The sequence below is a fragment of the Gracilinanus agilis genome, chromosome 3 (assembly GCF_016433145.1).
Source record: "Gracilinanus agilis isolate LMUSP501 chromosome 3, AgileGrace, whole genome shotgun sequence".
Taxonomy (NCBI): Eukaryota; Metazoa; Chordata; class Mammalia; order Didelphimorphia; family Didelphidae; genus Gracilinanus; species Gracilinanus agilis.
In genome coordinates, this window is record NC_058132.1 from 9,276,243 (window position 1) to 9,348,331 (window position 72,089).

The 72,089-nt window shown below is 40.2% G+C and overlaps 1 protein-coding gene across 1 annotated transcript; it reads left to right on the forward strand.

Annotated features, from left to right (window-relative positions):
- Positions 1 to 6,033: 6,033 nt before the first annotated feature.
- LOC123240720 (zinc finger protein OZF-like) lies at positions 6,034 to 31,580 on the forward strand. The gene is made up of 5 exons (XM_044668438.1): positions 6,034 to 6,191; positions 12,837 to 12,959; positions 16,181 to 16,307; positions 29,830 to 29,966; positions 30,468 to 31,580. Exons 2-5 carry the CDS (start codon positions 12,927 to 12,929, stop codon positions 31,578 to 31,580), a joined length of 1,410 nt encoding a protein of 469 aa, XP_044524373.1. The 5' UTR covers positions 6,034 to 6,191; positions 12,837 to 12,926.
- The last annotated feature ends 40,509 nt before the right edge of the window (positions 31,581 to 72,089 follow it).

A 72,089-nucleotide genomic window follows, 5' to 3' on the forward strand; every position in this document is an offset into this window, starting at 1 on the left:
GTGCAAGTGCACCTTGTTTCTTGAAATATTAACACAGATGTGAGAGAGTATTATTAAAAAGTGAAACTGTCTGCAGATTTCTTAACCCTTTTCTGACTTAAGAAAAAGGAAAAATTACATGAATTGGGAATCAGCCTGTTAGTTTTAGTTGTTTCTGAATCTCTTCTCTATTTTGCAATTATTTTCATTGGAATTCAAGAAATATGTGTTTCTCACTACAAAAAGGAAAGTATTGGAAGGACTAAAGGAGGGCAAGTTCTTGTCCCTGAAAACTCCCGGATAAATAAATCGTGATAGTCTGGTGTAAAATCCTCTCACTTAGATCTAATTAATCTTTATACATGGATAAATTCTAACTTAAAGAAAATCAAATAAAATCTAACTTAAAGAAAATAAAATAAAATGAAAACTAAAATTCTAACTTAAAGAAAATCAAAGAAAAAAACAAAGCAAACAAAGGAAATCAAATAAAACAGAATGAAATTTCTTCTCTATATGTTGTGAGAGAAAAATCCCCTTACTCCCTTACATGAGGATTAGATTTTAATGTTATCAGTAGTCTTGAGATAATCATAATTGTAATTGTAAGATAGTTGGCACAAGTCATGATTTCAGTAGGTTTTTTTGTGAATATTCTGGTATAAATATTAAGGTTTTGAATTATATAAATAACTGCTTTAATATAGGCCTTAGTGTCAGACCTACCCTTCAAAGTTGCTATATTTGGCACCTTATACATCATGGTGCCTGACCTTTAATTCAGAACCAGGTACCACTCAATCCCACCCACTCTCATCTTATGTATCATTAGCCCACGACCATCTGCTCCCCCCAGATCTATCAAGTGATAATCTTAAATTATTGTCAAATGACTTCTTCTGCCTGTAATAGTTAAACTTGTTTTGATTAAATTTAAGAGTTAAAAAGATTGTTGTGTTCACAATTTATAAACATTAACTCTTAAGTCAAGAGACTGCTAGTAACTTTATTACAGCAAGGTAGAGATAGTAAAGGGAAATGGAGGAAGGAGAGAGGGAGTTGACTAACTAAATGCCCTAAGTCCTCTCCAAAGATATTCAGCTCACCACCTGGGCAAGGTTCCAGGCTCCATGTAGAAGTTTGCAGGAATCTCTTCAGTCAAATGTTTCACCAGAGCGTCTAACTCCAAAGAGACAGAGCCGTTCTTGGCGTGCCTTCCAAAGAGGAGTCTTCAACCCAAAGATGCTGAGCCTTACAAAAGACAGTCTTTTATGCCAAGGAGGCAAGAGTCTCACCTGAGTAAACTTCCTTCTTCAGCCGAATTCAGCAATGCTGCAATCACAATCTGAATCTGAAATTAGAATGCAATTCTTAATGAGTCAAAATGTTGGAGACTCCATCAGTCAGTGTGTCAGTTCGAATCAGAATGTCCACAAGAATCCAAATCGGAATCGAATGCCCAGACTTCCTGTTGGGTCTTACCTTTTGAGCATTTTTCTCCACCTAACAGCTCTCGCACATCACATCTCAGGAACCAATCATAGTTTTTTAATTTGTCTAGCACTGCCCAGGGGGCTGTGCCTGTGGGATCTACTTCTTGGCCTGTTCCTTTCTCTGAGAGTGTGACCTTCTTTTAGTAAAAGGTTCTTCAAATTCCTGACTAAGTTAAAAGAATAAAGCACTCCAAGTACTTGATTGGTTAAGTTAAAGGGAGTAAAAGTTCCCTTTCACCTGCCCATGAGAAGTACTTCCTAATTGCTTCAACCAATCCATATCTCTCTGTTTTCATCACTGACCTGAATTATTTTTGTACGGGTATAAAAACTTGTCAAATTCTTTGGGGGTATAAAAGAAAGTCTCCCACAGTGCTCAAGGTCCTTCTGGTCTTGACCAGAGGTCTGGCCTTGTTATGAGACTGCCCCCCCCGACAATAAACCTATCTTTCTTCATGGCTTAGAGGCTTTGTTTATTATTTACATACCTATGATTAGAAATTATGCAACAGTGTGAATCCTGGGAAATTATTTTGCTCTAAGTTGTGATTCATAAGATTTGCCATTTGAAGTAAAAGCTTTTGGGCCTGCAACTAATATATTGAGTCATGAGTTCAGATATAATTGTCTGATGAATCATTGATTATGAAGTCAGTAATCTACCTACTTTTCCAGAGAAAATCCACCAGTTACTCAGAAGGAATGTGATTCCAAACATTCACAGGTTGAGATCTTTATCTGGCAGAAATCAAGGGGATGATTCTAAGCCCATGTGAGAGTAGGATCCCCACTTTGTCATTTCCTTTTAAATAGGAATGTTTTCCACCTGATCATTCCCGAGTTTGGCTATAAAGTAGAATTATTAATTGACATTGACATCTATTGACACCTCTAACTCTTCCCTAAAGTCAAATAGTGTTGAATCCCTCTATGCACTGAGGCTGATGTCTCAGTGTTAATATGGTTATACTCTTGTATGTGCTTTTTCTTTGATGGAAAATTTCTATAATCAGAGAAAGTGGCCAAGGAAATGTAGCAGCATAATGCAGCTTGTAAGATGTGACTTTTCAGTCTGATATGAGGTCATTCTGTATCCCACACAACCAAATGAATTCATCATTGGACTGTCTGTTCATGCCAACCATATACAAGAGGAAATCCCTTAAATATCTCCTTCTTCCTAAATGTAAGGAGAGTTTGTGTAATATCTTTCCATTTGAATGTAGTCAACAGCAAAGTATGTTTTACTATGGGTAACTCAATAGATATGCAGTTTTCTATATATAATAGGGCATTATTGAGGTTTTTTTGCACCTCACTCAGGTTTTTGTTTTAACTGGACTATAATTAGTTTCTAGTAAGTTAATTCATTTGTGGAATCACTGCACCTGGGGTTAAAGAAATCTATTCCCTAAAAGGCATTGTTGCTTATATTTGTATCTATAGGACTAGAACCTTAATTGCATCTCCTCCTCCAAAAGGAACCAAAATGAAAAATATTGAGAAAGCCACAGGTTAGATAATCCTGTTCAGTTCAAGGTACATGATTTTAACGGGACAAGAAAAGACCTAAAGTTTCTGTGGGTTAAGTACACTCTTTAAATTCCTGATAGTTTGATATTTGAAAAGCAGACCTTTTAACCCTCACCCAGAATTCCCATCCTTTTTCTTCTGCTCAAAACCTACCTTTTCCTCTCTGTGTCCTAATCTTTTCTCACCCCAAACTTCTTCCAAGGCCTCTCTGGCAGGCCTGACTGACCTGTCCAAACCCCGGGTCCTAGAGTTCTTGAGCAGAGACTGTCCTTGGGCCATCCCTGGAAATGTGGGACACAGCCATCCCCCTTTGAAGGAGGATGGATAAATAAATGACAGCTCTTGGACCTGTCTGTCTGGAACCTGGGCTGGCTCATCTAGGCAGGGCTATAAAAGCCCTGGAAAACCCCAAAACACAGGGATTGTGGATGACCTTTGAGGTCACACTGACAGCTAGCAGTGATGGCACCCTTGGGGGCTTAGGAAAGACAGAGGTCTTAGTTCTACTTGAATCTATGTGGGGGGAGCTTGGCCAGGGCTGGGGATGGACTATACAACTCTAGGATGGAGGTCTCTGGGTCCCGGGGGCCATTTCTTCTGGATCTAGCGCCTCTGCTTGGGCCAGACTGGTCCTTCTTGGGATGGGAGCCCCAAAGTGGAGAGACTTCCTCTTTGTGCACCTTTGCGGAATTAAGTGAGAGAGAAGGGCTCAGGAGCTCCCAGGAGCCTTCCCCTATCCTCAGGGTAATACTCTACCCACAGGAAGGGACAGGGAGCCTCAGACTTGGAAAGGATCTTGGACTCAGCAGGAAGAAAGAAACCTCTGAAGCTTCTCTGGTGCCATCTTTTCCTTCATTTAATTCACAGATTGCATGGAATGAGAGGATGTATTTTTCAGAGGGTTGGCTGAACCATCTCATCAGGCATTGACCAGTTAGGGTAGTCTAAGGGTGTTCCAGGGAGGGGCTGAATAATGAGCTTCTCAAACTCCCTGAATAGCTTACAAAGAGGTTAGGCCCCAAGGAAAGATAACAGCCAGTTTATAGCGCTTTCGATACATGCTGAGGCTATGACAGAGGAGGGGTGAGAAGCAACAGGCTGGACTGGAGACAGCTGGCCTTCTTTGTTTACAGACCAGAGGAGGACACAGTTACCCCAAGGTCAGGACAAAAGGGAGGGGTGAGTCAGAGAGGACTGTGGAGGGGGAGCAAGAGGCTGTGATGGTCCTGGGATCCAAGGCCAGAACCCAGCAGAGGAGGAAGGGGGCGAGGGGAAATATGGGATGTGCAGCAAGTGGCTTGTGTGAAGGGAAACTATCAGGCAAGGGAAGGAAAAGGAGGGAGAGGGAGGGTTTAGCTCTGAGGCCATTTTTACAGGCTCACTTCTACATGCCAAAGCTTAAGATTCTGCCTCTACAGCTTAAATCAGAGACATTCTAGGTAGACTGCTCATTTCTCTCTCATAAATAATTATTAATTTAACATGTCTCCAAGATTAATTATAACAATATGGGGGAACAGGCTTCCTGGACACCCCAAGTTTCTAAAGGCCCCCCAGGTCACAGAGTACGTGAGGAATTCCCTTGCAGTGCTGGCTGAAGGAAGCTGACCTCAGAGCAGCAGAAGCTCTATGACAGAAGGAGTTTCTGAGAGATCTGTCTCTTTAGCTTTTCCCCAAGCTTTTGGTAAGCATCAACTCTAGGTGTTCTTAGCTGATAAACCCAGATTTGTGCCTTCCTTTTACAATCCTTACCTTCTCTTTTAGAATCAGTACAAAATATGGGTTCTAAGGCAGAAGAATGATAAGGAGTAGTCAACTGGGAGGACAGATTTGAACCCATCTCCAGGCTGGGCACTCTATCCATTGAGCCACCAACCTTTCCCTCAGAGCCTTTTCTGTGGCTCTCTTTTCTGCCTGGGATGCCCTCCCTCCTACCTCTACTCTGTTTACTGGCTTCCCTGCTTTCTACTGTCACTCAGATTCCATCTTTTATGAAGAGCCTTTCCCAGACCTTTTCTCTTCTAGTGGCTCCCCTCAAAAATTATTTCTCATCAATCCTATGTAGAACATTCTTTACAAGTATTTGTTAGTGAGTTTGCCTCTCCATTAGATCATATGCTACTTGAGGGCACAGACTGTCTTTTACACCTCTTGTACCCCAAGTGTTTAGGTCAGGTCTGGCAAGGCATGATGCATTTTGATGCACTTTGAGAGTGTGCTAGACCAGCCACCAGGAGGGTTGGACAAGATGAATTCTGAAGACTTAGCTCTGAATTGTGATACTTTTGCTGGTTTAGGGGTCAGTAACATTCATTGTGGTAACTGTGGACTTCACCCAGGAGGAGTGGTGTCTGTTGGACCATTCTTATTTTTTTATTTATTTTTTGAAAGCCCTTACCTTCTATCTTGGAGTCAATACTGTGTATTTGCTCCAAGGCAGAAGAGTGGTAAGGGCTAGGCAATGGGGGTCAAATGACTTGCCCAGGGTCACATAGCTGGGAAGTGTCTGAGGCCAGATTTGAACCTAGGACCTCCTGTCTCTAGGCCTGGCTCTCAATCCACTGAGCTACCCAGCTGCCCCCTGTTGGACCATTCTTAGAGCAGTACAGGGAGGTGATGCTGGAGAATGTGCAGAATCTGCTTTCTGTGGGTAAAAACCATTTCCTCTGCTAACTTTATTTCTTCCATCCAAGGAATGCTTTCATTTCATGCCTTTTATGCAGCATTTTTAGCCTTTATCATTGATTAACAAAGCAAGTGCTTTTTTCTGCAGAGGGTCCTTCTGCTGACTGGTTTTAATTTTTTAAAATGTCTTTAAGCTATGTGATAAGAAGCTAATACTTTGCTTTGATGCTCATGAAATTCTCTCTCTTCTAATTTAGGTAGCTTCAGTTGAAATTTTAAACCACAGTTATAGATTCACATTCCTGAAGCTAATCTCAGAAGTCATCTAGTCTAGCCTCTAACTGGACCTGAATTTTGTATGCAAAATCTCAGTTAAAACACAGGAAGCTTTTCCTTTCAGATGGGCATCAAAGGGAACCCTGTATCTGCCATGGAGCCTCTTGCCCTTTGGAAGATATCATTAACCAAACTGGGAAGTTCATCATTGCATAAGGCACCATTAATGACTTTTTAAGTGTGACTCCTTGGACATCATCCTAAACTTCCAGAGGTTCCAGAACTGTGAGTGAGAAAATACCCCTATTCCCTTATCCTTGATTAGATTTTAATGTTAGTAATAATTTTAAGATAATCATAATTGTAATTCTAAGATAATTAGTATGTCATGATTTTAGAAGGCATTTTACTTATATTTTAGTTAAGTTTAAAACTGGTTAACTTAAAATCTTAGTCAACCCCATCTTTCTCATAGTTCATGTATCATGCACCCTTGCTTAAGGGATAAAATCTCGGTAAAATGCTGGGCAAGCCTTTGTTCCCTGCACACACGCATGCTTTTGCAATGAGAATTATTCCTGGGAGTACACGTGTCCTTGGAAAGGCAGATGGAGAAAACCTATTGGCATTGTGGGGGATTCATTTTTAATTCAAACAGATATTGGAGAAAGAGGAGAGGAATGCAGGAGCTGGGATGGATAGGGCCCGGCCTTAGAACTGGGCCAACTTGGGCTCCCAAACTAATTCAGTTGCTTCTTCCTGTTAGGACTGAAATCATGTGAGAGTGATTTGGAGTGAAAAGTGTCAGTTCATCAGTTAGATCCGTATATAGGTCAGGCCAGCATCAGCCCTGGGATATCCAATAACTCCAAGTATTATAATTTATGAGGATTATTAATATCCCTTGAAGTAGAAGGAAGTAAAAAGATCAAAAGTAAAATTCTGAGTAAAAAACACCTGAGTAAAATTCTCCTGTCTCTTACCTCACCTCACCTCACCTCCACAAACTGGAGATCAGGAAAAAAGAGAGGGGTGGAGTCACACACAAACTTTATCTCCAAAATATAAGGACATAACGTGAGAATGAAAGTAGGATGTTGGGATTTGGTCCTGGGGAGCATATTTTAATTATACAATCCCCCTGTGATTCCTTTGGAAAATGAATGTGTAGAAATGTCCCAGATTTACGTGCCTAGTTTCACTAATGAATCAGTACACATAACCAACATATATCTCTAAAGAAGTATATACATTATTGTACTTTCTAAGGGGAAATTACAATAATTTTGGAATGGAAGAGAAATAAAAGAGAAAGAGAACAGAACTAATGATTGTTAGGTGCATTGACAAAAAGCCAATCGCGGGCTGTCCCGTTTGGCATAAGAGTTTACATTCAAAATAAATGCATTTAACCCCTCACAGTTCAATTTACCTTCATCCCAAAGTTCACTCTGGAACTTTTGGTGCAGTGTGTGGTTTCTGCAGGCTTCTTTATGGCACCTTCTCCAAACAGTTCACTTCCTTGATTTGGGGAGGTTCCAAATTTCTTATCCTAAAATTACTCTCAAACAAGAAAAATTTTTATAAATCTAGGATTTTATGACAATTATACAATCTCCCTTTGAGGAGGGTGTTGCCCAACACACAGATCACCCTGGGCTACATGGCTGAGTTATGTGAATCAATTGTTAAAAGGAAGTCAAAACTACCACACCAGGGGGCAGCTGGATAGCTCAGTGGATTGAGAGTCAGGCCTAGAGACTGGAGGTCCTAGGTTCAAATCTGGCCTCAGACACTTCCCGGCTGTGTGACCCTGGGCAAGTCACTTAACCCCCATTGCCTACCCTTATCACTCTTCTGCCTTGGAGCCAATACACAGAAGTTAAGGGTTTAAAATTAAAAAAAAAAATACCACACCAATGCAATTATCAACAATTTGGAAATAGGTCTTGATCAATGACACATGTTAAAACCAGTGGAAATGCACATTGGCTATGGGGGTGGGGAGTCAGGGGGTGAAGGGGAAAGTAAGAGCATGAATCATGTAACCATGTTAACTTTTCTAAAACATAAAAATTATTAAATGAAAAAAAAATAAAAGGAAGTCAAAAACCTAAAAAATAATCAAATAGAGGAAAAGAAAAAAAATCAAAATTAAATAGTATTTAGAAATTCTGAGTAAGCAAGAATTAAGCCCATAACAGGTCCTAGAATCAGGGCTCAATAAAGTGATTTATGTTCCACAAGCTTATAGGACCATTGCAGCAATATGCACTCACTCAATCAATAGCAAAGACACTAGAAAATTGCCACACTATGAAGAAGAAAGAAAAAGGACTAGATTTTGAAGTAGAAGGGAAATATTATTCCCTGGTCAGATTTTACTTTCACTTACAGGGATAGGGGAGCCAAAATGGCCACCAAACTGAGCTACTTTGTCTGAATCTGGAACAGGCAAATCCTGTGTCTGACGTCAAACAGTTGCTTCCTCAAATCTCAGAAAAAATCCTTTGTCTTTGCACAGGTTCTCATTAATCCCATGAGAATTGGTTGGTCTTCTTGACCTTGGGCTTCTAGGCACTATGCAGGTTAACTTTGTGCTCCTTGGCACTTTTGTGATCTCTTCTGGAATCAGACACAATCATTAATCAAGGTCCCATAATGTTTAACAATCACTGGCAAGTTTACACCGTCTAAAGTTTTTGGGTGAGCATTGACATTTGGGCCAATGGATATTATAAACTTATATTAGTGCAAAATCAGAAAACCACTAATACTGGTAACATGTGCTTCAAGTACAAAAAATGAGAGAAAAAAGAAAACTCCAATACTCTATTGCACATACAGGGAAAAACTAATAAAAAAATTTTTTTAAATAGTTCACAATCAGTGACACACTGTGTTACCAAAGGAGAGGCACAATACAAAGGTTTCTCACCCAAAAATAAGACCCATTTCCTTTTTATTTTGGCCATGAACCACAGTGTTAGTGCAAATGAATTTTTACTAAGTAACAGCTTTTCAAAACAGTAGTATAGGGGGCAGCTGGGTAGCTCAGTGGAATGAGAGTCAGGCCTAGAGACAGGAGGTCCTAGGTTCAAACCCGGCCTCAGCCACTTCCCAGCTGTGTGACCCTGGGCAGGTCACTTGACCCCCATTGCCCACCCTTACCACTCTTCCACCTATGAGACAATATACCAAAGTACAAGGGTTTAAAAAAAAAAACAACAGTAGTATAGCAGGTAATGCACAATCAAAGAAGTGCCAAAATTCCAAAATCATAATATCCCATTTAATGACAATAGCAAACAAACTCGCTATCATTAGGATTCACATGAGTTGCTGTGTGACATTTTAAAAGACCTTTGAATCTCATGGCTACTTGTCACAAGTTCTCCAGATCTAGCCAATCTTTCAAGCTTGGCAAAAATATTTCTAACAAAATATTAATGCTATCATTCCAAAATTTGGCAGAAGAGCCCAGAAAAAACCTCTGTCTAAAATATTTGAATCTAAAATATCACCATGAATCTAGATCATTCTGGTGGAAGGGTAGAGTAAGGTGAAGAGTTACAAATATAAAAACCATCCAGGAGCCACTAGGCTCCATGGAAAATGCTCCTCCGAAGCCATCCCTGGGTTACCACACCCCCTAGGAAAACCTTCCCACCTCCCAGATGAAATTATAACCCATCGCAGGGTAACCAAGTCCCTTGGGAAACCTCCCTCCTCTGATATGAGACTGTAACAGCTGTAAAGACATGAATTTATATGTCCCATCCATTGCACTGTGGAGATGAGGACTACAACAGTGAAAATCACTTCTGATGTCTCATCCATTATATTTTTAATAAATGTGAAGGTGGGGAACACAATAGTGCTATTGTACTTCAACTACTAAATGGACCCTTAACCTCTTGTTACAAACAATTCAAAGGTAGGCAAATGATCAGGCAGAGAAAGTGGTGCTATTAGATAACTGAAAATCACTACTTTAGACCCCTTAAAAATCAGTTGAGATTTTCAGCTCATTAAATTCTCCAAAGGTTGTATACAGGTTGTAACCAGTTTGATGGAGTCTATCCATCATCATCATCTATGTGACAATTAACAAAGGTATAAAGGAACAAAGGCCATTTAGGCAATATGTGACCTCGATGGATCTGGTAAGAAACCCAGCATCCATAAGGACCTATGGTCTTGCCATGGAAAAGGGTTTGCCGGCCTAGACTATGGACTTTTACAATGGTAATTTCTCCCGTCCAGTCATAGGGGAGGGTACAAATAAAGACAATGTAACAGAACATATAGCTAATGGCCAAAACACAGAAGCTGAAAATGACATAGTGTAATAGAAGATATTAGATTAGATTAATATGTGAACTAAAAAACAAAATTAAATTTTAAAGCAAACAATCAGCAAATACAATATATGTGACAAGATACAGGCACTGAATTTGAGTCCTTTTCTTCAATTCCGATAGGTACATTACAGAGACTTCTTCATTATTTAGAGGGGAACAAACTGAAACAGTTAACATCAATAAGGCAAATGGAGTCTAAAATTCACCTCCAGACTCTTTAAGTTTCCTTTCCCTCCCAAGTATCATCATCCATCTAGATTCCTTTGGTCACACTTTTGGGTTCCCCATACCCACACTGAGCATATTATGTATGAACCCCATATTGGATGTGTTGCAAAGACTGGGCAGGCCAAAATGGCAAGGGGTTGTAGGGAGATGAATCTGCCCTCTGAATCTTGAGATTAATCAAGCTAACAGCAAGGCATCCAATCAGTACATCCAGGAACAGCAGCAAGAAAAGACATCCCATAGTGGTAAACTGTGCAAGCTCAGTAAGGCTCTTCAGAAACGGGAGCTTTTTGAGATAGGCAGGAAACTGGACCATGCTTACTAGATCTACTTCGTGTCTGTAGGTGGAGCTACCCTAGTATGTAATGAGTAAAGTTAAGAGGTTTGGAAGAATAACCCTCCTTCCCTTCCCCTATAGGGGTAAAAATGCCAGGGAACCATGTGACACTCCATCCTCACCCCACAGCAAGGAGCATGGAAGCCCCCCTGGGTTAGCCAGGCTGGGGTTGGGGTACATAGCATGTAAGGGGCTGATCCATGCTGTATTCCGCTGCTGAAAAGCGGCTAGCATAAGTGGGGGGGAAGGGATGTATACTTTACCAGCTGTTCAGAAATTGTTTTCCAAGGATTCCCAGCCAGTGTCTGGTCAAAAATGGGAGGAGGCAGTGGCGGAAGTCAGGGTGGGGGTGTGGAGTGGGAAGGGGGAGAGGGCAGCAGAGGCTTTTAAAACTAATTTGTCTTTAAAAACTGCTCTAAAACTTAGAATGGAGCTAGGGTCCTATAGCTCCAGACTTACATTCCACAATGTAAAATTTAAATTAGTATCCAGTAACTCCAAGTATTATATTTTATAACATTTATTAATAATCACTTCAAGTAGAAGAAAACAAAAAGAACCAAAGTAAAAACCTGAGTAAAATTCTCTTGCCTCCCACCTTACCTCACCTCCACAAAACTGATCAGTGAAAAAAAGAGAGAGGGGTGGGGTCACACACAAACTTTATCTCCAAATGTATGTAAGGTGAGAATGATAGTGGGATGCTGGGATTTAGAGTCCTGGAGAGCAGATTCTAATTGTACACCTAGAAGGATCAAAGCTAAAACTACCAGAAAGGAAAGGAAACTAAAAGGACCATATTGTAACAAAGAAGACTGGGAATACTTGGTGAGTGGCCCCTCCTCCACCAGGGCTCCAAACCTAGAGGTCCAGGAAGTGACTCCATTTCCCAGAATGCCTCTCTTATGATGTCCTCCAAACCTTGACCCTCCCTTTGTGGAAGATGCCATTTCCCAGAATGCCGGGGTCCTGACTTCAACCAAATCTTGGCACCTCCTCCTATGCAGTCCCAGGGCATGCTGGGAATTTGTTGAGGGCTGTCTCTGCTCCTGGAGTACCCACAAATGTGTTTTTTGGGACACTCCTCCTTGAGAGGGGGAGGGAGTTAATTCAACAAGTGTAGCTGGGGCTCCCTGCTTGTGCTGAGGAGACTTTCTGCTGCCCAACTCCTGGGGAGGGAGAAGACCCGGGTGGACCAGTTGCAAATAACTGAGCCTGGGAGTCTGGGTGGGTGGGGTGGGGGAAGGGAGAAGCTCCAGTGCAGGTTCACCCAGAGTGAAGGGGGAGGGGTGGTGTGTGGGGGTGTAAGTGTGTGGTGGGGGAGGGGGAGGTCTCTGTTTGTGTCTCTGTGTATATGTCTTGTTTGTGTCTCTGTGTCTGACAATCGCTTTAAAGGACTGTAGAAAAGGGACAAATACAGATGTGCCCATGTCAGGTAGGGGGTGGATCTGTCTGGGCCAGGAGCCATGGCTGGGCATTGCCCTCCTAGAGAAGGGAGAATATCTCCCCTCCCATCCAGGATTAAGCTCAAGAAGGGGGTGCAGTCACAGGATGGGGGCGGGGCTGGTTCAGGCCCTTCCCAAAGGGGACATTCAGGTCAGAACTTGATAGGGGGAGACGAAGCCAACATGAGCCTGGTTGGAGTGTGGGGGATGCCGTGCCCACAGGCCATGGAGGGAGCTCTGTACTTGGCACTGAATTAATGCCAACACAGTCCCCTCAAACCCCACCTGATGTTCGCCTCCCACCTTCCCCCCATTACCCAGTAACCTCTCCTCCTCGGAGTCTCCCTCAATCCATCCTGGGCACCCAAAGCAGTTTCTAAATGGAATGAAGCCAAAGAAAGAAGCGGAGAGGGTGGGGAGGCTTCTTCCTGTCCAATCCAAGGTTCTTTCCAAGCCTGAGGCTTCCTGTCCCCTCCTGTGGGGAGAGCCTCCTCTGAGGGCAGGGGAAGGGTCCTGGGAGCTCCTCTGAGCCCTCCCCCTCTCTAATTCCCCACAGGTGTACAAAGAGGAAGTCTCCCTACCTTGGGGCTCCCACCCCCTGAAGGACCACTGTCTGACCCAAGCAGACACCCTGGAGTTAGAGGGAATGGCTCCCAGGACCCAGAGGCCCCCATCCCAGGTGAGTGCAGTCCATTCCCAGCCCTGGCTAAGCTCCCCACAGCTGGAATCAAGCAGAACTAAGACCTCTGTCAGTGTGACCTCAAAGGTCACCCACAATCCACAACTGTATTCTGGGGTTTCTCTAGGGCCTCTGTAGCCCCTGCCTGATTAGCCATTCCAGGTTCCAGAGAGACAGGCCCAAGAGAAGTCATTTATTCATCCATCCTCCATTGGGACACCCTCTGTCAGTGGAGGATGGCTATGTGTCTCATCATTCCAGGGATGGCACAGGGACAATCTCTGTTCCTGACCTCTAGGGACTTGACTATGGATAGGTCAGTCAGGCCTGTCAGGGAAGTTTCAGAAGTTTGGGGTGAGATCAGGTTAAGGCACAGACATGTGGAAGGAAAATGTATATATTAAGCAGAAGAAAAAAGATGAATATTCCAGGGGAGGACTAAAAGGTCTGTTTTTCAAATATTAAACTATCAGAAACTTAGAGTGCATTTAACATACAGAAACTTTGTCTTTCCTTTTCCTAGGAAAATAATTTATCTTGAACCTAAAAGGATTATCTAGCCTGTTGCTTTCTTAATATTTTTCATTTTGGTTTCTTTATTTTTTAACTTTTAAAATTTATTGAGACTATTTTTCCATGGTTCCATGGTTCATGTTCTTTCTTTCCCCTCTTCCCTGCTCCCTATGGGAGCTGACAAGCAATTCCACTGGGTTATACATGTATTATTGCTCAAAACCTATTTCCATATTACTCATGTTTGTAATAGATTGATCTTTTAAAACCAAAACCCCCAATCATATACCCATAGAAGCATGTATTTTTCTTCTGAGTTTTTATTTCCATTTTTATTTCTCTGAATGTGGATTGCCTTCTTTCTCAGAAGTCCTACAGTATTGTCCTGGATCATTGCATTGCTACTGGTGGAAAAATCTATTACATTTGATCGTCCCACAATGTTTCAGTTACTGTGTATGATGTACAACACTGAACTTGAGGATTTCATGCAATTTTTTCTCCCTTCTTTCTTTTTTCTAGGGACTATTTAAAGGATTATTTGTCTTAGACTTAAAAACTAAATCTTCCTGTTAAGATAGGTTCATATCTTTGACATATAGAAAAAGTTGAATAAGATAATGAAGCTGTGGGGCTTGTTCGGTTGGCATTTCAAATAATTCTGCCTCGGATTTTAACTCTTATTCCTGGCTTAATGATTTTAAGTGAAGTTCTTGACAAAAACAGTTGTTTCATGTCTCAAAAATTTTGTTTCCAACTTCTCACTTCAGTAGCCTAGATTTCTTTAAGGTTTCCTTCTTGCTCTTTAAGGCACTGATTTAGAAATGTATATACAACATATTTATAATATTACTGCATCATAAAGCTAGCTTAGCCTTTAAAAAATTTGAAGGCTATTTTAAAAATACATATCTATATATGTAGCCTTTTGTTAAAATAATTTCACCCTAATTTTTATGTTATCAAAATCTAAGTCCCTAACTGAGTTATTTTAAGAAAGGCTAATCTTTTGGAATAGCTAGTTTACTTAAGAATAATATGAAATTTATAGACTTATTTTGCAGTACTACCATAATTTTATCAAAGGAATAACTTTAGACTTCCCTCAAAAGCAAATTCTTTTTAGAGTTCATGAATAACAAACACTGAACCCACTTGGATAAGGTCCACCAGACTTCCTACACACATTTTCTCTTCTGATAAGGAATAGAAAGCACCCAGGTATAGATAAAGTTCACCCAACTCTGGGGAAGACACAAGTTGACCAAATTCAGTTCTGGTGGAGACACAAGATTACCTCTGTGGGCTTCTTTCTATGACCCTGCATGTGGCTCACTAGAAATTATAAAGAAAATGGCAGTAACAACAATATACACTAACATGACAGGAGCTGACCCAAAAAAGCCTAAGGAAAAAATCACCCCTTACAACATGGGGCATACCTCAGATTATAGTGGGCTCTTTAATGAGGAGGAATCAGAAAACAGAGTCCCCTAAATGAAAACTCCTGAGAATCCCCAAAACTTTCCTAAGGGGTCTCAGAATCCTGACTCCTTTCCTTAGTTACATCATATTGATAAACCATGAAAAATAAAGAAATGTCTGGGTCATAATTCTGGGCTGAAGATCCAAATTTTTAAATGTGGTAAATGTGGTAAACCTCACCCAGCCTGGAGCAAAGGTCTCATATAGACAATAATATGTTTTATGGGTTTTTCACAGATATTTCACATAAGTCATTAACAAGGTAGAAGGCACATAGGATGGTAAGAAACATACAGTGGTGTTAGGTAACAAAGGTTCAGAACATTTGATACAAAGTCCTAACGGTTCAGTTTAAGAAAATGTATTTAATCCTCCAGAAGTATCATACTACTTAGGTCACAGTAATGTTTCTGGGCCACTGTGCTTTGGGGAGCTTCTACTTGGCATAAATCTTGAAAGGATCAAGCAGTATCTGAAGGTGCCAGTTGTAAGGATTAAATTTTAATGGTTTGGCTAAAATATATGGAGATTATAAGTAATAGTGGTGGTTGCCAATTCAAAGTATTATTGCTCAGATTGGCTAACATGGCAGCAAAGGAAAGTGATAAATGTTAGAGGGGATTTGGCAAAATAAGGACATTAATGCATTGCTGTTAGAGTTGTGAATTGATCCACCCATTCTGCATAGCAATTTGGAACTATGCTCAAAGGGCTTTAAAAGACTGTCTGCCTTTTGATCCAGCCATACCACCGCTGGGTTTATACCCCAAAGAGATAATAAGGAAAAAGACTTGTACGAAAATATTTATTGCCATGATCTTTGTGGTTGCAAAAAACTGGAAAATGAGAGGATGCCTTTCGATTGGGGAATTGCTAAACAAATTGTGGTATTTGCTAGTGATGGAATATTATTATGCTAAAAGGAATAATGAACTATAGGAATTCCTATGAGGAACAAGAAAGAACCCAGTGTCACTGGATTCTTAGAGTATGGAAAGGAGTCAGGGGGAGAGAGAAGGAGAGCAAGGGGGGAGCTCTCAGGGTGACCAGCTTAGTAGGTGGCTATCCAGGTGGCATATCAAGCTCTGGGCTGGTGCAGATACCTGGGAGGAGTCTAGGGTAAAGTCCTTGTGTGCTTTAGTTTCTTTAAGTTAGTTGATAAGGACTAGATTGGACAAATTCTGCAGGCTCAACTCTAAATCTTGTGACTTTTGTTGGCTTAGGGGTCAATAACATTCAAAGATGTGACTGTGGACTTCACCCAGGAGGAATGGTGCCTTTTGGACCGTTCTCAGAAAGAGCTATACAGGAAGGTCATGCTGGAGAATGTAAAGAATCTACTCTCTGTGGGTAAGGACTATTTCCTCCATTAACTCTGAATCTGCCATTAAGGAAATGTCTTCATTCCATGCCAAATGTGCAGGATTTTAAGCCTTTGTCAATGATTAAAAAAGCAAAAGTGCTGATCTCTTCACAGGTTTCTCCTCCTGCCTGATTTTAATAATAATAATAATAATAAAAAGTCTTTTAATTCTGTGATGGGAAGCTTGAATTTTCCTTTCTTGCTTCTGAAATTGTCTCTTTTCTATTTTAGGTAGTTTCAGGTGAAAACTTAAAACAGTGTTACAGATTTACATTCCTGAAGCTAATCACAAAAATCTTCTAGTTGACCTTCTAATTAGACCTGAATTTTGTATGCAAATTCTATGTTACTGCCAAGGCAGATTTTCCTTGCAGATGGCCATTAAAGCAGATATGCTACCTGCCAAGGCAGCCCCTTCCCATTTGGGATGAGTCTGGTCTTTAGAAAGGATTTTTTGTTATGAAATATTAATGGGGGAGGCAGTGCTAGGAAAGCAGCATAGCAGAAACAAAAGCTGGAACCTCCATGAGAATCTCAAACGAACCTTAAAATAGTACTTCTAGAGTTCTAGAGTCAGGGGATGAACAAGAGTCAGAATAAGGCAAGTCTCCTGAGCAAAACAACTGGAAAGGTTGGCATAAATGGTCTATTTGTAGAGACAAAAGGGATCTGGACATAGAACTGGGGAAAGGGAAGTGAAGAAAATCCACCCCCTCTATACTTTACCATGTCCTGTATCTGGACAGAAGCCAACTTTGGGATCCAGGGACCCTTCATTACTGCATCCCATGCCTACCCCTTATATTCCAAAGGCCTGGCACAAGATTATATAGTAAGGCCCAAAGTCACTTGGCCAGTTCAAGCCTGTGGCAAAGTCCCTAGCCCCAGGGCAAAGTAGTTCCCAGTTCTTTGAGCCCTGCAACCCATCAGCAGTGCCTATAGGAGACTAAATCAGCAGCTTTTAAAGCACCCAGCCCACAGGCTATGGTACCATCTTGGAAGAAATGAAACTTCCTAAAACCCAGAACTAAAACTGAAGAGAACAATAGGGGAAAACTGAATTTAAGAGAGTGCCTTCTCTTCTCTGAGAACAGAGCCCAATTTTGAGATAGTAGTAATAGTTTAAAAAAAAAGTCTGAGAAAATGAGCAAACAGCAAAAGAAACATCTAACCATAGAAAATGTCTAAGGCAACAGACAAAGAAGAACAAGGCCCAGACTCAATTAGGGATAGGGATGCCAAAGCAACCACATGTAAAACTTGAAATAATAATGAGCATTGGTCCAAGATGCTCAATGAGTTCTAAAAGGAATTCAAAAATTAAATTAGAGAAGTGGAAGAAAAATGAGTCAAGGAAATGAGAGTAATGGAAAAAGAAAATAAGAGCTGAAAAAGCAAAATTGGCCAAATTTGGCAAAAGAAGCAATGGAGAAAAGAGTTTCTTTAAAAGTAGAGTTGATCAACCGGAAATAGTTGGAGTGGAGACAGAGTTGGGGAGGGGGGGGTGGTACAGAAATCTATTGTAGAAAAGAATTCCATGGAAAGTTGACTGGACCAAATGGAAAAGGAGGATGAAAAGGTCATGGAAGAAAATGATTCTTTAAAAATTAGAATTGGGTAAATATAAGCTAATGACTTCATGAGACATTAAGAAACAACAAAACAGAACCAAAAGTATTTAAAAATAGAAGCTAATATGAAATATCTCACTTAAAAAAAAAAAAGACTGACCTGGAAAAAAGATTCAAGAATGACAATCTAAGAATTATTGGAGTACCTAAAGTCATGATCAATAAAAGTCTAGATGTCACATTTCAAGAAATCATCAAATCAATGACACATGTAAAATCCTTTGGAATTTCTGGTTGGATGCAGGAGTGGGGTGGGAGGTGGGGAGTGAAAGAACAGAAATCATGTAACCATGGGAAAATATTCTAAATTAATTAAATAACATTTTTCAAATAAAAAAAAAGAAATCATCGAAGAACACTGTCTTGATATTCTTGATTCTGAAAGAATCCACAGATCACCTTCTACAATAAATCCCCTATTGACAACTCCCAGGAATATTATAGCCCAATTTCAGGACTTCAAGGCCAAGGAGAAAGCACTGCACTCAGCTAGAAAGAAACAATTCAAATATCATGGAGCCCCAGTGAGGATTACACAGGATTTGGCAGCTTCTACATTAAAGGATCAGAATGCTTGGAATCTGAAATTTTAGAAGGAAAGTAAACCAGTTTTACAACCACAAATCACTCACACAGCAAGATTGCCTATATTTTTTCAGGAATAAATTGGTTATTTAATAAAATAGAGGATGTCAAAACCTTCCTGATTAAAAGAGCATACCAAAACAAAGAAGTTGATGTCCCATTACAAAATTGAAGAGAAGCATAAAAACAAAAATAAGAAAGAGAAAATTTACAGAACTCAGTAAGGTCAAATTGTTTATATGTCTGTGTGGAAAGATGGTATTTCTAACTCTTAAAATTCTTGTCATTATCATAGCAGTTAGATGAAATATACAGAGAGTGTGCTACTAAACTGTTTAAGAAGATATTTTTAAAAATCTAGTGAAAAAGAATATAGCATTGACAGAAAAAGGAAGAGAGAGATAAAATGGGGTAAATTATATCACATAAAGAGACACAGGGACAAAAAAACCTATTATGTGCAGAGGAGGATGAGGTTGGTGATAGGCAATTCATAAAACTTACTCTCAGCAGAATTGGCTCAGAGAGGTAATAATAGCCAGATTCATTGGGATATAGAATCCTATCTTATCCTATAGAGAAATAGAAGGAGAATAAGAAGAGTAATATAAGGGAGCAGAAATAGGAGAATGATTAAAAAGGAAACATGTAGAGGGACAGGAGTGAAAAGGGAAAGTGCAGGATTAAAAGAGGAAAACAAGGTGAAGGGGAATAAGAGATGGTAACATAACTGCGATTTTATATAGGATGAACTTACCCATAAAATAGAAGCAGGTAGCAGAGTAGATTAAAAACCTGAATCCTATGATATGTTGTTTACAAGAAACACATTTGACATACACAGATAAGGATGCAGAGAGTAAAGGGAAGAGGATGGAGCAGAATGTATTGGGCTTCAACTAAAATAAGAAAAGCAGCAGTAGCAATTATGATCTGAGACAAAGCTATAGGAAATTAGATCTGATTAAAAGAGAAAAGGTCAGTAATTACATCTTGATAAAAGATAGTATAGAGAATGAGAGAGTATTGGTATTTAACATATATGCACCAAGTGGTATAGCCTCCAGATTTAAAAAGTAGAAACTAAAGGAAAATAAGGAGGGGAAATTGCAAATAAAACTATACAGGTGGGGGACCTCAACCTTCCCCTATCAGAACTCTCACCAAAAAATGAACCAGAAAGGAATAAAGGAGGTATATGAAATTTTAGAAAAGTTACATTTAACAGATATCTGGAGAAAACTGAATGGAATGGAAAAGGAACATAACGTCTTCTTTTCAGCTACACATGGAAAATACACAAAAGACCATGTGCCAGGGCATAAGAACTTCACAATGAAATGCAAAAAAGCAGAAATAATAACTGTAACCTTTTCAGATCTATAAATATTAAAAATGATAAAGGCTGCTATAATAATATAAATTAGTAATTTAATTAAAGCCATTCTGATAGATAAAGTTATTAGACCACGCGCTTGTAAGCATTCAAACTTGCCGCCCTCGCCATTACTGTCTCCTGTTTCCTGTCTCGAGTCTGCTGGCCAAGAGAGCGACCCCTCCTAACCCAGGAGATTATAAACTCTTCCCTGCGTCAAGACGTAGGCCTCCCCACGCCCAAAAACCCGGAAACGGAAACCAGTTGGACCACGTTGGATCACGGGAAATGTAGTTTGATACATTTTCCAAATTTCACTTTTACAGATCATAATACAATAAAAATTGTAGTCAATATGAATTAATGGAAATAAAAATTTTAAATTGATTGGAAGCTGAATAATTAATTTGTGAAAAGGGGTAGGTCAACAAACAAATTATGGGAACAATCAATGATTTCATAAAAGGCATGACAGTGAGGAGACTACATATCAAAAGTTATGTGATGTAACCAAAGCAGTACTTGGGGGAAAATTTATATCCTTGAATGCTTGTATCAGTAAAATAGAGGGGGGGAATGAGTAATAAACTGGGCATACAACTAAAGAAACTAGAAAAAGAACAAATTAAAAATCCCCAAGTAAAGACCAAATTGGAAATCAAAGGAGAAATTAATAAACTTGAAAGTAAAAAAAAACTGTTGAACTAATAAATAAGATTAGGAGTTCATTCTCCAAAAAATTTAAAAAATCAAAAGAGCATTAATTCAAATAGTATTTAAATGATCTGGCATAATAGGCAAAGGAGTCCTACAAAATTCTTTGAGTGATGCAAATTGGATGCTGATAGCTGAGCCAGGAGGAGAAAAAACAGAAAGAAAACTACAGACAAATTTCCTTAATATTGTTGCAAAAATCTTAAAATCCTAGCAAATAGACTACAGCTGTCTTATCACAATGCTTATTCTCTATAACCCAGTGGAATTTATACCAGGGATATAAGGCTGGTTTAATATTAGGGAAACTATCAGCATAATTGGCCATATCAATAAGAAATCTAACAGATCACATGATTAGCTCAATAGATGAAGAAAAGACCTTCAACAATATACAATACCCATCCTCTTAACATCAGAAAGCAAAGTCCTTCTCTCTCTTTCTTCTCCCCTCCCTAAGATGATAAGCAATTTGATCTAGGTTATACATGTATGATCATGCAAAACATTTCCATATTGGTCATGTTGTGAGAATATTCTTATAAAGCTAAAACCCTAAAATAAAGACACATACAAATAAAATAAAGTGAAGAACAGTCTGCTTTGATCTGCATTCAGACCCTATTTGTTCTTTCTCTGAAGGTCCATAGCATTTTTCATCACAAGTCCTTCAGAATTTTATTGGATCGTTGTGCTGCACAGAAGTCTTTCACAGTTGACCATCATACAATATTGCTGTTACTGTAGTGTGGGTTGAAATTGTGCATTATTCCCCAGTATACATTGATTAGTATTAGTAATCATAGATTGACAACTTCCTATAGAAAATTAGGTGCCCTTCATTAGGGAGATATCAATCTCTCCTTATGAAGAGTAAAGGAATCCCCCTCCCCCAGCAGCTTCATATATATATATATATATATATATATATACACACACACACATATATATATATATATATATATTAATACAGGCCTTTAATATAGTCATTTCAAATGTGACTTAAGAGACTGTCCTCCCCCTTCTTCTTTCCCATGGGAAGAAGTTTGGGTGTCCTAATTTCTATGAGAAAAATCTCAAAATTTACAAGTTATAATCTTGACTATGTGTCCTGAGAAATGATTACTGAATCCTGAGAAATGTTGCAATGATTACTGTAGCCTGAGAAATGTTGCAATGATTATTATATCCCGAGAAATGTTCCAGCCTGAATGCTATAGCCCAAGAAATGTTGCAACCTAATAGCCGGAGAAATGTTGCCACCTGAAAAAACCTTAGACAGACCTAAAACTTGACTCAAACAAAAAAATTGCAAAGGTAAGGAATGTTACTATAGGCTTGGAAGTGTTGGGAAAACTTAAGGAGGATAGAACAAGATAAAGATATAATATTTAACATATTATATAATACTCACATGGTAGGAAAGGAGATAGCATTGTGTTAGATCTCTATAAATTCTGTATAAATTTGATCATTAATGTCCACTGTTTCTGAGAGGTTTCTCCAGAGAGTGGTCCATTCTCTCTCTCTGCCCCCCACACCCCTGAAGAAAGCCAGATGAGCTCTGCCAGCTTCTTATCAAGTCTCTTGTCTGCTCATTAGAGTGATTCTGAGGGTATGAGCCTCCCCAGAATCCCACTCCACACAGATAGGGGCTCGTCCAGGATTCTAGAATAATAGGAGTGCCTCACTTTATCCATCTGAGAAAAGCTGAGTCTTCTATGCTTCTTAAAAAAAACAACCCTGTGAGCAAGAGAGCAGTTAGGGAATGACAGATGCAAGAGAAGAGACTCCAGCCAACACTTCTGACATGGAGACCATTCATTTTTCATGAGTATGAAGTACAAACTTGGGTGGGAGGTATTTTCTCTCTCTAAGCTTTTGTGTGAATGGATGGGGCTTGAATAGCTGACTGGCAGAGTCCAAGAGGCTTTTTAAAACCAAAGGAAATGAGTGGGAGGCCTTATCACAGTTCCATATCTCCTTAAGGGTAACAGCTGAGAATGGGAGGAAGCACTTGTATGTATGTATGTAGCGTCAGAGAAAGAGATTGAAAAAGGAGAAAGGGAATTTCTATTTAGGGAAGTTCGAAGATGAAAGGATGGGATAAGGGAATAAGTTGTGCTTCTAAAGGGGAAAACCCTTCAGCTTTGAATACCAGATAAAATGATTCTGCAAATATGATTAGGTAATCTGAGCTGGAGATCTTGTCAGAGGCCTGTGTATGGTTGAGCTGAAGAGCAGTTTTCAGGGAGGAAAACTGAAGTAGTCCCCAGTTTTTAGGGAATCAGCAACTGAAAATTTAAAACCCTTTTCAGCAAGAAAGAAATGGCAAGAGATAGGACAATCTTAGGCAGATTGACAAGTTAAGCTGTGCCTGAAAAGAAAGCAAGATTAGAAGTTTCAAGACAGAAACATGGGACAGAAAGCATCAGCCCAGAGGAAAAAGAAGACCACAGTAGAGGACCTGGATCCATACAAGAGAGAAATGAACACAATTCCTAGGGACAGTCCTTTAGGAGCTAAACTGAAAGCTTGAGAAAATTCCCCTCAATATGAATATGTTGACCCAGGAACATTCATTCAATTTTGTTTTCAGTGGGCAGGTCTGAAGATTGGACCCACACCCTATGGCCAAAATTTGAATCTAATGATGATACAGTTTATGACAACCTAAAAAGACTGTTAACAAGAAAGAATTTAAAAGTGATAAGGAGATAGCATATGCTGTCTTATGGCTACCAGATGTAGAAACTTTGGTGATGAGAGAAAAGGCAGAAGGAAACAGCATTGGCTGTTACAGTTACTGTAGCAGAGAAGGAAAAAGAATTATGGGAAGAGATAGAGCAGACTTGGAATCTACTAGTCTCTCCTTCCCCTGTATCTGATTTCTCTTGCTCCCCAAGTGCAATTTGCTCTTCCAGTGCCAGCACCAGCACCCCAAATAGAACCAGAGCCAATATCAGTGCCTCTTGTGGCACCTGTAGTTTCATTGACTCCCCCAGTGCCAAAATCCAAAGCAGAGACAGCAGATACCCCTCTGCCAGAACCCTATAAACATTTGAATAGAGAAGTTAAGAGGTTACTAGAAGACCAGATGAATTTCCCTTTTGGGAGATATACTAAGCAGTATCCACTCAAAGAAGTGCCATTAGAACAGGGGCTAGGACATGTTAGCCCTCCTCTCAGAGCCTCTGAGGTTCAGACATTTAAGAGAGAGATGAAAGACCTGCTGGAAGACCAAATGGGCTCGCAGAGCAATTTAGCCAATTTCTGGAACCAAGTATGTATACATGGACTGAAATGATGTCAGTTTTGTATCACCTCTTCAAAGGAAGAGAGAGATCAGATTCAGCAAGATGCTTTAAGGGTCTGGGACCATGAGCATTTCATAGGCCCTGGTGAATTGAGGGGTGAGCAGAAATACCCCCTTCAAAACCCTTACTGGGACTATAACAACACAATTGATCAGGGAAACCTGAGGAACCTTAGGAAAATGATAATTCAAGGGATAAAATCAGTGACCCAAATTCAGAATCTAAATAAGATATGTGAGACAAAAGAGAATGATGAGAATCCCTCTAAATTTTTTTTAAACCCTTACCACTCTTCTGCCTTGGAGCCAATATCGGCTCCAAGGCAGAAGAGTGGTAAGGGTGGGCAATGGGGGGGGGGTCAAGTGACTTGCCCAGATCACACAACTGGGAAGTAACTGAGGCCAGATTTGAACCTAGGACCTCCTGTCTCTAGGCCTGGCTCTTAATCCACTGAGCTACCCAGCTGCCCCCCTCCCTCTAAATTTTTAAAACAACTAAGATTTATTTAGCAAGTATTCTGACTTCGATATAACTGATTCTTTTGGATAAGATTTGTTAAAGACTTTCTTCATGATCACTTCTTGGCCAGACATCCATAAGAAGCTTCAGAAGATAGAGGAGTGGCTGCTCAGGCCATTAAATGAATTATTACTGCAAGCCCAGCTGGTGTATGTCAGGAGAAAAGAGGAAGAAATGAAAAAGATTATATTCAAAGTCATGAAACAATCTGATGAATATGCTAAATTCAGACAGATTGTGAAAGAGGAAGTGAGGAAGGAAGGACAGATTGGGAGAGGGATGAGTTCCAGGAAGAAGGAAAAAGATGATCAGCCAGAAGTACGTGCTCACTTTACATGCAACAACTATGGCAAGGAAGGGCCCCAAAAAAGGAAGTGCCCCAAACAAGAAAAAGAACATAAAAATTACTCCCTCTCTGAGATGGAGGACTGAAGGCATCAGGAGCTCTTTGAAGTCCTCCACTCAGAGCCTTTGATAACATTGAAGGTGGAGTTCAGGAAGTAGAAACCACTTTCCTGAAAGATTCAGAGGAAAAGATCATTCCTTGTTGTGCTACCCCGAGAGACTGAGACTTATAGTGACTGGGGGAAAAGAAGAAAATTTTCTTGTCCCCATCATCCAACACTGATTTTGAAGCATACTTTCATAGTTAACTGTTTGTTATCTGTTTTTGTTTATGACCCTGTGTTTTCTGTGCAAACAAAAAAGGAGAGTTGGGAAAAGAAATAAATCTGTTTCTCTCTGTCCCCCATTATTCTAGAAAGTGGGAGAGCAGACAGACCAGAGAATGTGTTTGAGAGATTCAAAAAGAAACATGAATTTGTGGACCTCTTAAACTTTAAGACCATTTAAGTAAGTAAAAAAGGAATTTTGCCTTTGTAAAAGGGAATTCTTAGTTCTCTTTGAGTTCACACTTGTGAAAGGGAATCCTAATACTTTGGTTAACACTAATGTAAGTAGAAGCTTGAACTAGGTGGAGGAGCTAGCAAACCACTTAGTGAATTCACACCCTACTTAGTGCTAGGTGAGAAGCCAGCAAGATATATGGAGAGCTCCACCTTTTTTCTAACAAACAGTCAGAAACTTGTGAATTCTTTTAAGAATTCACACCCTCAGAAACTGTGAATCCTTTCAATGAGTATTCACCCCTCCAGAAGATGAGAACTGGTTCCCACAAACACTGCCCCGGGCAGTGCTAGACTATTTGGAAACCGTGATTGGCCCCTGTGAAGAGGGGAGGAGACAAGAAGCCACTATAAAAGGCCCTGAATTTCTGATGCTAGAGGGTGGATTTCAAGAAGAGAGTTGATTCCAAGAAGGAATTCGGGTTCAAGAAGAAGGTGGGCTCAAAGAAGAAAGTAGGCCTCAGGAGTCACCTTGAGCTCAAGTCATTGTCTTGACCTGCCTCTTGGAGGGAACTTGGAGGGTGAGTGGATAGCTGACTTTCCTGTCTTCTGGACAGAGTTTAATTCTGGTTGAAGGTTTAACAAGTTCTGGCTGAACTAAGCACTGGAACAATATTTAGTTAGAAAGTTAATGTCTTCGCTAACCTTTTGTATTTCTCTGCTTTCACTCTTTTCACCTCTTGTAAATAAAAGATTTATAATTTTCATATATTTAGCCAAACCATTAATATTATACTTATATATTATATGTAATATACATTATTATACATATATAATAACTTATAATTATTAATAATTACTATTATACTCATATAATAGTATATATAATAATTTATATATTATACCCTCAACTTTTAATAGAGGACAAAAGCAAAAAGATCTGTTCAATATTTTTCCTTTTTTTCCTTTTTTTTTTTTCCCGGCTAGCTACCATGGTAGGGTAGAAGGGGAGATTAGAACAAGAAAAGGGAGATTTGATCCCACAATTTGATTGGATTTTTACTTAGGATTAATTTTTAAGATTGCTGTATATGATTTTGGAAAATCACAAATGTTTTTGAAATGTGCTTTGTGGAATTGTGTGAAATGACTGTAAAGTGATTTAGTGTTGAAAATTATCAGTTGTATAAAACTCCAGAAAAGATTAATTTTGTACTTAATGATGAGAACTGTTAGTTCTCACTGAGATTTGAAATGAACAATGGTTAGAGATTTGACCATGTCAGATCCTGTTGACAAACTACTAGAGTGAAAGGCCTAGGCAAACTCCTGCCTACCTGGACAGCTGAGACCTCTGCTGACCAGCCTTTGAAGCTGACTGTGAGAAAAGCTGCAGAAAACTGAATTGTTAATTTGAAAGACTGATAGCCTGAAGAAAAGGCTGCCAAGAACTCTGAATTCAAAGACATTGACAGACATTTGACCCCTATTCATCAAAGTTTGAGGATGGGGGTAGGACAATAAATAATTGTTGTTAGGGTGAAAAGTATAGACTCTATATGGGAGAGGAACATCAGACATTTGACCTCTATTTATCAAATTTTGAGGATGGAGGTGGGACAAAGAATTGTATAATTTTTGTTGGGGCAAATAGTATAGACTCCATGTAGGAGAGGGACATCAGACAATCTGTTTTGAAAAACCAAGATGCAGGAACTCCATATAGGGGAGGGACATAAAACATTGATTTATATTTGACACCCTATTCATTAAATTTTGAGGATGGGGTGGAACAAAGAATTGTGGTGGTTGTTAGGATTTTTAATATTATAATACGTGCCATTTTGAAAAACCATAACATAGGACAGACAGACTCAGAAGAGGTGAACAAAAAGTATGAAATCCATGTAGGAGAGTGACATCAGGTAATCCAGATAGACTTATGCTGTCTCCTAGAGAGACCTAAATATGAAAAAGGCCAGTATTTACAGAGGCAGAGATAGATAAAATAAAAGCTATGGGAGGAAAAGAAACAGAGGATGGCAGATGGTTTTTACCTGATGGAAGAGAGATAATTAATCAAGCTATAGCTAGAGGAATCTTAAATCACCTGCACCAAAGCAGTAGTTGAGTCCAGAATATATGTGACTTAATTTTAGCACAATATGTGTGCATTGATTATACACTTGCAACACAAGTGGTGGACTCCTGCTTGATTTGCAAAAAAGTTAATAAGTAGAGTTTGAGAAACCAACCCCATGGAGGAAGGGCTCCAAGGCTTCAGCCATTTCAGGGTATTCAAGTAGATTTTACTGAGATGGTACCAATTGGAACAGCAGAATACTTTCTCATTGTGGTAGATCATCTGACATCCTGGATAGAGGGTTATACAACTCCCAGAGCAACTGCTCTGGTTGTAACCAAAATTTTGCCTGAGCAAATTATTCCTTGATATGGTCTACCAGACAATATCGATTCTGATAATGGAACCCACTTTACCTCTAAAGTATTGCAAGGAATCGTGTGAGCATCAGAGATAATCTAGGATGTTCATTTGCCATGGCACCCTCCTTCTAGTGGGAAAGTAGAAAAAATGAACCAAGATTTTAAAAAACAACTCAACAAGTTGATGCTGGAGATCCAGTTAGCTTGGACTTGATGCCTGCCACTGGCATTGTTGAGATTGAGGACTAAGCCCTGAAGAGATATTGGGCTGTCCCCATTTGAACTGATATATGGACATCCTTACCCATCTCAATGGAAAAGTAGGGATAAGTTTTCGAGAAGCTATATACACACTCTTGCTCAAAACTTGTCTTCCTTACAGAAAAAAGCATTACTTGCACAGACACCTCCTTTAGACTTTCCAGTTCTTAAGTTCCAGCCAGAGGACTGGGACTATGGGAATCACAATAGCTGCTAGAGCAAAAAGGCCCAAAGAGTTCCCATCCAGGAAAGTGAGGTAAAAGCAGCTGTACAAGGTCTTTTATTCCAAAAGATTTTATCTGTTGTAGTGAAGGGAGTCCTAGTTTTGGGGGCTAGCAGACCAACACAGAATCATGCTGTTCATTTTCTGAGAGATGGATGATGGACTCAATATAGATTATGAGACATAATATGTGGTAGATTATAAAATAAGATGAATATTTAGCATGTCTGCATTAAATGGCATAATATCTTTGCATCTATAGAGAAAATAAAATTTATATTCCACTTTGAAAATTACTGCATGAGAGTTAAGAAGAGTGAAGTTGATGCCCAAAGGGTTTTAAAAGACAGCCTACCCTTTGATCCAGCCATACCACTTCTGGGTTTATACCCCAAATAGATAATAAGGAAAAAGACTTGTACAAAAATATTTATTGCTGGGCTCTTTGTGGTGGCAAAAATTGGAAAATGAGGGGATGCCTTTCAATTGGGGAATGGCTAAACAAATTGTGGTTTCTGCTGGTGATGGAATACTATTGTGCTCAAAGGAATAACGAACTGGAGGAATTCCGTGTGAACTGGAACAACCTCCAGGAATTGATGCAGAATGAAAGGACTAGAACCAGGAGAACGATATATACACAGAGACAGATACACTGTGGCACAATTGAATGTAATGGACTTCTCTACTTGCAGCAATGCAATGATCCAAGACATTTCTGAGGGACCTATGAGAAAGAATGGTATCTACATCCAGAGAAAGAATAGTGGGAGCAGAAAAACAGAAGAAAAACAACTGCTTGATCACATGGATTGATGGGGATATGATTGGGGATGTAGACTCTAAGTGATCACCCTAATGCAAATATTAATAATATGGAAATAGGTCTTGATCAATGACACATGTAAAACCCAGTGAAATTGCTTGTTGGCTACTGGAGGGGGATTGGTGGAGGGGAGGGAAAGAACAAAAATCATGTAACCATGGAAAATTTTTCTTAATCAATAAAAAAAGTTTTTAAAAAGAGTGAAGTTGTTTCTTAGCTTAGCAAATAATATTTACCAAGAATGATCATGTGATAGTGCATCCAAAATGATGAGAACAAAATATCTGGAAAGTTACCTAAGATTGACAAAATTATAAGAATAATAAATGAATGACTTTTAAAGGAAAGATAGAAAAGGCAATGGAGAAAGTCTGTGAATACTGTGGACAAAGCATGCTTTGGTACAGGGTTTCAGTTGTAGTCTAGTTGCAAGGAAATTTGTCAGGTGACTCCTCCATTCTTTACTCATGACATGAGTTGTGAAATATGATAAGAATCTTGGGCTTGTCTATGTCACAGATCTGTTGTGAGGTTTCATTGTTATTGTATGTGAAAATATTTCTAAAATGTTCCATCTGGCAGTTATGACTAAATTGTGTATCCAGACTCTGGTTCTGCTTTTTTAAGTTTTAAAATTTCTTTTGGTCTTGGGAAATAGAATAAAAATCAGTTTACATATTGCCATCAGAGGAAAGAACTTAATATTCCATGTATATGTGTGTGTGTCCCCTTTCCATCTGTGTTTATGCCATTATTTGTTTTCTTCAGAGGCAGAGACCAATTTTGAAGTGAAAGAGATGTCTTCAAAGCTGAGCCTTTTAATGGAAGGATCTGGTCCCCAAAGAGGCATGAATCAGGGCCCCTATGACTTCATTTTGAGAGAAATATGTGACTCTATTATCAAGGTAAATAAAAATCCAAAGAGTGACTGTGAATTTGATGAAATTGTAGAGAAATTTAGCCAACATTCAGTCCTAAATCAGTATAAAATATTGACCTTAGGAAATGACTGTGGTCAGGATAGTGAATATACCAAAGGCTTTCCTGAAAAAATAGGATGTAATCAGTCGCATGAGAAACCTGAAATGCTCATCTATCAAGACAACCTAGGAGAAATGGCCTTTGGCTGGAATTTAGACCTCATTAGACATCCAAAAAGTAAACGTGTAGAAATACTTTCTGTGAGTAATAAAGGTGGGAGACCTTTTGGTCAGAACTCTGAGCTTGGTTCACATCAAATAATCTCCTCTGGAGAGAAACTTTATGAATGTAAACACTGTGGAAAGGCTTTCACACAGATCTCTAATCTTGCTGCACATCAGAGAATCCACACTGGAGAGAAACCTTATGAATGTACACAATGTCGAAAGGCTTTCACACAAAGGGAGATTCTTACTGCACAACAGAAAGTCAACACTGGAGAGAAACGTTATGAATGTAAAGAGTGTGGAAAGACTCTCACACAAAAGGGCCATCTTGCAAAGCATCCACCAGTCCACACTGGAGACAGACCTTATGAATGTAAACACTTTGGAAAGGCTTTAACAAAGAGGGGCTCTCTTGCTGCATATCAGAGTATCTACACTGGAGACAAACCTTATGAATGTGATCAATGTGAAAAGACTTTCATACAGATCTCTAATCTTGCTGCACATCAGAGAATCCACACTGGAGAGAAACTTTATGAATGTACACAATGTGGAAAGGCTTTCATACACAGGGAGTGTCTTGCTACACATCAGAGAGTCCATACTGGAGATAAACCTTATGAATGTACACAGTGTGGAAAGGTTTTCCCAGAGAGGTGCAATCTTGATGCACATAAAACAATCCACACTGGAGAGAAACCTTATGAATGTAAACAATGTGGAAAGGCTTTCACACAGAGAGGCTCTCTTGCTGCACATCAGAGAATCCACACTGGAGAGAAACCTTATGAATGTACACAATGTGGAAAGGCTTTCACATGGAAGGGAGATCTTGGTAAACATCAAAGAATCCACACTGGAGAGAAACCTTATGAATGTAAACAATGTGGAAAGGCTTTCACACAGAGGGGCTCTCTTGCTGCACATCAGAGTATCCACACTGGAGAGAAACCTTATGAATGTACACAATGTGGAAAGGCTTTCACACGGAGGGGCTCTCTTGCTGCACATCAGAGTATCCACACTGGAGAGAAACCTTATGAATGTAAGCAATGTAGAAAGGCTTTCACACAGAGGGGCTCTCTTGTTGCACATCAGAGTATCCATACTGGAGAGAAACCTTATGAATGTGTACAATGTGGAAAGGCTTTCACACGGAGGGGCCAACTTGGTAAACATCAGAGAATCCACACTGGAGAGAAACCTTATGAATGTACACAATGTGGAAAGGCTTTCATAAGGAGAGCCGATCTTGCTAAGCATCAGAGAATTCACACTGGAGAGAAACCTTATGAATGTAAACAATGTGGAAAGGCTTTCATACAGAGGAGTCATCTTGCCAGACATCAGAGAATCCACACTGGAGAATAACCTTATGAATGTAAACTGTGGAAAGGCTTTCACACTGAGGGACCATGTTGGTAAGCATCAGAGTATCCACATTGGAGAGAAATTTTATGAATGGAATCAATTTGGATAGGGTTTAACATTAAGGCCCACAGTTGCTTCATGTTAGAAAATCCCTACTGGAGAGAAACCTCCTGAGTAAGTTTACACTTATAATTGCCACTCTTAGCTTATTTAACATAAGAGAATTCACTCTAGAGAGAAAAGTTAGGAATATGATCAATATGGGTAAGGCCTTCAGGCAGCAATAATCTCTTATTGCCAAGGGGAAATTCCTTTTCTTATTCCTGTCATGAATGAAGAAAGACATTGAAGTGGAGAGTCCAGAGCTTGCTCAGTATGAGAAAATGTCTTCTGAACAGATTGGATCCAAATATATTCCCTGTGGAAGGCTTTCAGCCAGAGATCATCTCTTACTTTGTATCAGAAGATTTATAGTACAAAAAATCCTAATGTATGTGCTCAAGTTGTATGTGTTTTCCTCAGGAGGAGGGTGATCACTGTTATTTGGAGAAATGCAAATGATAGTAAGTTTGAGGGACCAGCCTACATCTATTAGATTGTTTATTACGATAGAAAGTGACAGAAGTTAGAGGAGATGTGGGAAAACTGAAAAATGAGTGAACATTTGAGGTTGTTGTTAACTAATTCAACCATTCTGGAAAGAGCAATTTTGAACTATGTCCAAAGGGAATTTAAAAAAAAAAAAAAAGGTAAAGGACCTATATGTAGTTAAAAAACCAAAATGCTAAAAAGTGCCGTTTTTGAGGTGAAGAAAGAATTGGAAAGTAAGATGAAGCTCGTCAGTTGGAAATGGTTTGATTTTTTTTTTACAAATTTGACTTAGTTCTTTGTATATTTGAGAATTTAGACCTTTGTGAGATCATTCTGTTATAGAAATTTTTCCCACTTTGTTGCTTCCCTTCTAATTTTGATTGCATTGTTTTTGTTTGTACAAAACCTTTTTAATTTAATATAGTCAAAATTATTTATTTTACATCTTGTAATGTTCTCTATCCTTTGCTTGGTCTTAAATTCTTCCCTTCTCCATAAATCGGATAGGTAAACTATTTCACATTCATCTAATCACTATGTTAAAGTCATATACCCATTGTGAACTTATCTTGGCATAATGTGTGAGAAACTGATCTAAACCTAATTTTTGCCATGCTGTTTTTCTAATTTTCTCAGCAGTTTTTGTTAAATATAAAGTTATTCCTTCAAGCTTCTCTTGGTGCCATCTTCTATTCCCCCTCCCCACTTTTTTCCCCATATCATCTTAGATCATTTAGTACTCCAACCTCTCCTTATGACTAATTCTTCTAATTACTATAATAGTGAGTACAGTTTTTTAGAATTACACATAATATTTCTCCACATAGGAATACAAATAATTTGATCTTATTGAAGCCCTTAAAGAAGCAAATTTAAAAATAAGAGTTTTCTTTCTTTCCCCTCTCTTATTTACCTTTTTGTTTTTCTTGGTTTTTGTGGTTGGATATCCAACTTTCCATTTAGTCCCGGTATTTTCTGTGCAAACACTTGGAAATCATCTATCTTGTTGAATGCCCATACTTTCCCCTGGAAGTATATAGTCAGTTTTGATGAGTAGGTGATCCTTGGTTGTAGACCCATAAATATAAAGTTCTTATTCCCAAAGCTGTGCTCTTTAGGTTTATCAAACACTAGATTGCTGAGGTCATTTACCCTAGTTTATTCCATTGATCCACCCTTCTATCTCTTAACTAAAACCAGATTGTTTTGATGATCACTGCTTTGTAGTACAGTTTAAGATCTGGTAGGCCACCATCATTCACATTGTTTTCCATTGGTTCTCTTGTTGTTCTTGATCCTTTGTTTTTTCAGATTAATTTTGTTATTATTTTTTCTAATTCTATAAAATAGTTTTTTGGTAGTTTGGTAGGTATGGCACTGAATAAATCAATTAATTTAGGTAGTATTGTTATTTTTATTCTATTAGTTCATCCTACCCATGAGCAAGTAATGTTTTTTTCATTTATTTCGATCTAGTTTTATTTGTGTGAAGTGTTTTCTAGTTGTGTTTGTATAATTCCTGTGTTTCTCTTGGTAGAGAGATTCCCAAATATTTTATATTTTCTACCATGATTTTATTTTATTTTTTTAAACACTTACCTTCCGCCTTGGAGTCAATACTGTGTGTTGGTTCCAAGGCAGAAGCAATAGTGGTGATAATGGTATGTAGTATTAATATAATAAAGCATCCTTGCTTCACTCTTGATTTTATTGGGAAGGCTTCTAACTTATTCCCATTACAGATGATACTTGCTGATGGTTTTAAACATACTATTTATTATTTTGAGGAAAGGCTCTTTTATTCCTAAGCTTTCTAGTATTTTCAGTAGGAATGGATGTTGTATTTTGTCAAAGGCTTTTTCTGCATCTGTTAGGATAATCATGTGATTTCTGTTAGTTTGATTATTGATATATGGCCAATCCACTACCAAGTGTATCCTAGGTTTTCCGTGGAGCAATATGGAAAAGTAGAAGTGTCCTGCCAAGTACCATGTTATTATTAGATCTGGCCGCTGACTTGTCAGTTATTCCTCAGTCTGCCCCAAGTTCTTCTCTTGACCCTTATTCCCCTGGTTTCCATAACTACTAGACTTAGATCTTTTATTTTCCATAAATAATCTTTTTGAGAATTGTGATATTTTTGTGGAATAAATTTCCCTTTAGCCTGGCCAAAGTCAAAATGCCACACTTGCTGTCCACTTCCCCCCAATTATGAAACTAGGGGTTAAGCTCCCTTCTTTCATTATGCCAAATGAGTTAAGAGTAGAGCTGGAAAGCCATGATGAACTTTGACCCATTTTGATGGTGTGCTAGGCCAGCCACAAGGCTGGGGAAAGCTTGGATTGATACCTTCCTTCTATGGACAAGGACCTACTTCTCAGGTGGTGAAGTAATGAGAGATGAATTGAGACCTCCTAAGCCCCGCTCCTCAGTGGTTTTTTTATGAATCTGAGTGGTGAGGTTACCAGGAAAATAAACATATGAAGTGAGAGAGAGAGATAAGGACAAGAGTTATAGAAAGAGAGATGAAGACAAGACACCAGTGCTAGAGGAGAGAACTATCTTTTTTTCTTTTATATTGTGGAGAGGGTTAACAATGACCACTTGATGAATAAATTAATTTAGAATGAAGATATTCTGCCTCTTGAGAATTCTAATCATTACACTGTCAATGTCTTTCTTATGTATGAGCTCAGACCCCAACCCCAATTAATCAAATGTTATATTTTTAAAAGATGAATACCCTCTCCTTTCCTCATCACAGTTATCCTTCTTTCTGTATAACTAAATATAAAATGACAATATATTCCATTCACAAATGACATTCATCATTCAACAAAGACAGGACGTTTTGGCTAAGGCACATCGTACCCAATGTTTTGCCAAATCTCAATGTAACACAAGATTGCTTTTCTTCACTTAGCTAGAATCAGAGTCTGATCTCATATAACTCTATTGATTCTTCTTTATGCTTTTATATAGATAAAAGTATTTCAGCCTTTTAGGAAATTATTCCTAAAAAATTCCTTTTTCTTTGTTTTCTCCTCATTAATCACTAGTAATATTTCCTCCCCAGAATATGCAGTACTTATAATACTATATTATAGATTTTAATATTGTAGTAGTTAAAATTAAATTTTGAGGCTGTTAGTAGCTTTATTACTTAAAAGTAGAGATAGTAACGAGAGGGAAATGTAGGAAAGAGATAGAAAGTTGCCTAGCCTACCATCTTGTGTACTGTTCTGATGGAATTCAGCTCACCACCAACAGGGTTCCAATCTCCAGCCAGAAGAGTTTGAGAGTCCTTTCGGCAAGAGTCACCAGAGCACGAGTGTGTCCCAGACCCTTGATCTCGCCTTATAAGCAGTTTTCTACACCTACTACCTCCGCCATGTCACATCTCAGGAGCCAATCATAATTCCTTAATCTCAGGAGCCAATCATAATTCCTTAATTTGCCTGGCACCACAGAGTAGCAATGCTGGTAGGATCAATTTCCTGTCTCAGTTGGTTTCAACTTCCTTTCACTGAGGTCTTGTGTATCCCTGCATATCTCAATGGTAAAGGACCTCCAGATCCCTGATTGATTAAATTAAAACAAAGGGAGGGGAATTCCCTTCTCACAATATTATACTTAATATCATATAATATTATTAAAATTTTATAATAACCCAAATAAATTGTTTTATTATTTTATAATATATTATTATATCTATCCTTTATATAAGGGATAGTCAAATAATTTCAGAATTAAACATGTGGCTTTTAAAAAATGTTTTATTCTTAAATATGTTTCTATGTTTTATTTTCTTTCCTTCCCCCCTCCCTCCCAGACCCAACAAGCAATTCCACTGGATTGTACAAATGTTGTCACTTGATACCTATTTCCATATTACTAATTTTTGCTATAGAGTGATTTTTAAAGCCTAAACCCCAAATCACATACCCATATATACATGTGATAAGTGATATCATATGTTTTGCTTTTGCATTTGTACTCCCATAGTTCTTTCTCACAATGTGGTTAGTATACTTTCCCATAAGTCTTTCAGGAGTGTCCTGCCTTGTTGTATTGCTACTAATAACAAAACCCATTACATTGGATTGTTCCACAGTGTTTTACTTTCTGTGTACAGTGTCCTTCTGGTTCTGCTCATTTCACTCTGCATCAGTTCATTGAGTTCTTTCAGTTCACATAGAAATCCTCCAGATCATCACTCCTTTCAGAACAATAGTATTCCATCACCATCATATACCACAATTTGTTTGGCCATTCCCCAGTCGAGGGACACCCCCTCATTTTCCAATTTTTTGCCACCACAAAGAGTGCGGCTATGAATATAACTCATGAATTCACCTGGATTTGTCATTATCAAGAGGATGCTTTTGCAAAAATACCTTGTTTTTTTCCTGGATCAGTGCTTTTGCATTGATCTTAGGGTGACGCCTCCAGGCCATTTACATGTACGTTTCCCATTGTACCACCCACAGATATGGACTAGCATCTCACACTGAAGACCAGGATTAACTCCTAATGAATGCATGACTTAGATATGAAAGGGGGGAGTTGTCGGGGTGTGGGTGGGGACCTCCTCTCTCCTTACCTCCCCTTCCAGGCATCTGAAGACCCATGTGAACCATGCTGGGGTCAGAGAGCCTGGAAGCAACCTACCAAACTTGTGCACATGGGCAAGAGGGGAGTATGGGGGAAAGGGCAGAGGAGTTCCAATATTAGCCCACGTGCATTTCTCTGTGTGTGTGTGTCTTGTCTGTCTGTGTCAGGGTGTCTCTGTCTCTCTTTGTGTGTCAGTGTCTGTGTCTTTGGGTCTCTGAGTGTGTCTGAGTATTTTCCTGTGTCTGTGTGTATGTGTTCTTGCTCTTCGCCATGACCTCCCCCAGCCCCAGATCTAGATTCCCTTCTACCTCTACCATCCTGTCTCCTATTCCCCCACAGCAGATGATGCTGCTCCCTGTAAAAAAGGTGCAATGACTGGGCTCCTATCCATGTAGGTTACACAGTCTTCATTGGGTTGGCCCTGAGGGAAGATAGGAAATGAGGCTTCCCCTCTCCCATCTTCCATAGCATCTCCTCCAAACACTGTCTCCCCCACCCCATAGAATTGCACAGCACATACTCCTCACACCTTCTCAGGGAAGGAACTTCTCTCTCTTGTCTCAAACCCATGGGGACCTTTAACCAACCATGGGATCCCTTTTGTCTCTCCATGTCACATCCTTCAGAGCTTTCTGCAAACATCCACTCCTTTAGCCCTGTCTCAAAGGAAGAAGTAGCTCTCCACCTTGCCCAGGCAAAACTCTCTGTTCACAGATGATCCCATCCCATCCATCCTGACTTCTCTAGCCCCATCTCTTATCCCCTGGTTGTCCCTAATCTTCAGTCTCTATGAAACTGCCAGCATTCAGAAAGTCACGATTTGCAACCAGGAGCTGACAAGTTCTTACAATCAAGCATTTTAAAGAAGTTCTTAAGGAGTTTCACAGAATGTATTAAGTGTACATTTATTACTTATTCATTTAAAGAATAACAAGGAAACCATGTGGAGTGTTCAGAGCAACATTCTTTTGAAAAGATTTGGATTTTAAAGTATTCCCTGAAACCAAGAATGATTTCTGTCTACATTTCAAAGTAATACTTTAAACAAGCAACTCTCACAAGATTCCTTTCTAAAAACGTGACTCATTTGGACATTATTCTGAAATCTCTCTGAAACCTTAATTCACTTTGTTCAAAATCCAAACCAATAGGAGCAGCTGGGTAGCTCAGTGGATTGAGAGCCAGGCCTAGAGACAGGAGGTCCTAGATTCAAATCCGGCCTCAGACACTTCCCAGCTGTGTAACCCTGGGCAAGTCACTTGACCCCCATTGCTTACCCTCACCAATCTTCCACCTATAAGTCAATACACAGAAGTTAAGGGTTTAAAATTTAAAAAAAAAAATCCAAACCAATACCTAAAGGACCATTGTTCATGTTGTTATACTCTTGTATCTACTTTTCCTTTGATGGAAAATGTCTATAATCAGAGCAAGTGGCCAGTGAAATATATGAGCATAATACAAGTTGTAAGATGTGACTGTTTTCAGTCGAATGTAAAGCCATTCCTTATCACAAACAAAGTGAATTGGTCATTGAACTGTCTGTCAGGGACTGGCCTGAGAACATTCCAGAGTCCCAAAGGGAGTAAGAGTGAATGACATGAGATAAGAAGGATGAGACACTCACACTGTATGGGATCAGGAGGGCCAAAGATGCAGATGGCAATCAAAGGCAACTTTATTGAGGGTGATCATGATTTTTATAGGGAAAGAAAAACAAGCTGGGGTTTAACAGAAGCTTTCCATACACATGGTAACAGGCAACGATTAACAGAGAGACCTTAAGTGATCACAATACAATCTGCCATACATCAGCGATCTATATGTTGGGCAGGGGTCCAAGCAATGGAGGGAGTTCCCATAGGTTACCTGATACAACACAAGGGTTTGCCTGGGTTACATGATACATACATAAGGGTTTGCCTGGGTTACATGATACATACATAAGAGTTTGCGTGAGTTTCTAGGCGTAGTGAACACAAACATAACCTAGATGCAGAAGGAGAGAAGGGAAGGGGAATGTGACTGGGGGCTTTCTGTTCTTCGTAAGTAGAATTTGTGTAATATCTTCTCCATTTGAATGCAATCAATAACCAAATGTGTTCTACTACAGGCAACTCAATGGATATACACTGTTGTCTAGACAGAATAGGGAATTACTGCAGTGTATCTGCACTCCACCCATGTCTCTGCTTTAACTGGAGTATAATTAGTTTCTTGTAAGTTAATTCATTTGTGGAATCACTACACGTGGGGGTGGAGAAATCTATTCCCCAAAAGGCATTGTTGTTTATATTTCTATTTATAGGTTAGAACCATAATTTCATCTCCTCCTAAAAGAACTGAATAGAAAAATATTGAAAAAGCAACAGGTGATTTAATCCTGTTAGGTTTGTAATATCTAGATTATTCTCTGGTCCTTAATTTCCATAGAGCTTATTAATATTTACTTGAACAGGAGAAGGCAGACAGAGAGAAAAAGCCTAATTTTATACTGCCATGTGGTCAATCTTCCAATGAACTCCTTAGCCACCTTCCTTTTGCCGTGCACCCAAGAGAATAGAGAGCCTACTTCCTGGAACCCCCTCTTTTATTCCTTCCCTTTTACCTCCAGATCAATTTCCCAATCATTTCTGGCTCAGGTGCCTAGGTCACTACCCATGCTCCATGTTCTCTGCAGGCAGGGATGCAGGTAGGAGCCCAATGAGTGATCCTGGGAGGGGGGGGTTCCCTTCACACAGGTTCAAGGTAAATGATTTTAATGGAACAAGGAAAGACCTAAAGTTAAGTGCATTCTTAAGTTCCTGGTAGTTTAATAATATTTGAAAAGCAAATGGCCCTCATTAAGAATTCCCATCCTTTTTCTTCTGCTAAAACGGTGATGGCAAACCTATGACACATGTGTCAGTAGCCATTTTCGATGACTTGTAGCCACATACAAAGAAGCTACACATACAGTAGCATGGGCTACATGCCAAGTATGAAACATTTGCTGTAGTGTAGTGTAGATACTCTGGCACTATAGATGCCAATTCTACCTATATTAATTTATCTATTTTGGTTTATTAAATACAGTTATATATTATGATTATACATTTTTGTTATTTAAACTATAAATATTGTGAAATTATGGTTTTCTCAAAGTAACACACCACCCGAGTTATGCTTGTTTTTTTGGCGAATTTTGACACACCAAGCTCAAAAGGTTGCCCGTCACTGTGCCAAAAACACACCTTTTCCTGTCTGTGCCCTCACCTGATCTCACCCCAAACTTCTAACAAAGCCTCCCTGGCAGACCTGACTGACTTGTCTGAACCCTAAGACCTGGAGGTCAGGAGCAGAGACTGTCCTTGTGCTATCCCTGGAATTGTGGGACACACAGCTGACAAGAGGGTATCACACTGGAGAGTGGATGAATAAATGACTGCACTTGGGCCTGTCTGTCTGGAACCTGGGCTGGCTCACCAGGCAGGGGCAACAGAGGCCTTGGAAAACCCCTAGAACACAGTTGGGGATTGTGGGTGACCTTTGAGGTCATACTGACAGCAAGCAGGGATGACACTCCTGGAGGCTTGGGAAACACAGAGGTCTTACTTCTTGGGAGAGCTTGGCCAGGGCTGGGGATGGACTGTACTCACCTGGGATGGGTCTCTCCTTGGGTCAGTCTGTGGTCCTTCAGGGGACCCCCAAGGTGGGGAGGCTTCCTCTTTCTGCACCTGTGGGGAATTAGAGAGGGGGAGGGCTCAGAGGAGCACCAGGGCCCTTCCCCTGGCCTCATGGAAGACTCCCCACAGTGGGGAACAGGGAGCCTGAGGCTTGGAAAGGACCTTGAACTGGCCAGGAAGAAGCTTCCCCACCCATTCTGGTGCCATCTTTGGCTTCATTCCATTCAGAAACTGCATGGGGTGCACAGGGTGGATTGAGAGACTGCTGGGGGGTGAGGTAACTGGGTAAAGGGGGGAGGAGACAGGCATCAGGTCGGGGTTGGGGGGAAAATGTGTTGGCATTTGTTCTGTGCCCATGGTCAGAGCTCTTTCCATGGCTTTTGGCCCGGGCTTTCCCGGCTGCCCCCTGACCAGGATCATGTTGGCTGTTTCTCCCCTTGGCATGTTCTGATCTGAATGTCCGCTTTAGGGAAGGGCCCGAACCAGCCCCGCCCCCACGCAGTGACGGCACTCCTCTCCTCCCCCAGCGGAGAGGGGGAAGGTGGGGGCTCATTCTGTCCTCTGAGGGAGGGCAAAGACCTGCCATGGTTCCTGGTCCAGATACGCGCACACACACACTTCCGTGTTTGTCCCTTTTCTATGGTCCTTTAAAGTGATGGACAGACAGGGAGGCAGAGACGTCACCTCCCTCACACACCTACACCCAACACTCCGCCTCTACTCCGCCTCTCGTTGCACCTGCGGAGCAGCTTCCTCCTCCTCCGCCCTCTCAGCCGTCCCAGGGTATTACCAAGATTTGGGCCACTCGGACCTTCCCGCTCCCCTGGAGTCAGCGAGCAGAAAGTCTCCTGTGCCAGATAGGGGAGCCCCAGCTGTGCCTTTTGCATGGACTCCTTCCCCTCCCCCAAATCACACGTGCGAGAGCTCCAGGAGCAGAGACTACCCTCATGAGATTCCCAGCATGCCTCGGGACGGTAGAGGGAGAGGAGCGAATACTTGGGTGAAGTCAGGACCCAGGCATTCTGGGAAATGGAGTCTTCTACAAGGGGAAGGCCAAGGCTTGCAGGAAGTCATGATGCAGGCATTCTGGGAAATGGAGTCCTCCCTTCCTGGACCCCCACCTAGGTTTGGCACCCTGGTGGGGGAGGGGCCATACACAAATTGTTCCCCAGTCTGGGGTGGCTACAGCCTTCTCCTCTCCCCATTTCCCCTCTTAGACCTGCCCTGCTGCTTCTTCAGACTGGAAGCTGCCTCAGGCTAGAGCCAGGCACACAGCAGGTGTCTAATAAGTGTTGATTGATCCCTCAATGGCTCTGTGATCCCCAAGGCCTGGGGAGGTGTTGCTAAGATCCTCTCTTCTGCCAGAGAAGGAAACTGAGGCAGGGGGCAGCAGCTGACAGTCTGGGGCCCAGGTCCAAGGCCCCCTCCCACAGCTTCCCCTCCTCCAGGGATCTCTCTGAGCCTCCTGCTGCTCCTTCTGCTTTGGGGGTGTCCCCGGGTCTCCCCAAAGGAAGGGCCAACCCTATCCCCAGATGGGGGAACCTGGTGACTCCGGGGCTGCCCTCCTGGGCCTGGAACCCCCAAGATCTGGGCTCAAACATGGCCTCAGACACTGCCCAGCTGAGGGAGCCTGGCCAAGGCCCTTGCCCAGCCTTTACCTCAGTTTCTTCCATCGTGACATCCAGAGAATCAGAGCCTGAGCCTGGGGCTGTGGAGAAGTTGGTCCAGAGTGGTTCTGGGGGAAACAGAGCTGATTCCTCCAAGTCTCCTGGGACTCTGGGTCCTGAAGCCTGAGGCCTCTCAGCCAACAGAAGAGGGTCCCCTTCAGCACTACCCCCAGCCCAGAAGGCCCAAAGACCATTCAGAGGCCTGAGAGAGACCTAGGAACTCCCTCCTGCTCTTGAGGAGACCACAGAAGGCCTTTGGGCTAGTCCAGGCTGAGCTGGGAGGGAGACATACAGGGAGGGCCCAACTGGGAGATGAAGTAACTGAACAGGAGGAGGCCTGACCTCCATCTCTGCCTCCTTGGGCCTCAGGGGCCTCCTCCATCCTCCCCCAGGGACTAGGAGGCAGAAGAGGTTTGGGGATCCCCATGGACTGAGGCCAGGTGGAGCCTCCATGACCCCTGACTCATGGGGGATAAAAAGACAAGATAGCTGTGACCCAATGGGGAAGACCGGGATGGCAGCCTTTGGGGTGTGCTGGGGCCTGGATGAGGAGCAGGCCAGGGAGCTGGCCAGGAGCTGGGCCTGGGGTTGAGGCCTGCTCGGACATCACTGGCACACACTGCCCAAGAGGTCAGATGGGGAAGATGAGGCCTGAGGGGCTTCCGGGTTAAGATGGCAGCAGAGTAAAAAGCAGCGCTTAACTTCTTCTAATAGAAACATACAGGACTCCTCAAGGGGACATAAAAATAAATCCAGACAAACAGAAGGACCCCACAACAGAGCGCAGCGTGGAAGGTATGTGAAATCGGGGCATTTCCATGCTATAAAGGGGTGAAACAGCTCTCACTAAATCGGGAGCTGAGCAACCCCCCCCCACACACACACACACCACCTACAACACCAAAGCCAGCTCAAAAGAAATAGAACAAGTTTGGGGCACCCATTGAGTCATTGGCAGCTCCAGGGCCTGTTCATGAGAGCAGCAAGACTTAGGACCCCAAAAGGCTAAAGAACGCACACGGACTTTGAGTGCGGAAACAGAGCGCAGGCACAGGTGGAGGCAGACACAGGCGCGAGCGAAGACTCTGAAACCCTGAGTGGGGAACCAGTGCAGACGGGTATACGACTGTGGAAGCAGCGCCCTGAGACCTGTAAAGGAGCCTCCAGCAGAGAATCAAGCAAGGGGCTCCATCAGGGGGCTTGACCTTGAAAACAACCAAACCTGAGACCTCAGGAGCCAAAAGAGTGCAGACAGACCCTGAGCGCAGACAGACCCTGAGCGTGAGGATAAAGCTGAGAACCTGCTGGGCTAACAATGGCAACCCAGAATCAGGAAGGCCAAAAGAGAAAGATTAACAAGAAGAAGAAATCTTTAACACTTGACAACTTTTACACAGAGAAAATCCAGACAACCAAGCAAACAGAAGAGGAGAAAAAACAAGCAATCACATCCACACCCTCCCAAAATAATGAAAACTGGTCACAAGCTCTTGAAGAGTTCAAATCTGAGATGACAAGAAAGTTGGAAAAGATTTGGCTAGAGAAATGGAAAATAGCTCAAAAAGAAATCAGGCAAGAAAATAATAGTTTAAAAGGCAGAATTTCACAATTGGAAAGTGAGGCAAGTCAACTGAAGACCAGAAATGACCAGATTGAAAAGGAAAACCAGTTCCTAAAGGCTAGAATTGAGCAATTAGAAGCCAATGATCTCTCAAGACAGCAAGAACAAATAAAACAAAGTCAAAAGACTGATAAAATAGAAGGAAACATGAAATATCTCAATGAGAAAGTGACAGACCAAGAAAACAGGGCTAGAAGAGACAATTTGAAAATCATAGGTCTCCCTGAAAAAGCAGAAATTAATAGAAATTTGGACTCCATACTAAAAGAAATTATTCAGCAAAATTGCCCTGAAGTTCTACAACAAGAGGGCAATATAGACATTGAAAGGATCCATAGATCACCCTCTACACTAGACCCAGAAAGGACAACACCCAGGAATATAATAGCCAAATTCAAGAGCTTCCAAGTAAAAGAAAAAATCTTACAAGAAGCCAGAAAGAGACAATTCAAATATCAAGGAGCACCAATCAGGATCACACAGGATCTGGCAGCCTCCACACTAAAAGACCGCAAGGCTTGGAATATGATATTCAGAAAGGCAAGAGAGCTGGGCCTTCAACCACGGATCAACTACCAATCAAAACTGACTATATACTTCCAGGAGAAAGTATGGGCGTTCAACAAAATTGAAGATTTCCAAGTATTTGCACAGAAAAGACCAGGGCTAAATGGAAAGTTTGATATCCAACTACAAAAATCAAGAGAAACATGAAAAGGTAAATAAGAAATAGAGGGGAAAGAAAGAAAACTCATAATTTTTTAAATTTGACTCTTTAAGGGCTTCAATAAGATCTAATTATCTATATTCCTATGTGGAGAAATGCTATGTATAATTCTCTGTAGTGAACTCTATTCACTATTATAGTATTCACTATCATAGCAATCAGAAGAATAATTCATAGGGAGAGGTTGGAATACTAAATGGTCTAAGATGACATGGGGGGTGGGAAAGAGTGGGGTGAATAGTAGGGGACACCAAGAGAAACTTGAGTGAATAAGAAAAATAGGATATTCTATTACACACAAAGAGGGTATGGGAAGGGGAGGGGACAAATACTATTATAAGAAGGAGAGGAAGAGAGCATTAAGAGGTAATATTTAAACCCAACTCTCAGTGTAATCAACCCAGAGAGGGAAGAGTAGCTATATTATCCATTGGGATATAAAACTCTATCTAACCCTACTGACAAAGTCAGAAGGGATAAACCAAGGGGAGCAGGGAAGTGGGGAGGTCAAAAAAGGGAGGGGAGAAGAAGAGGGAGGGAATTCATTAGGCCTTTAAAAATAAAAAGAGGGGAATAATAAGAGAGGGGGTAGAAAGGGAAGTTAATCAAGGGAGGGGATAAGGGATGCCAGCTTAAAGCAAACCAGTGGTTTAAAAGGAAATAGTTTAAGAAGAAGGGGTAGGAAAAGGGGAGGATACGAAAATGTCAGTGAATGCACAACTGATAATTATAACTCTGAATGTGAATGGGATGAATTTGCTCATAAAACAGAAGCAAATAGCAGAGTGGATTAGAAACCAAAATCCTACCATATGTTGTCTACAAGAAACACATATGAGGCGGGTAGACACACAAGTTTAAGGTTAAGGGCTTGAGCAAAATCTTTTGGGCGAGTGGGGAAGCTGGGTAGTTCAGTGGAGTGAGAGTCAGGCCTAGAGACAGAAGGTCTTAGGTTCAAACCCGGCCTCAGTCACTTCCCAGCTGTGTGACCCTGGGCAAGTCACTTGACCCGCATTGCCCACCTTTACCAATCTTCGTCCTATGAGACAATACACCGAAGTACAAGGGTTTAAAAAAAAATCTTTTGGGTGTCAAATGAGAAAAAGAAGGCAGGAGTGGCTATCATGATCTCTGACAAAGCCAAAGTAAAAATAGATATGATTAAAAAAGACAGGGAAGGTCATTACATCCTGATTAAAGGCAGTATAGACAATGAGAAAATAACACTGCTCAATATGTATGCACCAAGTGGCATAGCATCCAAATTCATAAAGGAGAAACTGGCAGAGCTCAAGAAGGAAATAGATAGTAAAACCATAATAGTGGGAGATCTAAATATTCCTCTTTCAGATCTAGATAAATTAAACCAAAAAATAAATAAGAAAGAGGTAAGAGAGGTGAATGAAGTCCTAGAAAAATTAGATTTAATTGATATGTGGAGAAAAATGAATAGGGACAAAAAGGAATACACCTTCTTTTCAGCTGCACATGGTACATTCACAAAGATTGACCATGTAATAGGGCATAGAAACACTGCAAACAAATGCAAAAGAGCAGAAATAATAAATGTAACCTTCTTGGATCATAATGCAATAAAAATAATAATTAGTAAGGGCACCTGGACAGGCAAATCAAAAACTAATTGGAAATTAAATAATATGATTCTCCAAAACCAATTAGTCAAAGAAGAAATCATAGAAATAATCAACAATTTCATTGAAGAGAATGACAATGATGAGACATCCTAGCAAACTCTGTGGGATGCAGCCAAGGCAGTACTCAGGGGGAAATTTATAACCTTGTTGCATATATTAACAAATTAAGGAGGGAAGAGATTAATGAATTGGGCATGCAACTCAAAAAATTAGAAAGTGAGCAAATTAAAAATCCCCAGATGAAAACCAAATTAGAAATACTAAAAACCAAGGGAGAAATTAATAAAATTGAAAGTAAAAGAACTATTGAATTAATAAATAAGACTAGAAGCTGGTATTTTGAAAACACAGATAAAATAGACAAAGTACTGGTCAATCTAATAAGAAAAAGGAAAGAAGAAAACCAAATTGACAGTATCAAAGATGAAAAGGGAGACCTCACCTCTAATGAAGGGGAAATTAAAGCAATCATTAAAAACTATTTCGCCCAATTATATGGCAATAAATATAACAATTTAGGAGATATGGATGAATATTTACAAAAATATAAATTGCCTAGATTAATAGCAGAAGAAATAGAATACCTAAATAATCCCATATCAGAAAAAGAAATTGAACAAGCCATCAAAGAACTCCCTAAGAAAAAATCTCCAGGGCCTGATGGATTCACAAGTGAATTCTATCAGACATTCACAGAGCAACTAATCCCAATACTATACAAATTATTTGATATGATAAGCAAAGAAGGAGTCCTTCCAAATTCCTTTCATGACACAAATATGGTACTGATTCCAAAGCCAGGTAGATCAAAAACAGAGAAAGAAAACTACAGACCAATCTCCTTAGTGAACATAGTTGCAAAAATCTTAAATAGAATACTAGCAAAGAGACTCCAGCAAGTAATTAAGAAGATCATCCACCATGATCAGGTGGGATTTATACCAGGAATGCAAGGTTGGTTCAACATTAGGAAAACCATCCACATAATTGACCATATCAACAGTCTAACAAACAAAAATTTTTTTTTTTTTTTTTTTTTTTTTTTTTTTTCCTTTGACAAAATACAGCATCCATTCCTATTGAAAACACTGAAAAGTATAGGAATAGAAGGACCTTTCCTAAAAATAATAAACTGTATATACCTAAAACCATCAACAAACATCATATGCAATGGGGATAAATTAGAAGCCTTCCCAATAAGATCAGGAGTGAAACAAGGTTGCCCATTATCACCTCTACTATTCAACATAGTACTAGAAACACTAGCAGTAGCAATTAGAGAAGAAAAAGAAATTGAAGGTATCAAAATAAGCGATGAAGAGACTAAGCTATCACTCTTTGTAGATGACATGATGGTCTACTTAAAAAATCCTAGAGAATCAACTAAGAAGCTTGTAGAAATAATCAACAACTTTAGCAAAGTAGCAGGATACAAAATAAATGCACATAAATCATCAGCATTTCTATACATTTCCAACACATTAGAGCAGCAAGAGGTAGAAAGAGAAACACCATTTAAAATCACCCTAGACAATATAAAATACTTGGGAATCTATCTACCAAAACAAACACAGCAATTATACGAAAACAACTACAAAACACTTTCCAAACAAATAAAACTGGATCTAAACAACTGGAAAGCTATTGATTGCTCATGGGTAGAATGAGCTAACATAATAAAAATGACCATTCTACCCAAATTAATTTACCTATTTAGCGCCATACCTATCAAACTACCAAAAAACTTCTTTACTGAATTAGGAAAAACTATAACAAATTTCATTTGGAATAACAAAAGATCAAGAATATCAAGGGAAATAATGAAAAAAATGTGAAGGAAGGAGGCCTAGCAGTACCAGATATTAAACTATATTATAAAGCAGCAGTCATCAAAACAATATGGTACTGGCTAAGAGACAGAGAGGAGGATCAGTGAAATAGACTTGGGGTAAATGACATCAGCAAGACAGTGTATGATAAACCCAAAGAGCCCAGCTTTTGGGACATGAATCCACTATTTGACAGAAACTGCTGGGAAATTTGGAAAACAATATGGGAGAGATTAGGTTTAGATCAACATCTCACACCCTACACCAAGATAAATTCAGAATGGGTGAAAGACTTGAATATAAAGAGGGAAACTATAAATAAGTGAGCACAGAATAGTATACTTGTCAGATCTCTGGGAAAGGAAAGATTTTAAAACTAAGCAAGAGTTAGAGAAAATTACAAAATGTAAATTAAATGGTTTTGATTATATTAAACTAAAAAGCTTTTGTACAAACAAAAACAATGTAGCCAAAATCAGAAGGGAAACAACAAATTGGGAAAAAATCTTTATAACAAAAAACTCCGACAGGGGTCTAATTACTTAAATATACAAGGAGTTAAATCAATTCTATAAAAAATCAAGCCATTCCCCCAAATGATAAATGGGCAAGGGACATTAATAGGCAATTTTCAGGTAAAGAAATCAAAAGTATCAATAAGCACATGAGAAAGTGTTCTAAATCTCTAATTAGAGAAATGCAAATCAAAACAATTCTGAGGTATCACCTCATACCTAGCAGATTGGCTAAAATGAAAGAAGGGGAGAGTAATGAATGCTGGAGGGAATGTGGCAAAATTGGAACATTAATGCATTGCTGGTAGAGTTGTGAACTGATCCAACCATTCTGGCTGGCAATTTAGAACTATGCTCAAAGGGCTATAAAAGAATGCCTACCCTTTGATCCAGCCATACCATTGTTGGGTTTGTACCCCCAAAGAGATCATAGATAAACAGACTTGTATGAAAATATTTATAGCTGTGCTTTTTGTGGTGGCAAAGAACTGGAAAAGGAGGGTATGTCCTTCAATTGGGGAATGGCTGAACAAACTGTGGTATATGCGGGTGATGGAATACTATTGTGCTCAAAGGAATAATAAACTGGAGGAGTTCCAGGTGAACTGGAATGACCTCCAGGAACTGATGCAGAGTGAAAGGAGCAGAGCCAGAAGAACATTGTACACAGAGACTGATACACTGTGTTAAAATCGAATGTAATGGACTTCTGTACTAGCAGCAATGCAATGACACAGGACAGCACTGAGGGATTTATGGTAAAGAACGCTGCCCACATTCAGAGGAAGGATGCAGGAGAGGAAACATAGAAGATAAATAACTGCTTGAACGCATGGGTTGAGGCAGACATGATTGAGGATGTGGACTCGAAACTACCACACCAATGCAACTATCAACAATTTGGAAATAGGTCTTGATCAAGGACACATGATAAAACCAGTGGAAATGGGCATCAGCATGGGTGGAGGGGTGTGGGGGTTGAAGGGGAAAGTGGGAGCATGAATCATGTAACCATGTTAAAAACAAATATTAATAAATGTTTAAAAAAAAAGATGAGGCCTGAGGGATAGGGAGGCCAGGACCTGGGGGGAGGGAACATCCCTGGCTGGAGCCTACAGGGGCCCAACTGGCTTCCAGTAGCCACACATGTCTCAGCTCCAAGAGGAGGCCCAGGGATGTGAGACCCAAGAATTCCTGCTTCTAGCCAGCACCCTGGGAGGGTCTTCCTAGGCCTGCCAACCCCCAGGAGCCCAGGAGGAGCCCTTTCCTGCAGGCACCCCAGGCCCAGCCCCTAGAAGCCTTGCTCCTGCCCTCCCCCAGCAGGAAGGCTTTTCCCCCTCAGGCCTCCTCTTTGCCATGGGACTCAGGGTTCCCCTTTCTGGATACCCCAAACTCCAGAAATGTTTGAGGCCAAACAGAACAGGAAAATTCCTTCCTTTCCTTGTATTCTTGCGATGCTGAGGACGGGGTGACGTTGGGCCTCAGAGACTCCTAATAACACAAGACCCCATGGATTCTCCCCTGGATTCCAAGATGGGCCCAGATAAATATCTTCTGGTTATGCCCTGATACCATCGGGTGGGCATCGCAGCTGTCTCCTCATCCCCTAAACTCTTCCCAGCCAAACCTGCGACTTCAGGACAAGAGCACCTCTCTAGCCCCAGGCACGTGACCAACACCTCCACTTGTGGCTCAATTCCTGCCACCACAGGCTCTTCCCCAGTTATGCAGCGCCTGGTCAACAGGGCCTAAAAAACCCAGAATCCTCCCCAGAGGAGGCAGTGCCCACTCTGGAGCCTGTCTCCCCACCTTGCAACATGACTCTCTAAATTAATAAATTTCAGTTTCTATTTTTAATCTAAGTTTTGGAGTCTTGCACTCTTGCAAAGGGTACTGGTTCCAACCCAGGGGTTCACCTCAAATTCCCCCCCCAACACTCTCAGGCCTTCAGACTCCAGATTCTAGCCCAGAGCTCCCATGGCAGGGGGCCACCCCAAGTAGGGGCTTCCTGGCCCCCCTTTTCCTCCCTATCCCTCTCCCTCCCAAGCACAAGCCCTGCTTTCTTGTTTAACCCTCCTCTTCTGTATCAGGGTCAGTACAGAGTCTCAGTTCCAGAAGATCCAGAAGGGCTAGGAAGTGTCCCAGGCCACATTTGAACCCAGAACCTCTGCTCTCCGGGCCAGGCCAGGCTCTATCCACTGAGCCATCTGGCTACCCCTGGATTCATCTGCTTTGCAAAGTTTTTCCCCCTTACAAGCCTCCTGGTTCTTCTAGTCATTCTCTCCCCACCACCCCCACCCCCACCCTTGCAGGGCTCCTGTCCTCCCTGCAGGCTAGACTTCTAATTTTTTTTATTAATTAATTTAAAATATTTTTCCATAGTTCCATGATTCATGATTTTTTCCTTCCCCTCTTCCCTCCCCTCTCCTGGAGCTAAGAAGTAATTACACTGGGTTACACAGTGGAATTAAACCTATTTCTTTATTATTTCTATTTGTAATACAGTGATCTTTTAAAGTCAAAATTCCAGTCCTATCCTCATTGAACTGCAGGATCAATAACAGGTTTTCCTTCTGCGTTATTAGTAGCAAAGTCTGTTACATTTGATTCATCCCACAATATTTCAGTCTCTGTGTATCATGTTCTCCTGGTTCTGCTCATTTCACTCTGCATTAGTTCATGGAGGTCTTTCCAGTTCTTATAGAAATCCTCCAATTCATCATTCCTTCTAGCACAATACTCTTCCATCCTCATCATTTGCCACAATTTGTTCAGCCATTCCCCAATTGAGGGACATCCCCTTGTTTTCCAATTTTTACCACCATAAAAAGCAAAGATATAAATATTTTTGTACAAATATTTTTCTTTATTATCTCTTTGGGGTTCAACCCAAGCAGTGGTAATGGCTAGATCAAAGGGCAGGCAGTCATTTATATCCCTTTGGACATAATTCCAAATTTCCTGCCAGAATGATTGAATTGATTTTCACAGCTCCACCAGCAGTGCATTAGTGTCCCAATCTTGCCACATCCCATCCAACATTTATCTCTTTTCTTTGCTGCCATATTGGCCAATCTGCTAGATGTAAAGTGGTACCTCGGAATTTTTTTAATTTGCATTTCTCCAATCATATGGGATTTGGAACATTTTCTTAATATGATTATTGATCGTTTTGATTTCTTCATCTAAAAACTGCCTATTCATATCCCTTGACCATTTATCGATTGGAGAATGGCTTGATTTTTTGTAAATTTGACCTAGTTCCCTATATATTTGGTAAGTTAAAGCTTTGTCAGAGGATTTTGTTATGAAAAATTTTCCCATTTTGTTGCTTTCCCTTCTAATTTTGGTTGCATTGGTTTTGTTTGTACAACCCTTTTTAATTGAATATAATCAAAATCATTTTACATTTTGTGTTGTTCTCTATCTCTTGTTTGGTCTTAAATTCTTTCCTTTTCCATAGATCTAACAGGTATACTATTCTATGTTCACCTAATTTTATTATGATTTCACTCTTTATATTTAAGACCTTTGCCCATTCTGAATTTATTTTGGTATTGTGATATTGGAAATTTGGGAGTCCTTGAACCAATTTTGAGGTCCCTTTGTGGTTGCCATTAATGTAAGAAATAAAATTAATATAAAAGGATAGATTTAAAAATATTAGGGTTTTAAAGGGTTTATTGATAGTCATTTAGGAAAATGAAGACACATGCCTGTTTAAAAGCCCCACCATACCTCCACAACTATGCTGCTTCAGCTGGAAAAGAGTGAGTCCCCTTCCAGCCACTCAGCCTTTATTCTTCTCTCTATGTTATTAGGTAATTGCCTACATCATTTACCTAAGCCAGGAATCATGGGAAATGTAGTTTGAAAGACTCCTAAATATCCACAGGCAGTTCATATCAGGGACCTCAAAATTAGTTCAAGGACCTACAAATTGTGCAGGCAAATCAAACCAGGGAAAGACACTTCCCTTGCACACAAATTTGGTCTTTTTATTTCTCTTATAAGTGTGGCAACTTTCTGTAGTCCTAGCTATTGAATTGGGTAATTGCACAATTTAAATCACTTTAATTGGGCTTTGATTCAAGGACCTGTTTTAAGTTTATTTTTCCTTACATTTTTGCACATAAGACTTTGATATTTTACATTTCATTCACAAGTTATTTTTTCTCTTTTATTTGAATTTTTTTTAATCTTTATTTCTTTTGCCAATTGACTCATACAACCCCATAACTCAGCCATGTATCCTTAGCTGATCTGGGTGTTGGCCTTAACCCTCTTCAGGGGAGAATGTGTTATTAATTCTCCTTGGGGGGTATGTTTTATAATCAGAACATATGTATTATAATCTATAATGTAAAGTTTAAATTCTTTTGAGAGTAGTTTCAGGATAAGAAATTTGCCATCTCCCTAGAATCCAGACAACAAACCTGTTTGGAGACGGCACCATGAAGATGCCTGAAGAAACCTACACTACATCAAGAGGATCCAGAATGAACTTTGGGGTGCAGTTGATTAAACTATGGGGAGTTGAATGCATTTGTTTTGAATGTACACTTTTATCACTGAAGGGGACTGCCCCCTAATTGGCTTTTTAGCAATGCGCCTAGCAATCATAGGATCATTGATTTGTCCTCTTTTCTTTTTATCCCCAAATTTCTGTAATTTCTGTAGTTATGTTTACAAGAGCTTTTGGGGAGACCAGTCTCACTCATGCTCTTCAGAAGGGAATGTGATATTGGAAATTTGGGAGTCCTTCAACTAATTTTGAGGTCCCTGATCTAAACTTCCTATGGACATTTAGGACTCTTTCAAACTACATTTCCCATGATTCTTAGCTTACGTAAATGATGTAGGCAATTACCTAATAACATAGAGAGAAGTATAAAGGCTGAGTGGCTGGAAGGGGACTCACTCTTTTCCAGCTGAAGCAGCATAGTTGTGGAGGTATGGTGGGGCTTTCAAACAGGCATGTGGCTTCATTTTCCTAAATGGCTATCAATAAACCCTTTAAAACCCTAATATTTTTAAATCTATCCTTTTATATTAATTTTATTTCTTACAGTATAAGGTATGAGATGTTGATCTAACCCTGATTATTCCCATACTGTTTTCCAATTTTCCCAGCAGTTTTTGTCAAATTCTGAGTTCTTGTCCTAAAAGTGGGGATCTTTGGGTTTATCGAACAATAGATTGCTGAGGTCACTTACCCCAAGTCTATTCCATTCATCCACTCTTCTGTCTCTAAGCCAGTACCAGATTGTTTTGATGATCACTGCTTTATAGTACAGTTTAAGATCTGGTACTGCTAGGCCCCCATCCTTCTCATTTTTTTTTCATTATTTCTCTGGTTATTCTTGATCCTTTATTCTTTGAACTTTGTTATAAGTTTTTCTAATTCTATATAAAAAGTTCTTGGTAGTTTGATAGGTGTGTGGGATGACAGTGCATATGTAATTCTCAGAGTAGTATTTGGCTTGTGTAACCCCAACTTTCAAGACCCCTTAATATTATTATTCCTTAGATTAAAAGTGCCTCCACACCCACCCCATAAAATGTTTAGTTTTTCTGACCTATTTTCAAAAGCCTTGAGATAAAGAGTTTATCTATACCCTCGGAAGAAAGCCAAACTATAAGATAAGCTAAAGGAGGGAAAATACAATGAGTTTCAGAAGTATCATTATGATTCCTAGGCTGAGAATTCCATGAGAGTCACAGATTTTTCAGGGTCATGGGGATCTCTAGGGGTACATAATGTTGAAAATCACAATCTTTACTGTAAACATCACTGCCCCCTTTTCTGTAGAATTGGACAAAGAAAAGGAGGAGAATCTTGTGTCAGGATTATTATAAAAGTCTGCGATTGTACCTAGAAGAAGAGAGGACATTTTTGCCCCAAGCAAGCCCCTTGTGTGAGCAGAATCCCTTTTTCTTCCATTCCACTCCCCCAACCCCGAATCCTGCTGTCTGCTATTTTCTCCAAATGAAGCCACTTTTCTTTCTCAGCATCTTATCAAGACTCCTGTCTGCTCATTACTGTGACTTTTGCAGGTACAAGCCTCCCCAAAATTCCACTCTATGTAATAGGTATGGCACTAAATAAGTAAATTAATTTTGGTAGGATTGTCATTTTTATTATATTAGTTCTTCCTACCCATAGGCAATTAATGTTTTTCCACTTATTTAGATCTAGTTTTAGTTCTGTGAAAAGTGTTTTGTAGTTGTGTTTGTCTTGGCAGATCGATTCCTAAATATTTTATATTGTCTAGACTCTAGAGTGATTTTAAATGGAGTTTCTTTTTCTAACTCTTGCTGCTGCGTTGTGTTGGAAATAATAGAAATGCTGATGATTTATGTGGGTTTATTTTGTATCCTGCAACTTTGCTAAAGTTATTTTTAATAGCTTTTTAGTTGATTTTCTAGGATTCTTTAAATATACCATTATATTATCTGCAAAGAGTGATCATTTAGTTTCCTCACTGCCTACTTTGATTCCTTCAATTTCTTTTTCTTCTCTAATTGCTACCTCTAGCATTTCTAGTACAATATTAAATAATAGATGTGATAATGGGCATTCTTGCTTCATTCCTGATCTTATTGGGAAGGTTTCTAACTTCTCCCTATTGCAGAAGATACTTGCTGGTAGTTTTAAAAATATATTGTTTATTATTTTGAGGAAAGTCCCAGCTATTCCTCCACTTTCTAGTGTTTTCAATAGGAATGGGTGTTGTATTTTGTAAAAGGCTTTTTCTGCATCTATTGAGATAGTCATGTGATTTCTGTTGATTTGCTTATTGATATGGTCAATTATGTAGATGATTTTCCCAATATTAAACCATCCTTGCAGTCCTGGTATATATGTCACTCAGTCATAGTGAATAATTCTTGTGATTTTTGCAAGAATTTTATTTTAGATTTTTGCATCTATGTTTATTAAGGAGATGATGGTCTCTAGTTTCCTTTCTCTGTTTTTGGTCTGCCTTGCTTTGGATTCAGTACCATATTTGTGTCATAAAAAGAATTTTGTAAGACTCCTTCTTTGCTTATTTTGTCAAATTGTTTGTATAGTACTGGGGTTAGTTGTTCTTTGAATGTTTGATAGAATTCACTTGTGAATCTATCTAGATGACCATGGCAATTTTTTTAGGGAGTTCCTTGATGGCTTATTCAATTTCTTTTTCTGATATAGGATTATTTGAATATTCTATTTCCTCTCTTGTTAATCCAGGCAATTTACATTTTTGTAAATATTCTCCCATTTCACCTAGATGGTCATATTAATTGCCATATAATTAGGCAAAGTAGCTCTTAATAATTACCTTAATTTCCTCTTCATTAGAGGTGAGATCACCCTTTTCATCTCTGATATTGCTAATTTGATTCTCTTCTTTATTTTTTGGTAGATTAATCAGTACTTCATCTATTTTATTTGCTTTTTTAAGTGCCAGCTCCTAGTCTTATTTATTAGTTCAATGCCTCTTTTACTTTCAATTTTATTAATTTCTCCTTTGATTTTTAGGATTTCCAATTTAGTTTTTATCTGGGAATTTTCTCTTTCTTTTTTTTTTTTAACCCTTGTACTTCGGTGTATTGTCTCATAGGTGGAAGATTGGTAAGGGTGGGCAATGGGGGTCAAGTGACTTGCCCAGGGTCACACAGCTGGGAAGTGGCTGAGGCCGGGTTTGAACCTAGGACCTCCTGTCTCTAGGCCTGACTCTCACTCCACTGAGCTACCCAGCTGCCCTATCTGGGAATTTTAAATTTGTTCTCTTTCTAGCTTTTTAAATTGCTTGCACAATTCGTTCATCTCCTCCCTCTCTATTTTGTTGATATAGGCACTTAGGGATATAAATTTTCCCCTGAGTGTGGCTGTATACCATAGATTTTGGTATGTTGTTTCCTAGTTGTCATTCTCTTCAATGGAATCAATAATTGTTTCTATGGTTTGTCCTTTGACCCACCAGTTTTGAAGAATTAGATTATTAAGTTTTCAATTAATCTAAAATTTGCCTCTCCACGAGCCCTTGGTTATGATTTTTATTGCATTATGATCTGAAAAAAATTGCATTTATTATTTCTGCTTTCCTACATTTGTTTACAATGTTTTTATACAGTAGTATATGTTCAGTCTTTGAATATGTATCATGTGCTGATGAAAAGAAGGTATATTCCTTTTTATCCCTATTCAATTTTCTCCAGATATCTATTAGCTCTAATTTTTCTAATATTTCATTCACTTCCAAACTTTTTTCTTACTTATTTTTTGGTTTGTTTTATCTAGTTCTGATAGGGGAAGGTTGAGGTCTCCCACTAATATGATTTTACAATCTATTTCCTCCTTAAACTTCTTTAATTTCTCCTTTAAAAGTCTAGATGCTATACCATTTGGTGTGCATATGTTAAGTAGTGATATTTCTTCATTATTTATACTTCCTTTTATCAAGATGTAATTACCTTCTTTGTTTCTTTTAAGCAAATCCGTTTTTACTTTAGCTTTGTCTGAGATCATGGTTGCTACTCCTGCCTTCTTTATCTCAGTTGCAGCCCAAAATATTCTTCTCCTCTCCCTGTGTGGATCTAACTGCCTCGGGTGTGTTTCTTGTAGACAACAGATGAAAGGATTCTGGTTTTTAATCCATTCTGCTATCTGCTTCCATTTTATGGATGAGTTTATCCCATTCACATTCACAGTTATGACCACTGTCTGTGTATTCCCTCCATTTTGACTTCTTCCTTCAATCCTAACCTTTCTCATTTCCCCCTTACCCTCCCCTGCAGTGTTTTTCTTTTAGTCAGTCTCCCTTCTTTCCCTTCCCTTATATTACTACCCTCCCCATTACCTTCCTTCTTATTCCCCACCTACCATGGAGCTTTTAGAACACCTTCCAACCTCTCCTTCCCTTATATTACTCTCCTCCCTCCACCCTGTTTCTTATTACTCTTCTATTTATCTATGAGGCAAGAGACAATTCTGTACCCCAATGTATTTGACTGTTCTTCCCTCTTTGAGCCAATTCCAAGGTTTAAGTATTACCTGTCCCCAATCTCTTCCTCCCTTCCATTCTATTGGCCTTCTTTCCTCTCTCACTCCCCCTTGTGCTTCTTTATGCGATATATTTTACCACATTTTCCTCTTTCCTATTTCTCTTAGTATTATCCTCTTTTTTCACCCTTTTAAAAAATATTTTTGACATATCATCCTAAGCAGTTTCCCCTGCACCCTCTATGTATACTTCTTCTAACTACTATGATAATGATAACATTTTAAAAGAGTTATAGATATCATCTTTCCATATAGGAATATATGCCATTTGACCTTATTGAAGCCCTTAGATTTTTTCTCTTTCTTATTTACCTTTTTATGTTTCTCTTGAATTCTGTTTTTGGGCATTAAATTTTCTGTTTAGATCTGTTCTTTTTTTCAGGAGTGCTTGGAAATCTATTTTACTAAATGACTATAATTTCTTCTGAAAGAATATAGTCAGTTTTGCTGATTATTTGATTATATATAACATATATATATATTATTATTATTATTATTATATTCTTGGTTGTAGACCCAGTTCCCTTACCTTCCAGAATATCTTATTCCATTCCATCTGGTCCTTCAGTGTGGATGCTGCCAGATCTGGTGTAATCTTAATTGGGGCTCCATGATATCTGAATTGTTTCTTTCTAGCAGCTTGTAGTATCTTATCTTTGGCCTGGGATTCTTGAGCTTGGCTGTGACATTCTTGGGAGTTGTCAATTGTTTTAATGCCAGAGGTGATCTATGGATTCTTTCAGTCTCTATTTTACAAAAAATTTCAGGGTAGTTTTTTAGATAATTTCCTGTAGTATGATGTCTAACCTTTTTTTGTCATGATTTTCAGATAATCCAGTAAATTCTTAAAATTATCTCTTCTGGATCTATTTTCTAGGTGAGTTATTTTCTCAGTGAGGTGTCTCATATTATCTTCAATTTTTTTCATTCTTTTGATTTCGTTTTAATATATCTTGGTACTTTGTTAAGTCATTAGCTTCTAATCACCAAATTCTAATTTTTAAAGACTGAATTTCTTCTGTGACCTTTTGATTCTCCTTTTCCTTTTGGTCCATTTTTTCTTTCAAGTCATTCTTCTGTTCTTTCAATTTTTTTTGTATCATTTTCCAGCAGGTCAGTTCTGGCTTTCAATGTCTCTGCCTCTGTTTCCAGATGACCTGTTTTGCTTTTTAGGCGACTATTTTCGTCTTTCCATTTTTCTTCAACCTCTCTTATTTGATTTTTAAATTCTTTTGGAACTCCTCCATAGCCTGCCTCTAATTCCATGGTTTTTTTGAGGCTTTGATTGATATTTCTTGGATCTCTTCCTCATCCATTAGTTCTGTTCTTTGGTCCTTACCCCCATAGAAGTTTAGAATTGTAGCTTATTTTCCCTCTCATTTTCTCATTTCATTTACTTTTTTTTCTTTCCCTATGGACTATATAGACTTGCCCCTCTGTTGATTTACTGAACCAGAATGTTTGAGCTGTTAAACTCTGAGACTGAATCTTCTCATTTCTCCATCCCCTGCTGGTATACTGGATTTAGCTGGTTGAGATAATCTGCTGAGCTGGCCTCTCTTGGGGCAAATTTTTCACTGTAGCAAGCAGGCTGAGGGTGTCCAGCCTGGTGGCCCCCTCTAGTTCCTCCCTGACCTTCCTCACCAGAGCCCTGGACCACATGTGGTGAGTCAAAGGCGAACCCTTGTGGCTGTGTTCTCTGCCTGTGACTCACACATTCAGCTCAATCTTATTGTGGGTCTCAGAGCTGAGTCATGGAGGGGATTCACCCAGCCTGTCTCTCTCTTTTCCTGTGAAAATAGATACACTGTGCCTATCTTTCAAGTTGTTTTCAGTAGGAGAATCTCATGACTTCTTGTTGGGTTTGGATTTCTGTTTTCTTTGAAATGAGATATAAATATTGGTTTGGAAGGATTGTTGGAGAGGTTTGGGCTTTAGGTGCTTGTAAACCACCATCTTGGCTCTGCCTGGACCCCACAAATGAACTCTTTTCCAACAAGAAACATCTCCCACATGGGCCTCTCTCCATGTTTACCTCCCTGTCCCCCTTCTACAAGGAAGGGACCTATCCCTGTACCTTGTCAGAACCTGTCCCTGCCCCACAGCACTTTATCTTCCAAGGGGGAGTATTGGGTAAGGGAGGCACTTTGGGGGCACAACATCCTGGACTTGGGTGGGGAAGCTTAGGGCATAGATGGCCTCACATCATCCAGGGACTGGGACAGAGTGGGATTTGGTCTGGGTCTTTGTTAGCTCCATTGGAGAGGAAAGGGAAAAGTCTGGATGAAGATGAAGCCAGAATAATGGGTACATGAATATATGTCGACACAGGTAAGTGCAGAAAAGAAGACTGGGCCAAGGAGTCTCTGGGCAAAGTCTGGCCCAATGGTGACAACATTGTTTTATGGAACCCCTAGACTTACCTTTGTCTCTTGGGAACTTGCCTTCAAGGAACTCCCAGACTGACCCTGGTCCCAGACTGAACAAGAAGCCATCAAGTACCCATGAAGCACCCTGAGGAGGAGGGACAGAGAGAATCAATCTGAAGTTCCCTATTGGCTCAGAAGTGTCTCCCATGGTATCTAGGCCTTTCCCAAGTGGTTCATCCAGCCTCTGGCCTGAAGCCTCTTTCCCTTGTCTCCATGGAAAGCAATCAATTGTCCTTTCTGTCCTTTATTCCCCAAAAGGTATAGAAGACCCCAAGTTCTTCATTTCCTTGGAAAATCCCCTTAGGAGGTGCATTTTCTGGGAGACAGTGTTCCCAGAATTCCAGAGCTTGTCTCTGTATGGAGGTCATTAGAACATAGTCTTCATTGTCCTGTTTATAGACTTTTTCTTTCTAACTACTTGGTTGGTTCTGTGTTTTCAAGGTTGACAAATAGTTGGTGGAAGCTTTGAATGGGAGTTGAGCCAGAGTATTGGAGTCTAGGTTGTTACACTCAAGATACTTCATCTAATTTTGGGTCTCTGTTTTGGACCAATTAAAATAGAGGAGAGCTCCACATGGCATGAGATGCTGTAAGTTAGGATTTTTTTTATGGTTTTAAATGTTTGTGAAAAACTTTCTTCTAGATGCTTATGAACTTAAGCTCTAGATTTGTTCTTTTTTTTTTCTATTTCTGACATGTTTCTTAAATTAATATTTCTCTCAAATAAACTTCAATGCTTGTAGTTTCAATGTTGGCCAATAACTTTTGAAGTTGTACTGTTGACCCCCAAAAGCTAAAAATTGAGGAGCTTGTGATCTGGGTGTCAGAATCTCTAGCAGGAGGCAAAGGAAAGGCCCAGGATTCCTCCCTTTATGTTTTAGTGTTTTCCTTTACAATTCTGGCATGGTGAATGGAATTAAGTGAACAGCACTTAAGTTTTTAATGATCCCAGTAATGAGATACGTTTTTATTCTACTTATTAATGCTTTTGACTTGAACGCTGTGATTTCACATTTTTTAAGCTATTACTTATTTTTTCTAGAGAACATCTACCTTTTCTGATTAACACGCATTTGTTCTGGCACATGAGAAACTAATTGGAGTTTGGTAAACTGCAGACCTGACTGGTTATTGCAAATGGACAGGAAGCATTTGGGGAAATGCTTTGTGATGAATGTAGAAGGACCAGGAGCTTCTTCACTGAATAACCTAAGTTCCTCTTGGAAGTTGGCTTCTGCCTTAGCCCAGGAGAGAGATGTTTGAGGTGGGGTTGATTCTAATGGCATCTTTTCTTGGAGCGACTGGTGAGAGTGGAGTGAAAAAGATAAGAAATGGGGATGGGCAACCATTGTAATGAAAATAATCTATTCCGATTTAAAGGCCATTTTAAGCTTTTCCTTACTAATTCTGTGTTAGGGGCTGAGATTTCAGGGTCTGAAAAGGCAAAGGTCTCTTGACCCCCAATGTTAGGTTAGGTCCAGGGTCTGACTAGGCCTGAGATCCCTCAGCTTCCACATTTCCCACCATCAAAATAGCTGATTCCCTCAGTTTCCACAAGTTGCTGATTGAGACAATAATCCTTTCCCAGACACTGTTGTTTCCCAGGCTTCTTTCCCAGACAGAACATGTTTTATCAGCACCTACTTCTCCCCTTTCTCAGTTCCTGTTATGTCCCCGGTTACCCCCACCTTCAGTTCCTTGCTCAAGGCTTTTTCTCTCATGGCTACATTTTTTATGGGAAAAGTTGCTTGACTTTACACAAGAAAAATTCCTTGTGGTTTCTGCTTATATAGCCTGTGTATTAATTCAATAAACTGCACTTGATTTGCCATCAGCAATTGAGGCCTGGCATTGATTGTCACCAGCAATCGATCCCTTCTGACCCCTAATTTTGTCTTGACTCTTTTTTCACCAGCCCTTACTGGGGTACTCTTGGGCCCATTCAACCCCCTCCCCTTTTCAGGGCATTAACAATCCTGATAAGTCTTTGTGTTTTGTGGAAATCTTTATGGATTCTACTTGGCTGAGAAGAGAAGGCCACTCATTGCAGCCCAATTTTTGGAGATTTTAATGTAATTTCCAGAGTGCAATCATTGCATAGACAATTATTTTTGTTTTTAAAGATTATTAAACCCTATTGACTGCCTTTTTGTGATGGATTCCGTTTATCTCTTTCTCTTTAAGTTTGGTAGTGGCATGGAATTTGGGGTTCCCCCTGAATACTCCAAAACCCCAAAGGTATCCCAGGTCAAAAAATACACAAGGAATTCTTTTTCTCCTTGAATTCGTGAAGTGTTGAGTCTAGGAAGGTGACTTTGAACTGAGAGCAATACTCCCTTTGGCCTCTCCCAGATTTCAGATGAGCACAGATAGGCACCTCCCAGTTTGCTTCTGAGAAGCATCTGTTTTGTATCTCAGATTTCTCATCATCCCCTGAACTGGACAGTTCAACTCCTTTTGTCTTTGAGGCAGAGGGCATAACCACATGACCCCATCTCAGGTCACATAGGCCCTGTTGTCAAAAGGGTATATGAATCCATTTACCCCATCTCCTCAGAGAGGCAGTATTTCACCTGCATCTGCCCCCCAGGCATTCGACTCAATAAATTCAACTTGTATTTAACTTAATAAATTTCTCTATTTTAAATATAACCATTGGACCCTGCCATTCTTCAGGGAGTACTCTTCTAGACCTGGGTATTTTATCTCAAGCTCTCCCACAACATAAAATGAGTTTAATTCAGCCTCCATCTTTGAGTATAATTTTCCTCTGATGGATGAAGTTGGTTCAGAGGCTGCTGCTGGAGAGGATTTTCCCACCTGAGAATTCCCCTGTGACATCCTGGACCTACCACCCAAGGTCTCCAGTGTGGTAGATGTTAGCAAAATCTTACTAGATATGAATATAGATATAAAATATGAAGATGGATATAAAAATGACCTTAATTTTGCTAGATTTCTCTTGTTATTCTTTTTGTCCTGTTGCAGAGAATTCCTTCAACATCCCTCAAGCCCTAAGTATGGTATTTCCTAGGGAGCTAAAACATAGACCAGGTTAACCTATGGCCAGAACCTGAAGGAGTCCATGGAAGACATCAGTAGAAGACAAAAAAACTTACATCTAAATGGGAAGGACTTTGCCAAGTCTCTGAAAACTACTGAACTGGGCTAAGTATCCTTTTTGCTCTCCCTTTCATTCCCTTTTAGATTTTTTCCTGAGCCAGATCCAGAAGCTGGCATTTGGAATTCCCTTGGGAGTTCTAGTGGTACCAACCCTGAGCAAGGTCCCTTTTAAGACTGGTAAAAAGCTAGTCCTCTCTCTAACTAGAAGAGGAAAATTTCAGCTCAGTTGTGTTTTATTTTGTTAGGAGTTTTAATATAATATTTGTCCATTTGAATATTTTCAACATTTCTAGAGACCTTTTCTAAGTTTGCATAACTTTTATTTCAGTATCTATGTTAAGCTGAAGAATGTAATTATTTCTCAAGGCGATTTCAGGAGCATTTAGGAACAGTGCAGCGTGACAATGTTGATGGATATAATTGTTAACAACAGGAAAGAGTTACATTCTAACCCTAAACATGATTAGAGAAAACTGCCATTTGAGGTTGAATTGTATGGAATTGTATGGAATGTAACTGGAAGAAATGCTATGGAATTGGAATTTCAAAAAAGTTGGTTGGTGATGCAAGCAGTCCAATGGGTGTCTTCTGGGAAGGGCAGGTATAGCTCTGAATCATAGGAAAGCTGAGAGGGTGCTCAGCTGCAGTCCCATGAAAGAAACCTCAGTTGCATATCTGGCAAGTTTTAGACCTGGCTGTATGTCACTGCCAACTCAGACCTGCCATTAATTAATGCTCCTAATTGGGGGAGCCCTTCTCCCTTATTGCCATCATGTCCCTCTTTTCTCTATTATGGCAAGTTTTCTATAATCATGAAAGGTAAAAATTCCGGGATAGGTTAATGCTGAAGTAGATGGGAATTAAAGATGCGGATATGTAGAATTTTAGCCATTGAAACAATCAGGCAGATGAATACTGAGTTTTACTTTCTTTGGAGTTGGATAGCATTTTTCATCCTATGTCCCTCAGAACTGTCTTCTATTATTGTAATATTGAAAGTAGCATTGGATCACTGGATGATATTGCAGTTAGTATGTATAATGTTCTCGTGGGTCTCTGCCCTTCAATTTGCATCAGTTCGTTGAAGTCTTTCCAGATTTTTCTGAAATCATCCTGCCCTTCATTGAGCAGAGGGAAGATGAGAAAATAAGCATTTATATTTGTTAAGATTAGACATTTTCAGTAGTGTCTGACACTTCATAACCCTCCTTTTTTGGATGGGGGCCCTTTTCTTTTGACCATCCTTTTTTCCCCCAAATTTTACAAAACCAAATAAAACAAACATTTACATATACCAAGAAAAAGAAGACTGCATGTAAATGAAATCCCAAATCACTTATATGTTTAACTTAGTTTTCATCATATCTACATAATAAATCCCATCCACAAGGGCCTCAGGCCCTTACTACACTCCTGGCATCACACAAGATATTATCTGAGAGATCAACAGGTTTAGACAAATTAAGTCATTCCTGTTTTCAGTTTCATTTCATAGCCACAGTTTATTCTTCCACTATTAATTATGTAGCTGTGTATAATGTTCTCTAGGTTATCCTCATTTCATTGTTCATTATCTTATGTAGTTCTTTCCAAGATTTTTAAAATTAGCCCGACTCTTGCTTCTTATGGGGGCTATAGTATTCCATTACAATGATATACCACAGTTTGTTCAGCTATTCTCCAATTGCTGGACACCACGCTCAATTCTGAATTCTTTGCTACCACAAAGGGAGCTACTATAAATATTTGAGGACATCTATAGGTGGGGACTGAAATGTCTCACAGACACTGCCAAATATCTGTTCATAATCAAAAGAACATAGAAACATTAGCTAATTGGTTAGAATGAAACTCCCTTTCATATAAGACATATGAGTTGTTTTGATTCAGAATGATGAGAAAATTCTCATTAATCTTTTAAACACATTCTAGGTCCTTGGTTGGGGTCTCTGAACAGCAAGTTCAGGGGGCTCAGTTTCCTAGGCACACAGGACTAGATTCCAACAATGCTCCATTTCCACACTCACTGCTTTTCTTAGATCTTGGGCAGTGTAAGGATTATGCAAGCTGTAGGTGGAATTGCAGCCACTCAAGCCTCCTATGGGGGGATGGGTATTTCTTAGGCCAGTAGCAGTTAGTCTCCCACAAGAGGCTGGCTAAGCTTCTTCAACTAACCCTAGAAAACCAGACTATCCCTAACTTATTCCAACACACCTCTTTACCCAAGGCCAGCCTCCCCCTATTTCCTGACCTTGAGATTGCACTCAACCTGGTGTGGTGGGCTTAATAGTAACCTTTGGTTATAGGCTTCAGGTCAAAAGAGGTAAACAAGATTTGGTACCACCCTAAATTGTAACTTTCTTAGCTAATCCCTATAATTTTATAAAGCAAACTATTATTTGACTATTATCTCAAAACTCATGATTTTATTATGAAAATAATCATAAAGACAAATACTATTATAATCATAAAAGAGGATGAGGGTTTCACATTCACATTATCCCTCCAATGATCCAAAGAAAGCTGCTAGAGCATCTCTTACTGGATCATTCACAATCTATGGGCAGTGCAGGTGTTTCAGAACAACAATCAATTTGTGAGTGGGTAAACTTATGTTAATACAAGGACATTGACAAGAGCTAGTTGTTACCTTAATTTCTAATATAATAAAGCACTAATATATATCTCTATAATGTGTAGGCATAGTTGAAATCAAACATGAGAATGAAAATATTTGGCAGGCTCACATAGTGTGACAGGAATGTAATCTCCCACAGTCACCAGAGTCTCTAGGGACTTCTTGCAGGTGTCTTGCTTCTTCCAGGGCAATAAATTTATTTTATTTTATTTTTTCTCTTTATTTATTTATTTAATTAAGTTAGAATATTTTCCCATGGTTACATGTGTGAAAATGGATTTACCTTCCCTTCGTTTTCTTTGATGTAACCAGTCAGGAACTTGAAGATCCTTCACCATTGATGGATGTGCAAGTACAGACACATACTCAGAGACAGGAAATTGATCCTACAAGCACTGGGCAGTGCCAGGCAAATTAAGCAACTATGATGGGTTCCTGAGTTGTGATGTGGGAGAGAGTGGGTGGAGAAAACAGCTTATAAAGGTGAGACCAGAAGTCTGAAGAGACATTCTTGTGTTGGTGATACTCTTGTTGGAGATACTACTGAGCTGGTGATTCTTGTTGAAGGGACATGCTTCCTCTGGGGACTCTTACTGAAGAGACTCTGGTGGACTTCTAGCTGGAGATTGCAACCCTATTAGTGGTGAGCTGGATTCCATCAGAATAGCACATAGAATGTTAGGTTAAGCAACTCTCTGCCTCTTTCCTAGATTCCCCTATCATTACTATCTCTACTTTGATGTCTCATAATTTAATTTTAATTATTACCATTTGGCTGACTATGAAGTTGGATAAGGACTCTTATTTTCTTCTTTTTTCACTTTTTACTCATCCTAAACTATCCTTAAGTGAGTTTGTTAGGAGCTAAGTCTGAGTGTGTAGAGCAGTTTGAAATAGACAGAAGGGCAGAGTAGCCTCACAGCCACAGCTGTTGGTCTGATACTGTGAAGGCATTTGGAAGCCCCTTGCTTCTCCTGTGTGGTCAGGTGAGTTCTAATCCCCTTTTCCCTTAAACCAACTCAGGGCTGAGTAATGATTGAGAACAGCTAAATAACTGGCCATTGCTTGCTGCTGCAAAGAGGTGATTCTTGAAGCAAAGGGCTATTCCTCAAGAATAATGTCAAAAAGACCAAAGTGCCTGGTGAATAGATAGATGCTCGCTGATCTGAGGCATCTAGTTGTGGCAGTGGATAGAACACTAGGACTGAATTCAGGAATCTCTAACTTAAAATTCCGCTTCAGACACTTAGTAGCTGTATGTCCCTGGAAAAGTCACTTAACCATTGTCTACTTCAACTGAAAAATTAAGATGATAATAGCATCCAACTCCCAGGGTTACTGTATGCATCAAATAAGGTATTTCTAAATTGCTTTATGAATCTTAAAGTACTCTGCAAAAACTAGTTATTTTTTAATAGTTATTATTTTGCTTATGTTTACAAATGGATGACTCATTTGGAAAAATCCGATTTCTAGCAGTAGGGAACCACACTTGTTTAATAATTGGCTTAGAGGCATTTCCTCTACCAAAGTTGGCCAGCACTTTCTCTGCAACATATAGGTTGAGAAATAGCAACACAACTGAGGGATTAAATGATTTACCCAAAGTCACACAGCCAGTATTGCTCAGGCTCTGGGCTCACTCTCCCAATGCCCATTCACACTGGCAGATCAGATTCCCAGAGGACAACTGGATACTTCTCACCTCTTGCTTCCATGGGTAATCCTAAGAGCCAGGAATGATCTTTCTGATGCTATCGTTCATTATTCCCTACCATGAGTCTCCCCCTCATGGATTGTAAATTGATACCAACAAGTTGGATGGAGCTCATTAGCTTTTAGAAATAATTATTTAGTGAGGTCACCTAATAAGAATAGATGGTACGAAGAATCCTTCCAAGAGTCATTAAACAATAATCAATAACTCAAGCTCTATCTCTACAAGTAAGAGTTCATACAAGTCATTTAAATTCTCTGAATTCTGTCCATTTTAATTTTTTTAAACTCCAAGGTCAGAGAACATGATTTGTGAAGACTCTTCCAGGTCTATCGGGGAAATGACTATAATCCAGTCTATTCAAGGACTAGAGTTTCCAGCCATGTCTGATGATGTTAGAGTGAGGGTGTAATCCTGAGGTCATCAAGGACTGACATGGCATGCCAGCAGAGCTTATGTAGAAAGACAGATGTGGAAAGGCAGACCTGGAAAAAAGCCTACCTGAGTTGGAATAGATACTTCCTAAAGCTGGCTACCAGTCATGGCATTTTCCCAGATAATGTCTGAGCACGAATGACACTTAGATCTGAGGCAAGAGGTTGCATGGGACATTGCCTCCAGTAACATCAATTTGAGCCCTATGGAGGTAGGAATTTCATTCTAACTGCACTATGTCAGGTAAAGTGCTGGACTTGATGTCAGAAAGTCCTCAGCTAGAATGCTACCTCAACAATGAATAACTATATCATCTAGATGGCATGGTAGATAGTGCTCTAGGCCTCAAGTCAGGAAGACTTGAGTTCAAATCCAGCTTCAGTTGGTCATTAGCTGTGTGACCCTGGCCAAGTCATTTAACTTATGTCTACCTCAATTTTTTCCACTGTAAAATGGGAATTCATAGTAACTTCTACCCCCTAGAGTGAATGTAAGGATCAAATAGCATCATAGTGCCAAGGCACTTAGCACAGTGCGTAGCACACAGTAAAGGTACTTAATAAATGTTTGTTTTCTTTCTTCCTTCCTTCTTGTGTTACCATGAACAAATGACTTAATTTTAAAGAAAGAAGTAAGAGATGGCAGGTCCAGGGTTCCCTACCTGTGGGAATTGGTACAGCTCCAGAAGGTTCCCCATGTGGACAGAAAGAGCAAAGGCGGCTCCTTCAATAATAGGCAGGGACTTGTCTTGCCTCTCACAACTATAATTTGGGATGGTCTGGCCCTTTCCTGAGAGCAACCTCTGGGAGCTCTCCAAGGTGCTGGCACCTCTGTGGTAGCTATTATAAATGTGAAATCCCAGGGTAGTATTAGGGAGGAGGCTGGCATCTCTGTGCATCTCCTCCATAGCAAACATCAGGGCTAGAACCTGCTGGTACTTTTTGTGCAGCCACCTGCAGGGAGTGGGGAGAAGACCAGAGGCCAGTAACAAATCCTGGAGGACTCAGACTTCAAGGAAATGCACCCAGCCAACCATGCCAAGGTCAGATCTCAGGGCCTATGGTTGATGTCTTCTGGTCTGTGGTTAACAACACCTTTTTTTTGTTTTTAGAAGACCTCCATACCCCTACTCTGTTGACTCTTCTGAAATTTAGTGTGGGTGATGGATTTATAATTTTTCCAAAATTCCTTCTGAGATGGAGTTTCTGGAATGTTCTCCTTGCTCAGGGTTAAGGGCCTGTGATTTCCTGACTATAGGAACTTCCTCCATTAATACAGCCCACCAACTCTCAAGAACATCTAATTTAGAGTTCCCTGATACTCCATGTAACTCTAGGTGTCAGTTGATGTCAGAGGAGAGATTTGAACCTACTTCTTCCTAGCTCCACAACCTGCCTTTTATTGAATATCCACACTACTTGTCTGCCTCTCTCACTTCTCTATTATCCCTAACCATTGTTTCATTCTCTTACACATGAAATCCAAATGTATTCAATATGGATGGGAAACAATAAAGAGGAGAAAGATGGGGGCAAGCTGTCAAGTTCACAGACTAAACTTTTATAATTTTAAAAGTTTGTTCAACTTAAGGAGTTCTAAGAAGGAAAACTTTAAAAAAGTAAATGTAGGACTGTTGGAGTTGGAATACATATCAAAGCATACAATTTTTCACTTTAGTTTATTTGGATTTTTATTTGAGGTCTTTAAGAGTATTCTCTTACAAAAATGAACAATATGGAAAAATGTTTTGAATTTTTTATATATATTTCAAGACTCATTTCATACAAAAGAACTGCCCCCCTACCCAAAACTTCGCAGATGCACAGAAGTTACAAATTATGTCATATCAAAACACAAAAATTTTCATTTGACATCAGAATAGAACAAGGCCAAGGCTGAATTTTGACTGTTTTTATCAGAAAGCCAAGTCGGGGAATATTTTTCTTAGGGTTAAATTGCCCCTGCTAAAGTTTTGGCCTTGGCTATATCAGTCAGCTGCATTCCTGGCCAAAGGGGAAGAGTGTTAACCTTTTAAATTGAGGTTTTCTAGGAACTTAAAGCTTTTCAATAAGACCACAATACTTTTCAACAAGAAATCACAAGGATCACAAAAGGGGTCAAAAGAGGAGTCTTGGATTTTTATCTATTCTCTTATTGGCTTCCCACACCCAGCTTCTCTCTGTCTCTCTTCTCCCTGGGTTTCAGGCAGTATTTTTGTATTCTTTATTCCACAGAAAAGGAAACTATCACAGCCAGCATTTCTATGGAGCTCAGGAATTTGTTGCAAGGATCTTGTTGTGTTGCAGCCCCATTTTACAGATGAAGAAAATAAACTGGATAAATAAACTGACCTAACTGGTGAGTGCCTGATGAGGAGATGGTCCAGCCAAGCCTCAACCCTTGTCCACACACACAGGGGGGCTCGGGAAGGTTCCCTCTCAGGCCTGAAAACACTCTTTGCCCCCTTCACTCAGTCATCTAATTCTGTTAAAGAGGAAGAAGTTCTTTGGGATGCTTAAGGCAAAGGAAGTGCAAAAAGCCATTGACTAGATGGAATCTCAGAGCCGGGTCTGACAGAGAAATACACAGTAATTGTTCCTAAAATACAGGAATTGGGGCTTTTCCACACTAAGGCTCTGCTATTAGGATCAATACGGCACAGGAACCAGCCATCCTCCCGCCCCTAATTCAGGACAAGGACCAGCCTGTCTGCCTCAGTTTGGGCCTCCCAGAGATGAGGAGGTCGGGCTCAGAGACTTCTTGGGTCCCTTCTCACCCGAGATCTGAGCTCTCCTCCGAAATGCTTCCGTGTTTCTTTCCATGGCCGCCTCCTATATCACAGGAAGGAGGCCGAGGAGGATCAAAGCTAATACTTCCAGAAACGAAAGGAAAGTAAAAGGACCAGCTGCAACCCGGGAGACTCGAACTCTTGCTGCGTGGCCCCTCCTCCATCAGGGCTCCAAACCTAGAGGTCCAGGAAGTAAGACTCCATTTCCCAGAATACAACTTGGCATGACGTCCTCCAAACTTTAGCACTCCCATTGTGGAAGACTCCATTTCCCAGAATGCCCGGTTCCTTGATTCACTCATGTTTTGTCACTTCCTCTTGCGCAGTTCCGGTATGCTGGAAATCTCTTGATTGGTCTCTGCTCCCGGAGTGCTTATGTTGGTCTTTTTGGGGACTCTCTTCTTTGAGAGGGGGAGTCAGTGCAGCAGTTGCAGCTGGGAGTGGAGACTTTCTGCTCTCTAACTCCCGGGGAGCGAGAAGACCCGGGTGGACCAGTTGCCGGTAACTGAGCCTGGGAGTCGGGGTGAGGGTTGGGGGAAGGGAGACGCCCCTGTGTAGGTGCTTCCAGAGAGACGGGGCCGGGGTATGTGTGGGGTATAAATGTGTGTGGTTGGGGGAGAGGGACGTCTCGTGACTCTGTGTCTGTATGTCTCGTGTGTGTCTCTGTGTCTGTTCATCGCTTAAAAGGACCCCAGAAAAGGGACAAATATGGAAGTGCCAGTGTGAGGCGGGAGCGGCTATTTCGACCAGCAATCATGGCTGGACTTTTCCCTCCCGAAGAGGAGAAAGTGAACCCACTCTCTCCAACCTCCTCTCTCCCTGTACCAAAGCCAGGAAGCGGCTGGGGGTGGGGTGAGGGGGAACGAGTGTAGTTACAGGATGGAGGCGGAGCTGGTCCAAGGGGAGAAGCAGCCAACTGGAGTGGGGGGATGCCCGTGCCCATGGAAGGAGCTCTGATTTCAGGCACAGAAGAAATGCCAACAGTTTCCCCCCAAACTCCGGCTGATGCCTGTCTCCCTTGTCCACCGTCTCCCCCATTACCCCCATTTTCCTCCTAGGAGTCTCTCAATCCACCCTGTGCACCCAATGCAGTTTCTCAATGGAATGAAGCCAAAGAGAGCAGCAGAGGAGGTGGAGAGGCTCCCTGTCCCTTCTGCTGGGGACAGTCTCCCCTGAGGCCAGGGGAAGGGCCCTGGGAGTTCCTCTGAGCCCTCCCCCTCCCTAATTCCCCACAGGAGTACACAGAGGAAGTCTCCCCACCTTGGGGCTTCCAACCCCCTGAAGGACCACAGTCTGGCCCAAGCAGAGACCCTGGAGCCAGAAGGAATGGCCCCCAGGACCTGGAAGCCCCCATCCCAGGTGAGTGAAGTCCATCCCCAGCCTTGGCTAAGCTCCCCAGAGCTGGAATCCAGCAGCACTTAAGCCCTCTGTGTTTTCCAAGCCTCC

What these genes read in the sequence shown, in the direction of transcription:
- LOC123240720 (XM_044668438.1), top strand. Translation starts at nt 12,927, where the DNA reads ATGGCTCCCAGGACCCAGAGGCCCCCATCCCAG. An exon ending in CCCAGAGGCCCCCATCCCAG is followed by an intron (nt 12,960 to 16,180) that starts GTGAGTGCAGTC and finishes TTGTTGGCTTAG; the next exon opens with GGGTCAATAACATTCAAAGA. An exon ending in TATGTGACTCTATTATCAAG is followed by an intron (nt 29,967 to 30,467) that starts GTAAATAAAAAT and finishes ACTGCACAACAG; the next exon opens with AAAGTCAACACTGGAGAGAA.